The sequence below is a fragment of the Seriola dumerili genome, unplaced genomic scaffold (genome assembly GCF_002260705.1).
Source record: "Seriola dumerili isolate Sdu_G_001 unplaced genomic scaffold, Sdu_1.0 BDQW01000035.1, whole genome shotgun sequence".
NCBI classification, from domain to species: domain Eukaryota; kingdom Metazoa; phylum Chordata; class Actinopteri; order Carangiformes; family Carangidae; genus Seriola; species Seriola dumerili.
This window is the reverse complement of record NW_019174290.1, coordinates 4492751-4564281: the sequence shown is the minus strand read 5'-3', so window position 1 is coordinate 4564281 and position 71531 is coordinate 4492751. Positions and strand designations below refer to the sequence as shown.

The window sequence follows — 71531 nt, the reverse complement described above, 5'->3', positions numbered from 1 at the left end:
TTTTCAGATATATTATTTGTAGCCACCTAAGATTCTTTCTGCTCTTTGATTTAGGAATTGTCACCCACTCGTCCTTGCAGATGACTTCAAGTTCTGAGATAAATTTAGTCTGATCCGCTCGCAAGTTTTTTTTACCATTGGTCAGAGAGACTTCGGGCTCAGATAATGGCCATTGTCTTCTTTTTTAAATTTATTTATTTATTACAATTTATAGACACAACAGACTGACTTTTGTCCATAAATTTTGTTTCTCCTGCTCCATGAGCTTTTTTGTCAGTTGTATACTCTGGTTGATACACAGCCCTTTGTTTTGAGTGGTGCTCTAAAAAGAAAGGTTCACTTTTATAATAAAAACAGGGGATTAATCAATAAACTAATCTATAATGAAAATATTCATCAGGTGTGTTCCTACAAAGCAGTAGGCTACATTTTGTCTTACACCACAGACTTACCGGATAGACTGTTCACACACTCATTCTCACTGATGATGGAGGCCGAGTTGTGGTTGTTTATGTTTAGGTTGGGTTTAAGAGGCTCCTTGAACGGCTTCACTGGAGGTACAGGAGGAAGAGGTGAGGGCTCTTCTTCATAGATGCTGTTGGCTCTGGTCAGTACAGAGGGACGTGATCTGTTGGGAATGGCTGCCTTGCTGTGTAAAGTCTCGAGCTCCTCTTTTATAGACAGCGCCGCCATTTTTTTAGGGGGCTGAGGTCTCGGGGCCGGTGTATGGTTTTGGGTTACATTTATGGATGAGACATTTTGATAGTAATCATCTGCACTGTGGTCAAACTGAGGTTTAAGAGACACAGAAGGTTTAGCAGCGACTGGAGGTTTGATGGCTGCCTTTCTTGGTCGAGGTTCTGGTTTGGCTGATTCAGCCACACTTCCTTCCTCTGTGCCGGCCTGGCTCTCGAAGGCCTGGATCCTGGCCCGAATATTACGTTGACTGTTGTTGTTGTTCATCTCGCCAACAGCATCTTCACCTTGAGAGGCCTCGTCTGATTGGTTAACGATGTCACCGTTCTCCTCACACTGGTTTTCTGCACTAAAGACCTCTAATAATTCCTTTAAATACTTATTTGAGGATGCCTCCTCCGCATCAGAGTGAACACTGTCACAATTTTCACTGAGCTCGACCAAAGACTTATCATTGACCTTCTCTGGAGTTGCTTGCTTTCGGGATTTTGTGCGAGGAAGTGGAACGGGGCGTTGACTGGGTTCTGAGTTTGAAGAAGAGGGAGTCGCTTCAGCAGGAGCAGAGACAGGGTTTACAGGAATATCCCAGTATACTGTAACAGATCTGGTGCATGTATGAGTGGGATCTTCTTGGTTATGTTGCTTTACATCAGATTTAGAGCCACTTTGGTCCTCAGTGTTTGTGGATGCTGTAGTATCTGTTCCCACCTTCCCATCAGAAGGTGTGACAGTTTCAGTGAGTGGTTCTATGTCCACTGGTTTGGGCAGTGATGGCCTCGGTGGTTTTTGTGGTGTTTTACCTGGAAACAAATATAAAGAAACGTCACATGTAGAGCTGAAACAGACTGGAGCTTGACAGTCAGTCACTCTTGTATGCCTCACCAGCAGGTCTTTTCTCAGCTGATTGTGGGACAGTGGTGGCGGTATTGTCCCTCACAGGGTCAGTCTGTGTGGCACATGTGGTAGTGCAGGTGGGCCGGCGGGGGGCTGCAGTGGGCTTGACAATGTGCTCTTCCTGGGTCTTCTCTTGAATCACCTGGTCATAGGATGGTGGGGGCTGAGTCATGAAAAGGAGAGATGTTCACACACACACACATATACACACACACACATGCATTCACACACACAAAGACACACACACACACACACACACACACACACACACACACACACACACACACACACACACACACACACACACACACACACACACACACACACACACACACACAAAAGGTCATGTACTCAGTAAGAATTTGGGAGTTAAATTCAACTTTATTTTGGCCAAGAAATTATATTTATTCCTCTCTCCTCGTAGCGAGAGACTTTGAAACAGTAATATAAAATAATAACATAAAAAAGAGGAGGGGGCCACAATGGGGGGGGGGGCTTTGACTCCTGACCTTTTCAATTCTCGTAATGTAGTATTGGCCATGTTTAAAAACGTATGACTCGTAGTATTTTTTGTGCTTACTATTGAGGAAGAAATATTCTTGGACAACACAGAGCCGAACAGACATGTGAATTCAAACAGTGTCAGTCAGATGAAGTCTACCTGGGAGACGGCCTGGATGCCTGCAGACCAGCCTGACTGAGGAGGAGGAGGAGTGAAAACCACAGAGGCTCCCGGGAACCAGTTGTTACTGGCCAGAGGTTCTGCTGAGACGATGGTGATCTCTGGTCGCCTGAAAGACAAACCATTGAGACACCATATGGACCTGAGAGACAACCAAAATACATCTGCACATCCACCTTAAGCATGTTCTTTTTTTCTCTCTTGGTTTTTTTCTTCTTGGCAAAGAACTTTACTCTTGCTATGGACATTTGTTAAGCAACAAACAAAAACTTTGTCTATTTCAGATAGCATCAATGAGAATAATACAGTGAAGAAGTAAACATGAACAGACTTTATTTACATTACCTTCTGTCTCTGGTATGTTCGCACTGAGAGTTTGCTCTTGCTAAAGAAAGGGAGAAAAAGTCATATAAACTTCGCCAAAAACATCACACATTATAAGACATTACCTCACTGCTTTTCTACATGTCTGATTGGAAACCTGTAGATTTCACTTGAAGCTATCACGCATTCATCTGATTTATGGAAGACAGGGTTCCTTTAAACAAACCGTAGATCAAAATCACAAAAATGTGCCGTTAACATTTTCTCAAATATACTTTGATACAGTCAGTTATACTTCAAATAACTCTCCCATATAAAGCGTGATTCTGATTTTGTTCGACAAGAAGCTAATTTAAGGAATAAACCCTTTATTGTGCTTTTTGTGTCACTGCTGTTTAGTTGTTGCAAACTTACTTCGTTTGATAGCAGCTCGTATAGACGACAGAGGGCCTTGGCTGAAAAACAGAGCAGAACAGGAAACCCATTTATCACTGAGGTGTTGGACGCAGTCAAGAGTGGGTTCATACCTTTGTGGTGACTCATTTGTTAAAATAAAATCTCTTTACTTGCCCCTGGCCAGTATCATAAAATACACTCTCTTAATACAGCTGCTTTATACTGTTAATGCCAATTTATGACAAAGACACAAGATTTAAAATAACGTCTAACTTCAAACAAAATAGACAAATTGAGGAAATTTTGATCGATGAGATAATAGAAAAGGTTCAGAGCTGTATAGAGATGGGTAAAGAGTAGAAGAAAAAAAGAAGAAAAAACTGATAAACAACAAAACAAGGTGAAATGATCAAAGAAAAATTACTCTAATAATTGAGATTTTTTAAATGTCTGTGGTATATAGTGCATTTTAGTGTACAGTATAATTGCTAAAGGTGCAGACTGCTGAGATGTAAACATAGTAGAAGTGACAGAAGAAGTGAAGAAAAGCATTAGTAAGAAGAATAGTAGAAAAAACTTGAAATGAATCATTTAAACATTTTAAGAGTGTAAAGAAATGATTATTATACATACATCCTCAGTCAGATTGTTATGGTTTGGAACAGTAAGAGGGCTTTAGTCAGGAAAATATTTGTTCACTTCAATATTACAATTCAACAAAAGCAAAAGTATGTAGATGTATGTGGATTAAAGCAAACTGAACTATTGCCACAGGTTTACTGTATATTACAAAACATACATCCAGCAAAAGATGACTATGTTACATAAGAGAAGAATAACATCTCTGAGAATCCTGCTCATGATCAAATCCACCTACCTTATAGGAACAGGGAGTCAGTAAATGCTACCACATCCAGGTAAACACGGAACATACGACCATCATGAAAACAACAGCTAACTTACATAACATCATCTCCCGATGGTAACCAACAAATCTCTTCTTCGTTTTCCTCCTTAAGGTATAGATCTATTATTTTCTAATCCTTTAATATCACCACTTCATACCAGCACTATTATCATATTAAGCTTCCATTTCTTTTTCCTTTTTCTTGGAAAAGAGCAGAGATTAAACTAATGTGATGCTCTCTAATCTGTGCCAGCAGTCTCTTCACCAAAGCTATAAACACAGGAGGGAGGCTCCTCATTAACACACATCCTGCTCATTAAGGACTGACTGCGGGAGGCTGATATAAACTATCTAGGGGAAAGACTGACAATCCTCTCCCTCCTCTTGGTTCCACATAGTTTATTTAACTGATTGGCGAAGTTGTAAACACACAGATATTCAGGCCAGAAACATCCTGTGTGATCTATCATAAACCGTGTTTTTCAATGGTTTGCCTAACCTCTCTTCTTAATGTCTGTAAACAACTAAAAAGAAAAAAGCAGCATGGTATTCATCCTCATGTTGACCTTCTCTCTGTCAGTCACTGAGGATAGATCACTTCATTGTTTGGTCCGCATTCACAACCTCATCATCAGCAGATCTGTCTGTTAAAGGGATAGTGCCCTGTTTCCAGCTACAGGTAGAGTTGTGGTGAAACTAAACAACTGCTACTGGATCTACCACTTAAAAAGGTACAAATATATATAAAATCTCAGCTCAAGAATGAATAACATACCTGGAGGGTAAATGCTCCGGCTTGGTTCTTTCAGGGTGATCTGTAGAGGAAAACAGAGAAGCACAAGTTTCATAAGATAAAAGAAAAAGATAGCAAATCCCCTATCACAGTATATGTAATGTTTTAGTGTGATATTGACATATATCGTGAAGATGCAAGTTTGATAGAAAATATAACTGAGAATCTATTTAGGGAAAAGACTGACCAGATAGGAACGTCTGTTTTTGCTTTTGTCTTTGTCTGACAAATCACAAAACCTTGTTACATTGATACAAATCAAACTAAAGTCAAATATTACCATGAAACTGTCCTGCTCATTGATTTGAACCATCTCCCACTATGACATTTCATATTGTCTTACAGCAGATATTATATTGTCCATTCCTCGTGTGTTAGGTGCATTTTGCTTATGAATTCAACTTTTTATTTGAGAGGAAAGATGTCTCAGTTCACCTTTCAAAGAAGTCTCACTTTGAGCTGTAGCCATTGTTTTACACTCAATACTAAATTGCTACTACTAATGCTGCTAAACAGCACTGCATGAGCAAGAAATACAAGAACCTAACCCTAACCAGCAGAACCAGTTAATGTAAATGAACCAACATATTCATAGACTTTAAATGTGTTTAAATTTCAAATCTAAATTTACAAAGAAACAATGATTAAATAACCGTGGCTCATGTCATTTTCATATTTCAGAGAACTGTATAAATGACAGGGAAATGCTGTGCTGCCCTTCATTTTTCATTTTCATCTATTTTCATTCAGCATCTCCTAATTCATAAACAGTAGATAGACAGATTGATTGATCTTTCCTATGGCTGGATGATATGCAGACAACAACAACAACAGAGTATGAACACAAAACAGATATAAAAATCTCCAAAAGCAGCAGTAAAGCAGTATGGTCAACAGATACTGAGTTGTGTCAATGTGATTCTGTAACAATAATGTCCTTCAGATTTGGAGTAGGACCATTGTCAGAGATATATATTGTGATTCTTAAAAAGGCAAATCAGTATTATCTGCTCCTTTAGACACAGTTCATGCTTCAATCAAACAACAAGTGGTAAAAGAGGAAAATGTGCCTTAGTTAGCAGGTAGGCTGTAAGGAGCAGTATCAGTAATGCAGACAATCTAATCGCATAAGAAATCATTTTCATATTGGAGAGTAAAGTCATTAGAAGAATACTGAAGAAAAAACTATTAGAGGCAACAGTGGAAGTCAGCATTGTTGTTAATGCCACTAGCCTGAAACCATGACCTCATTAGCAGACAGATCCACCTGTCACACCTGTTACCTATTATCTGTTGTGCCTCAGGTTACAGGTTACATTTTAACAACATGCGGGAAAGGCGCTTCGGGACTTTCACTTCATGAGAAAGACGTCTTTTAGCAACTGCAGGACAAAGTTTTAAGCTACTATAGCTTAAATAAAGTATGATCACTTCCTTGTAGATATGTAGTCCGCTAGTGTGGAAGAAGTGATGTTCTCTAATCCTGAACACAACTCGTCTGTCTCTTTACCATACAATAATGCTCCTACCTGTTGATGAGTTAAATATAAAATCTAGCAGGATATTTCCACAGAGATCCTCCCTCCTGCTCCACCAAGTGAGTGTGTGTGTGTTTCAAAGATCTTGACGCTCGCAGTCACACACCCACAGACAACAGCAGAGAGGGAGGGCCCTATAATATCTCAGCACTCCTGTGTTTACTTGGCCAATCTGTTGAAGTGGAATGTGGTCATTCAGGAAGTGGTGGTTCTGCCACACGACACTGTACCGTCACTGTCTTTATTTCCTAAAAGGTCACAAGAATATTCCCATTGCTCTGTGCCATTTGTAACTGGCATGAGTCTAAAAGAGTCTAAAAACCTTTATAATATAAAAATTAATCTCAACAGTTCTGTTGTACGTTTACTACAAGTCAGGAAGTCACAGCCTATGTGTTTGCTTAAAATATTAACTGGTACTATCAATAAACTAATCAACCTTTTTGCATATATGACCTTTCATCCTGGTTAGCACAAATATGGCTCATTAAAAATCAAAGGAATAATGAATCAGGGGAGATTATTGCACACAAAGTATAAGAAAACTAAAGAAAGAAAATCAATTCAAAGAAACTAAAAAATATTAGGAGATAATTTCTATTTTTAGCGCATAGGAGCTAGAGGGAGAAGTGTACTGGTTTGTAGATTTAAGAACCTTAGATATGATCATGCAGGAAAACCAGAGGTGACAGGTTATGTCAGATTCATTTAGCTGAATGTAGGTCAGCATAGGGCAGTTTCAGATGAAAAGAAAGTAGGTGATTCATCTCTGGAATTAACTTAATCTGGTGTCAACGTTTATCTACTATATGAATCAAACATTACACGACACTTAAAACAGACAAAGCTGAAACTCTTAGTTGGTTGTGACATTCATTAAAACCATTCAGAGACCAACACATCCAATTAAAAATGATCAAATGCCACAGTGTCAAAGAGCTATCCATGACATTTAGCTTCCACTTAAACACTGCTAAGAGTTTCTAGCCACGCTGAGCTAAATGCTAATGTCAGCATGCGGACATGCTCACAATGACAATGATTTACCTGATCACCATCTTAGTTTAGCATATTAGCATGCTAACATTTGCTAATCATGACTAAAGGAAAAAGTGTAGCTGAGGTGGATGATGATGTCATTAGTTTTTCAGATGCTGGACAAATTGAAATTTTGCCCTGATGGTGGCGCTCAATGAGGATTCATCACCTGGAGACCATGAACATCTGTACCAAATTTGTTGAGATATTTCAGTATTTCAGTCCGGATCAATTGACCAATCAACCAACACTGTCTTACTTAAAAAGACAGATTATTTGACAGTACGTTTAAAGAACCAGTACCTCTGCAAATGGTAATAGACTCGCCAGTTAAGTAGTTTTGGAAGAATTGTTGACTTTTATCATATTATTTAACATTTAAAGGCTCATTAAATCTTCAAATATTCAACTGAGAACAATAGGTTTGAGAAAATAACCCTGCCATACTACTTGACAAGCCCCCTCATACTGCTCTGAATTATATTCCAAATCAGTGGATATCTCTTGGTATTTGTAGGCCAGTGACACCTCAAACTACACTGCAAATACACGAGAGAGCTGCTGAAGTCAGCAGGACTGGTTTCCCTTCACAGCTGCGCTCTAACTTGAACACATGCTGACATTACTCAGCACAGCAGCAGCAGTCACAGAGCAGCTGGTGAAATGGCTGGCAACAAAGGGAAAGGAAGAAAAACAATCTGCCTCTCTGTGTGTCATACTACACCAGCCAAAACTTCACACGAGTAAAGAGGCTGATCCCAGACACAGTCAGATAGTCTGATAAAGGGTTTGACTTAAGTCTTTTTCCAACTTTGGCATTTTCTAACAGGCACAGATGCATTTGCTGACTAAGTTATAGGCCTATACATTTGCGTGCTGTATTTAGGAGGAGGACAAAGTTTGACACTATAGAACCAAGTCAAAATGTCAACTGGAAAGCATCCCTTGTGTTAAAATCCAGAAAGGTATTTATTGTTAACAGAGGACTAGTCAAAAGAGATTTGCCCTCACTTGAAAAACAAGACCAGGCGAGGCTGACAGATTGTGGTGTCATGTCGGCAGCACAATGTCAGCAGCTGATGTGGACCTTTAGTCAGAGAAGATTAGATGGTGTCAGTGCAGACGAGTGATTCATAGTGGAAACTACCTGAAATGGGTCCAATGCAAATCACCTATGATGGAGTGCATGTATGATATTATAACAATATTGTTTTTTGAAAGGATGGGAAAAAAACTGCATCCAGTTCAGACAACAGCTTGTTCATGACACAGCAGCCTGTCGACACAGAGAGGCTGACAGGAATTCCCATCCAGACAGCAGGTGGGGTCGGGGTGTGGGGTGTGGGGTGTGGGGTGTGGGGTGAGGGGTGAGGGGTGTGGGGTGTGGGGGAGGGGGGCTGGGGTAGTTTGAGCTGGCACACTGGTGGTAGATAGCTGGTTAGGGCTCAGGGCAGTTTGAGAAAGAAGAAAAACAAGGAACAAAGAAAACTGAGTTACACTCACGATGATTCTTCTCGTGAAACATAATGGAGTGAAACTCTGTCTAAGATGTAAGAGCGCCTTAGTGTTTGTATGTGAGGCAAGTGGCTGAAAACAAAAGCCAATGCTTCTTCATTAAATCACACGGTTAGTACTGACATTAGGAATCTGTACACAAGCCTAAACTGAAAGGAACAAGAGAGTTCGACAAATGACACATGTTGCTCTGAGGTGTGTGGGCCTGAGTTTCATCAGTGGTGTGTCACCATGAGAAACAGAGACGCCACTGGTTAATGATACTTTCACTTTAGGGAGCACTGAGGGTTTTTCAGTTGTATCATTTAAAAAAAAAAAAAAGTATATGTGATGATTTCCATTAGCATCACAACACTGTAAATTGGTCAAATCATTGTGTATCAATGACAGAAAGTGTGTAGTGCATAATTCTCACTGTGTGAATATCCCTCAGTGTGAATGAAAACATAAATGAATAAATAAAAGAGAACAAAACCAAAAACACTTATGATAATAATTCTGGATGCAAGACCCAAAGTTTACCTAAAACTCATTGTAATGTGCAGTTTGCCCAAAACAAGTTGATCAGTGTATTCATCAGAGTGAAAAGTTCAGTGTAATGTTTTAGAAGTCTAGATCTGTCCAGACATTTACATAGATCCTTTCTGTCTGGTTGATAAGATGCTGTAGGCATATGTCAGGTTTCTACATCTTGTAATAGTACAAATATCATTGTGTTGTCAAAGATCTGTCCCTGGTGTTTTAGTTCCCTATGATGCAAATCATGTAGACATTTTTGTTGATGGTTTTCAAACGCATGCAGTTACTGTAGTTAATGTTTTGATGTATTTTCCCTGCTGTTCCAGACCTCCATTGGTTTCCTGTCACTTCTACATGGTGTGAAAATGAAAAAGCAGACACTAAAGGGGTGCAGACACAGACCCACATTAATCTGCACATAATCACATCATCTCATACAACAAAAAATAATAGGATCATACAAATTTGATGTTCACTGTTACAATTAAACTAAGTCTCAAGACTCTGCTAATCGTCTTTTAAATGAATGGAAACGTTGGTTGTCTGAGACTGAACGGGAACACATCCAGTTTTCTAAAACATGACAGCACAGTTTGATCAATGGGTAAAATGGACATGAACTCTAGCAAATGTTACTCAGTGTCAAACAAAAAGATAAGTCTAGCAAATCACAATTCACTGCAATGCTGCATTTGAACAACAGACAATCAGCTGAGCGCGTTGTAAAAACCGTTAGGTGATCGTCAGCCTGTCACATTCCCAAACACACCGTACCTGTTGCCTGGCCTCTGCTCCGCAGCTCCCGCAGATCTCTGCGCTCCCCCTCGTCCTCATCCTCACGCCGGGCCTCGGCCATCGGGATTTAAAACAAAGTGGAAATTAAAAATAAATAAATAAATAAACCTTTTGAGAGCAGCTGGTTGCTCTTCCATCCGTCCGCTCGGTCGATTACATCGGTTACTGTCCTGGGCAGCCGAAGTTTGAGTCTGTCCTGCCCACTGCTCTCTCTCTCTCTCTCTCTCTCTCTCTCTCTCTCTCTCTCTCTCTCTCTGCCCTGGACTGGGTGGAGGTGGTGCCACTCACCGCCACACCACACCACAGACTCCAGCTGCTACCAGGAGGAACCCATCGATTATATGACCACATCACCCCCAAAGTAAAAACGTTTTCAAAGTTTCCAAACATCAGAAAGTTTTCATTCTTTATTGTAGAAAAAAGAAAAGATCATTTTTTTGGTGTTTTTTCTGTGACAGGACACTTCTCCAGAAACATGTCCAACCATGAAAAGTTTTTTTTTCTGCTTCAGCACTGATGCATACAAGTGATTAAAAAGATGAACTCTGGTGTCCAGGAGGAACAATCCCTATCTAACACCATCGTTAAATGCTATAGAAAAGCTGCAATTCAACCAGGTTTCCACTAGATGTCGCTACAGACCTGTTTATTTTCAAAGCATGGGTTGACCCAATAAACCCAGATTTAAAGTAAAAGATGAAAAATTGCATGATAGGACTTCAGTAACAATCACAGAATAAACGTGGTTTTTTGTGTGTTTTTTTTCTTGTAACTTAAACTAAATCGTCTCCTTCAATCAAGTATAAATGCTGCTTCTGTATTTTCTTCTTGAAGTATAATTTCATGCTGGAAACCACAATGATCATGATCCCATTGGAGACGTGGAGCCTACAGTATAAAGAGCTTCACACAGAACAAGAAAATGTAAGAAAAGGATCGAATTGGAGGAAAATATACATCTTACATCCTAATTATACTAGTTTTAAAACATAATTTCATGTCAAAGTCTTAGAGGAAAGTCTCTGCTGGATCAGCTGGATTGGATTGCCATTTTTATTTATTTTTTCATACAAATGGGGAATATCCTTTAATTTTTTTTTAAAGATAAAGTGGCATACACAGCTTTTGTGTCACTTTTTTGTCCAACAGATGGCGTCATATAGATCTTTGTCATATATCATATATAGGCTATCTCCTGATAGTCTGGAGCAGATAACCTTACATAATGAGATGAAATCAGTGGGATCAGGCTGATTTTTCATGCAGAATAACTTTTGGAAAAAATCTTTAGGAAACAGAACCAGACATATCAAATAACTCATGTTTGAGGACGTAAAGTAAAATGCAACAAACACCTACACAAATGTGTAACCTATCATAAATTAATATAATACTATCAACTTCAAAGTGTCCCTACGATGAATTCTGCTTTTTCTAGGACACCAGACACCACTTACAGTCTGTCATAGATGAAACACATGAAAACACTCCTTCCCTGGATGTGGCCTGTTGCAGCTCAGGGGGAGGAGCTTTCAAGTGAGGATTAGTGTAGTTTCACCTTTGTATGTGATCGCTACGGGCCAGGTGAAGTAGCGTGTTTAACATTATGTAACACCTCAGTCTGCTGTTTCCGAAGAGGGGCATTTTGCTGGAGCTGTGACCTGGTGTTGTTTTGTTTTGTTTTTTTCATTTCTGAGAGGACAAACCGAGTGTGTGTTTAAAAAAAAAAAAAACCTGCTGCTGCTGATCGACGCCGCTCAAACTGCTGTGCGCTCTCTCCGTCCAACCGGAGGATCCGTCCGGGCGCGACGGTAAGAAAGAAAGAAAGAACTCGAAACACAACCTTTGGCTTTGTGTCCAACTGTATCTTTAACTCAGCTGTTAAACTACAACATGACAGCGACGTTTGTGGTGTTTCGTTGGACCATATGTGTGCGTGTGTTTTGTTATTTTCTCTGACAGTTGCGGACTCTGTGATTGACAAGTGCGGGTGGGTGGATGGGTGGGTGGGGGAGTTGGGTATCTCCCATCTGCTGCCCGGGGACAAACACTGGTCTCTGCTGGGTTTTTACTGGGGGATTCCCAGTAACACGACGGGCTAGTTTTGCATCCTTGTGAAGTGAAAGAACCGTAAACTAAACTGCGTAATGACTTTTCTGCAGTGTGTACACTTTGTGTTTTACTGTTGTGTTCTCACCATAGAGACAGCGTGGACCCACCCCGTCTCCAATCATACCTCACGATTTAGCAACCGCAGCCAATAAACCGGCCTCTGCTTAATAACATGTTCTAAAGTGCATCTGGTTTCATAATCTTGCAGTAACATGCAGCGCCCACAGCGTCACAAATACCGTATCCACGTGTTGGCAGAGTTATATCTCACAGCCACACGGGAGGACCCTGAGGTGCAGCTCACCTGTCCTGATTCACCTCTCAGGCCTCTGTCCTCACAAGCTTTGAACTCACATATCCATTGTTTGGGGGGGGGGGCAGAACAACGTAGGTGGTGGTGTCGAGTTACCAGCAAACACCATCAATGTTTCATGGCTGCTCATCCTGTGTGAGTGTCATTCCTGTACAGGTGTTCTCGTCCACCTGCTAAATCAATGTCTCTGAACAGTCACCTGATGTAAACTAAGCTTTTAGAGGCTGGTTGCTTTGAGAAAAGAGATGAATGACTGTAACAGTGTTTTTGTTCAGCTTCTCTCTGGAGAGAAAAAGCCAGAAGAGTTACCTCATCCTCCCTCTGATTTATTACTCGGCTGCCTGGGAGGTTATTTTCTCCACCCTGTTTGTTTGTGAGCTTGTGAGTCTGTTTTTGGAAGTTAGCTGGATATTTCAAAAGTTTTTTAACAGATGCTGCTGATTTTTTTTAGAGCTGCAACTAACAATTATTTTTTATTATTGACTTAGCGGTTAATTATTTTCTCAATGAAGCAGTTAATCATTATATCATAGTCTATAAATAGTGAAAAGTGCTGATCATAATTGTTTCTTTGTCTGATGAATGATCTTCATGTGAGACACAGAAAAGCACCAAATCCTCACATCTGAGAAGATCGATCAATTATCAAAATAGCTTCATTTAATGACAATAAAGTAATCAATTAATGAAATAATAATTTCAACTCTTAAAGTTTGGTTGCTTAGACTTTTTAATTCTCATGTTTAAATATTGAAACACTTAAAAAAACAGTTTAAGTAACAGTTTCCTCTTGAACTGTTGACCTTACAGGAATGCACTTGATTGAAACGAACCTAGCACAAGTGTCCCATGATTCCTCGGTGTGTGTTGATGCTCGGGATCAGGGTTATGATCAAAACTTTTATTTATTATTAGAAAATCCTGCGACGAGCCTATGAAGCCCATCATTATCCAGATCTTGCTTCCTTCACGGTCAGATGGAGTTTGCTCAGTTGTTATGGAGATGAGCCAGTTGTTATCATGTGGCCTGTATCATGTTTTGGTCATGGTCACTTTCACACTCCCCTACCACGCAGCCATGTGTTATCACGTGACTGATAGGCCTATGCCATACTTGGGCCACGTGATGACAAGATTAACTATCTCCCTCTCCCTCTTCGTCAAACTGTTTGTTCTTTAATATGAAAACAAGCGTCTCCTCCTCCACAAACTCAACAAACAAACATGTCATGATCAGATGTGGCTGCTGCAGTTGCTGAGCTAGTTTTAAAAATTCCCTTCATGTGGATCCTGTTTAAAGCTCATTAGCACACAACCGGTGGCTCTCTCCTGCAGGCTGTTCACAGCTGGGCTGCTCTGAGGGGATGGCATGTCACTCTATCAAAGCTCCTCTGCAGTATTTTCACTATACACCACGATAAAGGATGTAAATGTGTGAGGTTTTGTTGTTTGTTGTTTTAAACAAAGCTACACTTATTCTCAACTTATTCAAGACTGTTTTATAGAGAAATCTCAGGCAATGCCGTCTAAATTTATGCAGTGTGATCTCTGTCGTATGTAATTGGTTATATGCCGCGTGGGCTCGTAATGCCTCATAATCTGTTCCCCTCCCTACATTTGCAAAGATGTAAATCCCAGCTGTATCTGCAGCTTCTCATATCGGCACCTTAAACATAAGTCGGCTGAAGATAAATGCTGACATGCAGCAAGAACGGGCAAAACTTTCTGATACTTTGTGAACCGTTTCTGAGGAATGAGAGGAATGCGTGGCTTATCAGTCATCTCTGTGAATGCTAGTGATGTTAAGAAGAGACTCGCAGTCCGTTTGGCGAACAGACCTGTAACAGAGATATTCGCACACAGCATCTCTAGACTGTGAATAATGGTCATACTAATGGGATTAGATGTTTAGGTCGTTTAGGTCACAAGTTGGGATGAGATCAGCTTCACTTTGCTTGTTGCTGCCTATGTTGAGCAGACTGTCACTGAACACTGTTTTTCAGAAAATGTGGAGACTTTAAATCTTGAGTAACATGCAGATGTACGTTATTGTAAATAGTAAAAGCATTAGGAGCAGTTCCTGTCTAAGTCAGTCTGAAGAACAGAAAGAGGCATTGTGGTCACTATACCAGCAGGTGTTTGTGCATGTTAACATGTTTTTTTCCCCCCATTCCCACCATGACCAAGCAAGATCAGCTTTGTCCCGTGTTTGGGATTAGCCCCACCCTCGCCACCCGTGCCCTGGCGCTGACTCTGAGAAGTTACAGGCAATATGAAAGCTATGTGGCAACAGTCACTGGCAGCGTTTCTTAAAGGCTCAGCACAAAGTAAAGTATCACCTTTTAATTTAACCACTATTTTGGATTATAAGAGTAGCTCAACATGTAGGGGAAAAACAAAACCCTTTAGCTTTTGTTGAGAGTGTCATTAAGCTTCTCATTTTACTCTACTTTCCCAAAATGTTGAAGTATTCCTATAATGACTTTTTATGGGGGTTTATTGTTGTTAGCGTCTTTAGCATAATTTGTTAGCTTGGCTGTATTCCAACCTGAAGAACTGCCCTTGAAGTGTTGAGAGAAGAAAAGAGATTGTAACTAAATCTGGTTAAACCACTTCTGAAGCAGCTGGAATGAAAGTGTGAATGTTATGTTTATGGAGCCTGCGGTTTGTCCTCTGTTGTAGGAAAGCTGACATGAAGTAAGAAGAAAAATATAGTGCAGGTGTAGAGGCCAGTGTTTAATGCAACCAACCAACGGTGTGTATATGAGTTTGCATCTCTGTTGCCTTTTTAAAAATGATGAGGAGAAAAAAAAAAACTCAACATAAAGGAGAAGTGTGAGATCTCTTGAAGGCTAAGATAAACATGGTCCTTTCCTCAACTGAACTCGTTTTAAATGCAAAGAAAAGTTGGTCTTAAGAGGGTGAAAACGGAACAGAGGAAAAAAACAACAGTCATCCACACCCAAGCAAATATTTGACACAGATGAGCCCAAGAGGCATTTTAGTTTTCCCTTTTAAAAAGCAAACTCTAGTTAGCTACGTACTTTTCATCCAGCTGGCTAATTACACAAGTGCGGTGCTGCAGCTCGCTCTCGTCTCTCTGATAAACATCACTGAACTTCACAGACATGCTTTATCTTCTATCCTCCCCCTCCCAATCCACATGCAAACATAACTTTTTTTTTCTCTTTTTTTTATCAGCAAGTGAGACGTGATGCAAACGAGCTTAAGAGGAAGTGGCAGGAGCAGAGATAGGATATACTAAACACATTCTTATCACTGACAGAAGCCTATTGTGGTGTGCGGGCATAGGCTGAAGTCTCCTCATACCAACATGAAAGTGGGAGTGATGTCACCAGCCCACATTGTGTACATACAATGAGGTAATTTAACCTGTGAGGGTCAGAGGAAAACAGGAGAGCAAAACGTGTAGTAAGCTGTGGTTTAAAGTTTCAGGGTGGAGGGTCGCGGCTGCTGCTGAGGATGTTTCAGGAAATTTAGAAGGGTTGTAAAGATTTTTATTTTGATTATTTTTAGGCTGATTCTAATATTTTTAGTGGTGTTGCTCTAGGTTCTTTTCTTGTAGCACTTTGATGAGGTTGACAATCTTTGGGTTTTTGTTAAATATCTAGTATCTAACCAGTATGAGATGTATAATAGTCAGACTGTCCATTGGGACTACTGGGACAAATCTTGGTGGGCCGGTGGACTGTGGACTGTGAAATCTTTTTTTTTTTTATGGTTTAATTTTTTGGGTTAATCCCAGACTGTCCTTCCCTTGGGGGTGAAGAATAATCAATACACATACCGTATACACCTATACTGTACATGCAATGAGTCACACATACGCAGGTGAAGAATGACATCACACTTTACCAGTGTTAGTAGCAGAAAGCAGGATAGTGTCTCATCTGTCCCTGCCTGCAGTATAAAGTTCTACCAATCCTTATCTCTCCACTGTAGACTGGACTCTCCTCTAAGAGAGCTGCATGTGACGACGGCTGCACGACTTTGATCTTGACAATGGGGCATAAGGGCTCTTGTGTCCTCTGTTTGGCCTTTATCTACTTTAAATAGAACTCTGTGTATAGAAAGGTATATTTTTCCTCTCGGGGTCGATGGTACTGCTGTGCGTCTCTCTGCTGAGCTTTTCTTTGACTTTCTCCTCCTCTTCCGCCCTCCCGGCTAAACAAAGCACCTGTTTGTGTTTGGACATGTTAATGAATCTCATCATGTGATCACTGAACAATATGGCAGGAACGGCCTATTTCTGAAACCAGTTTCCATCTGAATACACTCGCCAACACCCTGTTAGCCTTCATGTGCACCATGGAGCAACGCTATCAGCTTACATAATCGCAGTATTATCTCATAAGCTAGTTACAGGCGTTATCCAGCACCTGTTGAGCGTTGTGTGTTGTGTCCTGTAGAAAGAGTCCATGACTTTTGAAGGCATTCTCCAAATGGAAAAATTATACTTAATGTATGATACAATGATGTTTCTTGGAGACTTATTTTAACAACAGCCAATCAAGCTACAAAATGATTTTCCTCATCCATATTGTTCTTCTCTCAGTAGGTCCAAAACACAAATCACAGGGCAAACTATACTGTATGTTATGATGCATTATAATATTACATAACATTTTGAAATCATTTACTGTTAGGTGAAATTATTATACATACTGGAAAGTTAGGAGTATTACATAATTGTTGTTGGAACAGTCAGTGTTGTGGTAGTTTGTTTGACGGGCTCCACTGGTTATAATTATGATGGCCACATATGTGGAGTAAGATGATTTTTCATAGTAAACATTTGGAGTTTGGGGCTTCTAGAGAGTTACTTCATGTCAGACTCAATGCTTTACACACACTTTAAAAAGGGAAATAATGAATATTTTTATATTTTGTGTTGTGTGATGTCAACTAAGGTCAGCTATGGTGGTGAAACCACAGAGCTCACTGTTTTGGTTTTATGGCATGGGACTGTTTTGTTTTGGTTCACTCTCAGAGCTCTGATGGCATCACTGTTGGGCTCAGCAAGCAGCTGTGCACAGAGCACACCCGCAGAGCACCAAATGGCAGGCAGGCAGACAAAGTTAGCGACTAGCTGATGAACATAGCAGAGCAGCTAAAGAACCAGACTTCCCTCAGGAGTTGGTAGAGCCCAAAAACTGAGCCAAAAGAAAGTGATTATTGGACTGACATTCATCAGAAACTCAACTTCAGATAAATTCTAATATCGCTCAGGTCTCTCCTGGATGTGTAAATTGGCCACTGTTTGTTAAAAAGTTTGCCATATCTGCTTTATATGTTCACAACTTGATTATTAGTTATTGCAGGTTTAACTAGGCAGCTGTTAAATGTGGAAAACAGAAAAAAACCCCACTACGACTAAAATGCCAACAATCAATCCACTTCCTCAAAAAACCTCTCATGCTCACCTACAGCTTTTTCATTGATCGGAAGTATAAATAACCCAAACGACATCGCACTGATTCATAAAGGCCAGAAAATAACTGACAAACTGACAATTACTGTCAAAATCAGCTTGGTGAGCAATTCATGAAAACATTCCTAATAACTATCATTCTTTCTTCATTAACTGACATTTTTGTAGTAAATATTTAGCAGTGAAAAAGTGGATAGTTAGAGGTTGTCCAATCATTAAAAATATCCTCATGTCCATTTCATCTTTGTAATAAGCTGTGAACATGAGTTCAGTCTGAGTCTGTCCCTCCTAAAGATGAATGGTCCAACACGGTGGTCACTGCCTGCTGGCTGAAGGGAATAATGGACACAGATAAGAAAATGAATGGCTTTTTCATCCTGCTGTGTTGTTGATTGGATGAGGACAGAGAGGCCTATAAATAGTCAGACAAGGCGCTATCTGGCTTTTCAATGGCTTCACCTGTAGCCCTGAATATTTCAGCAGCTGCTATCACTTTAATGGGCCTGTCTGTCTCTTGGTTACCATGGCTGCCACCTGGCCACTGTAAATTTCTTCCCCGCGAGTGTCACCTTCAGCAGAGGGGAAATGGGCTGTAACGCTGGTTCAGGAGAAATGAAACTCTGAATGAAACTTGTATTTAGCAGCCAAAATTCCCCCTGCTTTAGAAAGAATACAACTTTTAGAAAATAACTGTACTGAAATGTGTCTGTGATGCTCATAGTTGTTCAAATTTGCCTGTGGACTTGAGGTTTAAAACTCCTGTTTATCATGAAAGATGATCTTTTATGCTGAGTGAAGGGTGTGTCTTGCCTCTGAGCTATTTAGCCAGACAACACCCGTGTGTGTGACAAACTCTTGGATGACAGAAAGCTAACAATGCCAGAAACCAGATCAGAAAAAAAAGGACAAGAGAAGAGCATTTCTCTGTCATATTTAAACCATGTTTGCTCCTTTATTTCCCCTTTTGATTCCTCTGATGCTACTTTGGATAAAAACAGAGGTGCAACACAATAAGCCAAGCCCATGTCGTCATGTTGTCATCATGTTGTCATCATGTTTACTTTGGGAGTGAGGGAACAAGAGTTCTTTATGTAACAAAGCTTGAACAGAAAGGGGAAAATTCCAGTTTTCAGTCATATTTGTGTCGAAATATTAATATTTACTGGCACAATAGTTTTAGTTTAGTTAGTTTGGCTGTGTCAGAGTCTTTGTTGTATTGTTATTTGAGGCTGCAGTAATTAATATTATAATATTATGACTACATGTATTTGAAAGGGGTTGTTGCAGTGACAAACTCACATTAGACTCTGCAGTTCCCCTCAGCTCTGTGGAGTCTGTTAACTCATTGTTTTGGTTTTCTGGCCCATAACTTTCTGGTTTAGTTCATCAGCTCTCATCAGTGTTGTTTCCAGATGTTTTCATACCCACAGTGCACTTCTGACCCAGTTGGTGAACACAGCGGAGCATTCAGCAGCTAAAGGGCGTGATATTTCCCTCAGGAGTTGGTGGAGAGAAAAATGGGCAGGTTTAATCTTTCTTGGGTTGAGCATTTGTATTCATTCACTCATGAGGGTGGGGAGCGGGGGCTTTGGCAAGCTGAACCCTAACACCTGACATTAGTCTATGATGCCTTGCCAAGCCCATCAAATCCTTTCTGTTGGATGAGGACTGAAACACCAGGGTCCTGGGACATGGGCATTACTGCTGGTTTCATCATCAGGTCCTGAAGACACTGGCTGATACCATCTGCAGAGCCGTCAACCAGAGCCAGACATCATGCTGCAGTCGGAGTCATCTAGACAGGTGGTTGTGCTCGAGCTGACAGTCAGGTTACGGTCATGCTTGAGACGAAAAAGGTGCACCAGAGGAAGCTTGCCAGCTACCGGGGCTTGGTTGAGGATTGCCACAATAGGGGTGGCACAGTGTTGGCCCTTAGAGGCGAGCTGCAGAGGGTTTCCTGGGCAGTCACTCTACAAGGCCCTCAGTCAATTTGGAGTCACTGGGCAAAGAAAGAAAGCCTTCAGGAGCGCAGTGGCTGCAGATCAAACACAGGAACCTGTGTCAGAATGCTGCTCAGACACAATTTAGGGCTTGATTTGTCCTCCTGACTGAGTCACCTGGGCGCGGGTGTCTGACACCTGGGAAACATCACTGATGACGTGTCTGAGCGCATCGCAAGATTCATCTGCAGTCATTGTGCCTACAGTCAGCCACATAAAACCCACAGGGGCGAATGTCTTTGAGAGCTTGAATGTCAGTTTCTATGAAATAAACCTCTTTAAAACAATTTAAACAAAAACTGATCATTATAACCTTCAGGATGGGAGCATGTATTGCAGGACTATTGCATTAGACCGCATTGGATAAAGTTAGTTCTTGGTGTGGTCTGAGCACTTTGCTTGTAATCATGTTCCAGCTTTAAAGAATAAAAAAATAAAGAGTGAAAGAAAATGTAAAAGGAGCAGAACAGAGGAATATAACTACATCAAAGCTTATTGTTCAGCTAAATAAAGTGTGTGTTGTAGTGTGTAATGTAGTTTCTCTTATGGCACGTGGGAAACAAGTTTCTCACTCCCTGACTTGATTTGTATTGATGCTGCTTCACCCCGGCCAATCAACAGCTTTTAAAAGATGCTGAAACACAGCCTGGTAAATAGTTTCCCCAACAGTTTCTGTAAGTCTGGGACATTTGGGTGGAAGGTATAGAAATTAATCAAATTCATAGTTCCCAGCAACAGCAACACACAGTGAGGAAAGAAATACTGAAAAACATTGTGAGAATGATGTTCGCTAGCATTGGCATTGTGTGTTTCTCCAGAACGTGACCCTGTGACGTCTAATATCCGCTCATGCAGAAAAGAAATAGCAAACACTTTATCTATGAATGCAGCTAACTGTGGGAAATCTCAGACTGGTTTTCTCTGCTCGTGTGTCTCGTGTTTCTGGCTGTGGAGATGAGGCGGCAACAAATATGTATAATTATCAAATTGCCATAATTGGATAATTGGAAATTACCCAATCAGGAGAATCCATTGAGACTTGTATATGTCTGCCTTGAGAATGTAAACAAACACAATGTAAACACATAGAACTGCATCCTCACATTATCTCATTACAACAAACTATTTCAGAACCAACTCTGATTCACACACACAAAAGATGTATTTTCTACAACCTATATTTTGGCTGTGCTCTCTAGCTCTACTGTATGTCAGGTTATTTTGGGGAAGTAGAGCAGTGTCTTGTGGGTAACTGTAGGCTCCCCTGCTGGGTGACAACATGACAGCAGGTGCTGTAAATGGGAGCGCAATGTGGGTCATGACTTTCATTAATAGGCCTTTGCTAAATTAGTTGAAAAAGCACATTTCATTCTTCAAAAACAAGTGTCTTTCTTTGTTGTGCTGGAAAATGTTTTAGAGCCTCATGAAATTGTTCAGAGTATTATAAGGTGCTGGTACTCAGTCTCAGTTGTGGTGTATTGAGTTTTCAAATCCAAGTCTTGACCATGATTGGCTGATTGTTGAAGACATAAATATACTGTACAGAATGGGGCATATTTGAGAGCAGTTGCTGCCGGTGTGTTGTTGTCTGAGAGGGCTAATCATTGCCTACATCGGGCTAGTCTTGCAACCTGTTAGACCACTGAAAAACAAAACAAAATACCACGTCAAAATCAGTAACCCTGAAACAGCCAAACTACAGTATAAGAGCAGCAGACAGCGAGCTGCTCCAGGACCATTACTTTGGTACTTAAAGCAAGTACCAACGACATTTGAATGCAGCAAATCAAGCAATACGGGTTACTTTGTCCACTAAAATGAAGGTTTGCTGCATCTCCAGGTCAGAAAAGGCTCTGCTGGTGATATTAATTCTATAATTTTCCTGCTAATTTATTACCAAATTATGGCTTATGTAAATTTACTTTGCTACTATTTGTCTGTCATTGTTTGCCCTACTAGTGAATGCCTAAACTCATCTAATAATGGACTATGAAGACCAATATTTTGATAACTGAGAGTTTAAAAACTCAAATATTGCTTAAATAAAATTGGTCTGAACTACTGCAAAAGCTGAGCCACTAGTTTGTAGTTGAAGCCATTTTATATGGGAGATGGAAACAGCGGCATGTACAATTCGTGTTGTGAAAAATAATTAACCATTCTTGGTATCAGCTTTTTCTCTGCTGACATAGGAGGTATGATGATCACACAGGAGCATTATGACACTAGTTATAAATGATTAAATTATGTCAAGCGTTCTGTCAGCTTCAGCAATCAACAGCTGATGCTTGTTTGTCAGCCCGGCAGCCATTTTTAAAATGCTGTCAGACTTTAAATAGAAAAATTAAGTCAAGCTGTGGAGCAGCTGTATCTCAGTTGGTGCAGCAGGTTGTTTGTTAATCACAACGTTGGTTCTTCGCGATCTGAACTCCTGCTGTCCACGTGCTGTTTTGCCCTGAGCAAGGCACTAAACTGAAAAGGGTCCTACTGGATATGCATGAAAAAAAAGTTGTGTGCGACTCCATGGACGGCTTCTATGCTGTGCTAATGGAAGAAAGATTGCATGTGTGAGTTAACGGCAAGGCACAAAACCAGCCTGAGAAACAAAATAAGTGTTTGATGACTCCTCTTTAGCACACGCACCCACACACATCTCTCTCCATCTGTCTCCCTCTCACTGTCCGTGTTTACACGACATCGCGCTTTCATGATGAAGAAACCCACAGCTTTGAATTGTTACCGGGCAAAGCACCAACAGCAGAACAGAGCACACAGGTTGAACAGCCGTTTATGTGGTCAGTGTATGACAGTGTACGTGCAATTAAAAGTTAGGTTCTGAGAGTTTTGAGGCTGCTGTGTCATGTGACTTGATTCCCACGATCGCTCTGTTTTAATGCTGGAGAGGGCAGTTATAATGTTGGTGAGGAATGGGCCTCACGAAGCTGAGAAGGACGCCAATGGCATCACAGCCCTAATTGGAAGGGACAATAGTGTTATTCTTCTGTGAGGGAGGCATGAGGATTTGATATCGACGTTGAATTCCTACAGAAACTTTCACAGCTGACATACGGTATAGTCTTTACTTTTTATGCATGTGAACGCTGTTGCTGTCATTTTTTTCTTGTAACCTCCTTTTCTGTAGACTTTCTCTAACCCTGTTTTTCTTTTTCATTCCCTCCCCCTAGTGCTCTCTCCTCCCTCCCTCGCTCCCTCCTGCTTTCCTTCTCCATCCAAGTGGTGTTCGGAGCAGCTTACTCATGTCCAGTCACTTCCCACCATGCCTCGCCTCTCACGCAGACACTCACTTCCTGCTCCACTCCTGACATATCTTCATATCTCCTTTTTTGTGTTTTGTGACAACAGGAGAAGAATGAGGTCTTCGTCTGCTTAGCAACCCGTCCCTGTAAAAGATGGTTCAGCGAAGGTAAGAAACCCAACAGACACACACACATACAAACACACACACACGGCCTGACACACTCTCCACGCTGCTTTTACATTCCTTCTCAAGAATCCAACCAGCCGGTACTCTCCTCTAACTGAAAGCAGATGGTGAAAGTTTGACTGTGTGCCTTGTTATGCCTAAACTGGGGATGTTTCTGTGGTACTGGGGCAAAGTGAATTCAAAAGAAGTGGGACAGCTGTGATTGGTTGGCAAGCAGTTTTAGGGGCAGGAGTTAGCTTTTAATTTGGTGTTGTGGCGTGCAGCTGCTGCGTGTTTTACAGTTGATCCCCTGTGGTGACAGAGACCATATTGTCCTGTATTCTATAGTGTGAGTGTTTAAGTTTGTCTTGACGTTGTGTTGGAGTTATACTGACAGACTAAGTCAATGTCATGTCATTGTTTAACTACATATTGGGTTGCTGGGAAGTTTGTTTTTAGCCGTGCTAGCGGCATGGCTTTAGAGACGGCTCTGCTCTGGCTTTGGTCCCAACTGAAATATCTCAGCAACTACAGGATGGATTGCTATGACATTTAATAGAGATTCATTTTCTCCAGAGAATTAAGCGTCCGGACTTAAGTGAATCCTTTATCTATCCAATTGAAGTGCATAAAAGGGTGTTATACACTGTTGTACACAGATTGTTAAGACCCTTGAGGCGAATGCATAAATTGATTTGACTTGACTACTTTGCTTTATGACCAAATATCTGCTAAACTATGCCATTCCCATCAGCCTCAGATGCAGGCTACTTTGCGTTTAGTGCTAATAAGCAAATGTTAGCATGCTAACAATACTAACATGTTCAAATAAGATGGTGAAATTGGTAAAAACATTATACCTGCTAAACATCAACATAGTATAGTCATTGCGAGCATCTTAGCATGCTGGTATTTGCATGTTAGCATTTAGCTCAAAGTGTGTAAAGTCAGAGCTGCTAGCATGGCTTTAGAGTCTTAGAATAGTTAAAAAATGATCTATACAAAAGAGTATCTGTTTTATTTTAATTTTGTTTTATATAGTTTGAAGGACTGCTGTGTTTAGTACAGTACAACAGAGCTGCCAGCATAGCTCTTAACTGTTATTCTTGTTAAATGTTGAAGATTATTTAGGGTTATATATAGGATCTCTTGAACATGACATGTTGTTTTCAGATGGGACATTCTTTTAAACTGTAGTGATATTTGTCACAAATAGTCACTGTATAAACAGAGGAAACATGGTGAGATAAGTCACATCCTAACATCCTTCCTCATGAAGTGTAGCCGTGTACCTGGAAACATGCTAAAGCAGAGAACTGGATTATGCTAGATGCTATTTTTTCAGTTCCACGTCATCTCATATTATCTGTTTAAAAAGCAGTACACTCCTTCCCTTCCCAGTGCTGTCAAAGAAAGCTTGTCTTGTTTTAACAGAATCAATCTTTCCAGTAGTGTCCTCTCCAAGGGAAACAACAAATTAGTTCCTTTCTGGGGGAAAAAGTGGGCATCTTCCAGATTTCCATGTTGCCAATGTGAGTGTTGGAACTGATCTCTAAAGCTGCCCACAGGCTATTTTCATCCAAAATAATATACATATTTTTCATCAAAACAAGCAATGTGAGCACTGCAGACTTTGTAAATGTAATGTGTTTCATCCAGAAATGAAACCAGCACAAACCAAAATCATTTCTGACATACAAAACTAGCAATCTTTTTCTTTCTTTTTTCTTTTTTTTTACCCCATTTAGCCAGGGAAGTTCACACCCAGTTGCTGTTTGCCTTCTGATGTCAAAAAAAAGTGTCTGTAATGAGCATGATGACAGGGGGCCTGCAGGAATCTTCTGTGGGTGTCTGAGGTATTCCAAAAGTAATTTGACAGCTCTGTCCGAAGTCCAGAGTGCAGCAGGCAACTCTCTGAGCCAAAGTCAAGCAAGATGTGTCTCTTTCTCCCCTCGACTGAGTCATCTGACTTTGCCTGTTATTGTTCTCTTTCCTGCATGCCTGTCATAGCTGCTGTCTGGCCATGCAGAGGCAGAGAGGGGGAGTGCACTGCAATCACCAGTCATAACATTGCATCTGTGCTGCTATTTGATGAAGCAACTTTTTTTGGTTGTGTGTATGATAATACTTTTTTTTTTTCTTGCTCCTCAGGTCCTCTGTGATTATTCCTCCTCCTCTGGTTATGGTTGCACACAACAAGCAGTCAGGAATGCCCTCCTTCTCCTGCCTATGACATGGTTTAAGTCACGTATGATCCGGTCACCGTGATGGCCTCCATGGTTGCCAATGGAAACCGAGACGGGCAGTCTCTGGTCTTGAAAGGGGTGGATCCAGAGACCTGCATGATTGTTTTCAAGAACCACTGGGCTCAGGTAAACCCCAGCACTAAATCAAGGCTCCCACGTCTTACAGAAATAGTTTCCGGAAAGATGCTCATTCGCTTTTTTCGTCAAGAGTTAGATTTGAAGATCAATACCGCTTCAAAAAAATATGCGATTGTAAAGGAAATCATGTGCTCGAACTTTTTCTTGATGAACAACTGTTAATCTGTCTTCTTGGTACTATTATGAAGCGTTTCCACTGGTCGATTAACAACCTTACGATAACAGAAACACTTCGGGAAGAGTTACAGCACATAACCACAAATTGTCATTTTTACATTTATTTTTTGATGAACATTAAACACACGAGATACAACATGTTAATTAGTGAGCTTTCGAGGTGTTTATAGGAATATTTTTAGCTTTGGAGTGAATGCTAAGCTAAGCTAATTGCTTCCTTGCTCCAGCTCTGTACTTGCACAGAATGCACAGATATGAAATTTAGAATCAGTTTTCTGTCAATAGTCAATAAGTCAATAAGCATATTTCACAAATGTATGTTGAAACTATTTCTTTGAAATATTAGAATTCTGAAAATCCTTTGTCTAAACTTAAAATAGTGGTTCCCACCCTTTTACCCTGTGTCCCCTTAAATCAAAGGATTGTCTTCTTTGACCCCCCGGTTGCATATGAGTGTCAGCAGTTTGATAAGAGATTTTCACACTCTGGATTTTTTTAATTTGAGTAACTTTTACATGACCGATAAGCTATAACTATCCAGTATTTGACAAGAGAATGATTATAGAAAAATCCTCAAAAAATAAGATAAGTTTGTATCTCAGTTTTTTTTCTTTTCTATCCAGTTAATCATCAAGTTACTCCTTTATTTCTCTTGCGATCGCTTCAGGGAGTTCAGACCCACAGTTTGGGAACAACAGGCTTTAAACACATCCAGGTTGCATCCAACATTAATCGGTAAAAGCAGTGAGTGCAAGGTTGTTCACATTCGACTGCAAATCCTGACAGTAGAAAGTCCCAGCGAACTGCGGCGCGGTCATAGCCAGTGGAATCTTGGCAGCGAGAAGCCGACCGTCTTAGACTTTTGGCTTTTTGCAGCAGCATGTGTCCCTGTTGACCCCTGTGGGACCTGGCAGCCTGCTTGTCCTACTCCTCCCACACTGAGATGAACAAACGTTCTCCTCACTGACGTACAGTAAGAGTGACACTGGCCAGACATCGAGGGGATAGAAACGTGTGTCGGGAACTGTCAGCAGCGTTTATGTCAGCATTAGTGGCTGTCAGTGTGGGGTCTGACCCTCCTGTCAGTGAGCAGGCTCTGTGCTATTCACAGCTAAATTAAGCAGAATTCCACTGTGTTTTTATTAGGTTCTACACTGGACAGGCTTGTCGGGATTAGCTGTGTTATTTGGTTGGAAGGTTTAATGCACATGCACAGACTTCACTATAAGCCCTTGTTAAACTATTCTTAATGCCTCCCTCTCAATAAAAAATGTGTTGTTCTTCACTGTGCAGAGTTTGACATTAGAGGGCTGTTTTCACATCCATCTTCTGAAGAGGGAAACTTTCTCTGTACTCACTTTAAATCCGTTTAACATGTAAGTGTACAAGCATTTGTGACATCACTACTGCATGTAGGATGACTCATGGTCCGATAAGTTACAAAAGTGCAATGTTGAAATTTGAAGGCCCCAGTGCACAAACGCTGATTAGCAACTTTTTCATGAAGTAGGAGACATCTTGAATATTTTCATCTCATAGATTCTGGATTTTTCTACGACGGTGATGGAATAGATGTAATTTCAAGACTTTTCACAAGGTAGCTGATGTATTGGGACAGAAGTTGTAAAAAAAACAAACCACAAGGCTGAATTGTCCCAGGTTCTTACTGTGAACTGAAAAAATGAGAACTCCCTGTTCCAGATTAATGCTTTTTTTTTCTCTTTTTTTTTCTTGAGGCAAACTGAAAGCACAGTTCCATTCCTGCAGAGTCTTATTTCCATGCTTAGTTAATCTGTAGCCTGATAAGAGTCCCCTTGACTTTGGTTTCAGTTCGGAAAACCTTGAAATCCGAGTAACATGTTGTAAGTAATATCGGCCTTGTCCCTTTGTGAGAAGCTCTGCCTGTTTCAGAGTTGAAAGATTAGGTTTATGTTCATTTGCTGTGTCTTATCTGGCGCTCTCCAGGCCTCTCAGAGCTCATGGTGTTTGTTGTGACATGCAAAGTGATCTGTCCGTTGCTGTGACTGCCAAAAATCTTCAGCTATAGGCAGTGTAGTGTGGGCAGACTCATTCCATTCATGGCTAATGCCACGTGACTCCCAATAAATCAGTCAGTTTTATGAATGTGACTGTGTAGTGACGTGTACTGTTTATGCTGAAACTCTCCCATCCAGTGGACATTTAAGAACAACTCAGCTTTAGCTCTCAGACATCAGTCCAAAGAGTAGATGGAGCCGCCAGACAAAATAGTTAAAGATGTTTTAGTGAAATTAACCTTGTCCCGTCTCCAAAGTGAAGTTGTGTTTTGCTGATTACAGTAACATTTCATCTTTCAGCATCTGTCAACTAAAATAAAATCATAGAGGTTAAGTGGAAAAGAAGTTTCTGCTCTTTCACTTTCTTCAGACAGACTTCAGTCTCATCCTGCTGGTAGTGGCCCATGATAATTAGATATGAAACAATCCAATATAAAGTTACTGAAGTGTATTACGTCAGCGCTGCACAAGCACGGTGTGGACTTCCTCCTATAGCTCACCCTACTGCCCTACTGTTGTGTCAACACACATTATTCACCCGGGTGCATTTTGTAGAGCCTGTTCTGGGACTGAAAAATCAAAAGCCTGGACCTTTTGATGTTTATCCAGCCTGAGCCCAGTGCGTGGGCACATTTTCAAAGCTGAAGCCCACTGACATTTCCTATATGACCCATATTCTGATTAATGATGCAGACTATCGACCGACCTGTCAGCACTGTCAGAGCTATACTGAACTAAAGTAAACAGTCACGCTCACTAGCAGCTGCTTTGGAAATAATATGCATACTCTATATGCATCATGGTTTAATAAGCCTTATCCTTGTGTGCAGCTGACCTTGACAGTGTCAGTATTATGCCAATAGGCAACCCAAGACCACAATCCATATGTCCAGTAAGTAAAATCCTTGACTGATCCTCAGACTTGGCCCCTGCCTGTCACTTCAGTCATAGCTAGAGATTCTAAACTGGACGGATCCCCGAGGCTCAGGCCTCTGGGTCAGGCCCCATTGGGCTCAGGCAGGGATTACAAGCTCTGTTCTCTTGTTTCCATCAGCCATGCCCAGTTCTCTTATGCACAGCGAGTTATTGTCATGGCAGCAGCAGCAGGCTGGGGACACTAGCTTCATTATTGTGACTCTGGTTTCCATGCAGTGGACACACAAGGGAGGGACTGGATACACAAAGGACTGTTTCACTGTGTGCCACCAAACTGAGTTTATCTGTACTGTGCTGCTGGTTTATTTACACCTCATCTTTGTTGATAGTTAACCTGGCAGGAACAAGGAAATGATTTTACCTGTAATATGAGTTTTAATTAACATGGTAGACAAACACCATCTATACAAATAAGACAAACTTGTATATAAAGAAAATAGTGATTTGTAACATAAATTAAATATTGATAGTGCAGCACATATGTAATGTGAGCAGTAATACTCAAGATTCCCTTTTTCATATTTGATAATGAATGCGTCTCTAAAGAGATGGCTATCGCTGCTCGTGCTAACCATCAGTCAGCAGTGTGCTATCAAGAGTGTGCAGCAGTGTTTCTCATATAGAGGGTTTTGTGTGCATGACCTACTCATAAAGATTTGACCCCCTGTGAACAGATTTTTGTAATATGATTTTTTATTTTTTATTTCTTCTTTTCAAAAAGAAATACAATAAAAAGTACAGACTGTGAAAAAAGTCAGATCAGATGTTGCATTCATGTGCAGTAACAGACTGTAAAAACGACTTTTATCTCCTGATTACAGCGTCTGATGTGTTGAAGCATGTTAAGTTTAGCACATAACCCTAACCTTTATACAACAATCCACCCCAAAAAATGTACTAACCTGTTGACAAAGTACACAAGTGGCAACAGCTTTATCAGCCAAGTATTGAGCCTTTTAGTTAAAACCTTCCACCAAAATGATCCTTTTCTCCTAACACAGTCTAATTCTACAACGTATTGCTTTGTCTCTTTCTATTTGGATGTAGTTGAGATTTAGCCAAAGCCTGATAACCGCTCTTGCATGAAAATCAAATGATACATGGTTATAATGTGTTCAGTTTAAGTTGTACTTGTGTCTACTGTAGGTGGTGAAGATCCTTGAAAAGCATGATCCTCTGCGCAGCAGTTCCACCCTTCCCTCCCTGAGTGTCATCAACCTCAGCACTGGCTCTAGCGGCGGCCCTCGTTTTGGCCCCATCCCCGGAGATGAGGCGAGTGCAGTGCAGAACTACGTGGAACACATGCTGTTCCTGCTGATGGAGGAGGAGAGCGGTCAGGCCGGCGCTATGGGCCCCATCCTGGAGTTTGTGGTGATGGAGAACGTGATGGAACGACTCTTTGTGTGGAGCCTCCGCAGGGAGTTCACAGACGACATGAAGCTGGAGCAGCTGAAGATGTACGAGATGCTGGTGGGGCAGGCGCACCAGCCGCTGCTGCATCACAAACCCATCCTGAGGCCGCTCATGATGCTGCTGTCGTCCTGCTCGGGCACGGCAGCGCCTGCCGTTGAAGCTGAGCTGGTGCTGCTGCTCAACCAGCTGTGCTGCGTTCTGGCAAAGGACCCTTCAATTCTGGAGCTGTTTTTCCACACCAGCGAGGATCAGGGAGCCACCAACTTCCTCATCTTCTCCCTCCTCATCCCATTCATACACAGGGAGGGCACAGTGGGCCAGCAGGCCAGAGATGCTCTGCTGCTCATTATGTCGTTGTCTGCTGAGAACGAGCGAGTGGCCAAACACGTCGCAGAGAACACCTACTTCTGCCCGGTCAGTCCAGAATGATGAATTACTTTCCCTTCTGTCTTTTTCTTGCTCTCAGCTCTCATTTGCTCTTAGGTGGTTTTTAGTGTCTCCCCAGACTCAGTCCCTCTTTTTTTAAATATAAAACTAACCCTTTTTTGTAAAAGGAATTATTCCATCCTCGTCAGTCAGTGGCACCACTATTATTCCTTGACCCTGGGTGTCATAGTCAGGCCAAAATATGCAGATGAATTCATGGACCCACTCAAAACAAGGTTAAAACATCTCTGGCAATGAATGTTACAAATGTCTGGCATTCATAAGATTATAGCACAGTTGTGAGCTAATCCCATGTAAATAATGCCATTTACCCGCAGCTGTAGACGGCGCAATGAAAAGTGGCTTTTGATGCACTGCCAGTTGAATAACAAGAGTCTATATTTAATTGGTTCCACTGGCAGGCAACAAGGATAATCCTATAGAGGATGTATACATCAATGCAACACTAATGATGTGCTCATTTTACCGCTTAATTAGACTCAGGTGATATAGGCTCTACTGTTGCTTGAAATTCCACCTTATGATGACCTGCTTCACTAAGGAAAGACAGAAATCATACTGGCCATTTGTAATGTGGAGAGTGTGCTGACATTAATGCATTAATTAGTGACCTTATTACCATATCATGGTTAATATTGCAGGAGTGTTATAGGCAGTAAAACACTTTGCTGCTCAAATATTTATAACGTTCTTGGAGCTGACCTTTCGGAGGCATAAATCCTTACGTATGCTGCTTTACTGTGTGAGGAGGAGCAGGCTGCTGCAGTGCCGTGCTGACATCAGTATCACATTATCACAACATGGAGAAGAAGAAATGATTTACAGTAGTATGTTTCTCTGTAGTGAGTAGTAAAACACTGTTATAAATCTGTCATGTGAAGCTAAAGGTAAAACTGACAGCAGAGAACCTGCACATGTATCATTTATGACAAACTGCCTCATTAATCTGTAATGAAGCCCATAATATTCTCTCTATAATCACTTTACCTCAGATTATTCTTCATTAGACGACATGTATCAGATGATATTTATTGTTTGCAGCACAGTCTGCTTTTTCTACAATAGTGTAGCTTTATTGTGGAGATGAACCGATGAATGGTACTATAGATAAATGAAAATGAAAGAGATCTTCTTTGACAAACCGTGACATAGTGGATAGATAGAATAGGCTCTGCAATTACTGGTTAATCAATAAAACAGATAATTAAAACTAACAGTCTACAGCCAGAAAAAAGAAACAGGTCATCACTACTATTTGACTGGCTGTGTACTGATAGACCAATAGTTGAAACTGACTAATAGACAATAATAATCCCACATTCAGAATCAGGTTTTTGCCAAGTGTGTTTCACATATGAGGAATTTGCTTTGGTATTTTGGTGCATAACAATAAACATAGAACATAAGATAAAAAAAAAAAAAAGAACAAAAGAAGAAAAAATATAAAGAAAGATAAAACAAAAGCGAGTACTGCAAGTCAGGTGTCTCAAATATAAATAGACTTTTTTCAATGAAATATTTAAATAGAAATAAAATAAAATAAAACAAATATATACAATGTGCAATAGGAATAGGAGCTTAGGAGCGTGTGAGCTTCTATGAGTAATGTAACACTGTTTAATACCGACACCTCTCTCACCTCAGGTGCTGGCCACAGGGCTGAGCGGCTTGTACTCATCTCTCCCCACCAAGCTGGAGGTTCCCAATGAGGAGTGGCACTGCCTCCACAAAGAGGACTGGCTCCAGTTGCCGTCCCTCGTCCAGTTTCTCAATTCCCTGGAATTCTGCAACGCGGTTATTCAGGTGAGCATGTGTGACAACGCTGCACACACAAGGCCCTGCCACATGAGAAATGTATTCACACAAGGTTAATAGGTGCAGCCTTCTGCTTGACAGCATTCCTGACTGACATGCGCCTTAATACTAACTGTTCCCAGGTGGCCCACCCTGATATCAGAGACCAGCTGGTTAGTTACATCTACAACGGATTCCTCGTGCCTGTCCTAGCACCAGCTCTTCACAAGGTTGGCACTCTTCTTCGTTTTCCTCGTCACCTCCATGTAATGCCTCATTTGGACAAATATACAGTATATTCACAGTAAAAATACACACTCTGGATATGGGCTCTGATTGGAATTAAAGGAATAGTTTGACATTCTTAAAAAAAATAAGCCTAGTTAAACAAATTGGATATAGCATCGGTGAACTTCATACGTGCTACAGTAGTTAGCCAATCTCACAGTTTCCCTCTATTCGCAGTGTTTGTGCTTGGCTGAGATAGTCACCTCCTGTTTGTAGCTTCATATAGCAATCTTCTAATCTAACTCTAGGGCAAAATGTCCAACTATTCATCTAAAATCACTAATCAGAACATGCAACATTAAAATCACCGAACTGCCCAATGAGAAATAAATTCTCTCTAAAGCTTGAAGTTTAATTCCTAAAAAAAGTACTTTTTAATTTTTCCATTTGCTGTTATCAGTGCAGAGCTGAAGAATTTGACAATACAGGTTAATACAGAATGTTAAACAGTGAAGTCAAACATGTCAACATCTGGAGATATACTGTAGACATGTTGGTAGATTTTTCTGTGGCATGATGGTTTTATTTGTTCTGGAAGATGACCCCACATACACAAACACTCACACTCACAGCTCACTAATGGTTCCTTATCTCTGTGTAGCTGACCCTAGAGGAGGTGATGACCACCACAGCATACCTTGACCTCTTCCTGAGAAGTGTTTCTGAGCCGGCCCTGCTGCAGACGTTCCTCTCCTTCATCCTCCTCCACCGCCACGAGAGTGTCCACATCTTAGACACTCTGGTCAGCCGCATCAACACCCCCTTTCAGGTAACATTACAGGACAAAAGACTTATGCTTTCTCTTAAGAACGCACACACACACATTGCACTCAACTACAGCATGACTCATGTTTGATAACTTCAGAGCAGGTTTCTTAGACTTTAAAATTACCCCAGAGACTCTGGGACTCGTGGTAAAACTTAAATGTCAGTATGAAGCTGGGAGATCGTTGCTATGGTAATGCTCAGTTGCAGTGACTTACCCTGTTAGCAAACTCAACTGATATCAGCATTTTAAAACAGTCCAATACGTGGGGACGTCTTGTTCAAATATTTTGGTAGAACTGAGCCATTAACATGAATAAATAATGTGCTCTTTACATTGCTGTGGCTCAGGGAGTTCCCTCCAGTGCAGCGCTGACACGCCTCCAACACAGTGAAAAATAATAAACATGTTTGCTTTTCACATTTATGACATTATGCCACTGAGTTAACATGCAAATATTCCACATTTCAGCTTTTTTATTTTTTCTGTTTGAATTCACCTTTGATGTTTAATTTCCTCTTCTTGGGTTGTCGTGCTCTTGTTTTCCAGCTTCATCTTTTGAGATGTCAGTTTTTAGCGGTGGCGTGCCTTTTATTATATAAAGAATATCCTATCATTTTAACCTGTGTATTTTCCCCAAAAAATGCTCAATATTGAATGCTCTTGACTTTCTCTAGGGAAAAATTCTGTGGATGGTGTCTGTCAGTTGCTCTGTTGGTTCACTAGTTTGATTCAGACTGAACTATTTCAGCAACCTTCATGGCCCCCAGAGGATGAGTCTTAATGACTTTGTTTTCTTCTGACTTTTCCTCTAGCTAAAAAACACATTCCTATCAGCTCTTGTTTATGTTTACTGCTACGTAGCACATGTGAGCGTGCTAATCAAATACCTCCAAACTAATAACATTCCCACCAGCTGTAGGCTATTTTAGTGTTTGGGTCTGATAAGCTAATGTTGGCCTGCTAAATGCACATTTTACCTGGTAAACATCAGCATATTAGCATACTGGCATTAGCATTTGGCTAGTACAGCCTCACAGAGACACTAGCATGGCTGTAGACTTGTAGTCATGTTAATCTCCTCTCTGCTGTCACATTTAGTCACTTCTTAGTTATTTGCTGTTCTTTTTCCAGCTTTGTGTGTTAGTTTTTAGAGGTGGTGTGCAATCGACTCCTGACAACTTAGGAAAATGCAGAAGAATATATAAGTTCAAACTAGCATGTTTATGTTCCTGTCAGCATATGTGACTGTAACACGGAGGAAACAATCTCACTTGTATAAAATGTGACTACAACTGATCATTTCTTTTCATTACTTTTCAATTAATTAATCATTTAGTCTATAAAGAATGATATATTCCCATTTATTTCTTTTGTCCAGCCAGCAGTCTGTATACAGTATATTATATTTAGTCTGCAGTAATTTAAAATATCAAAAGCAGCAGAGCTTTTGCTGTTACTTTTGCTTGACAATTATTTTCTGCACTAGTATGTAAAAAGCCACTTGAAACAGCTTCCTCTGTCATCTTTACTTGTTGTAATATGTTTCATCTTTCCGTTCAACACTCCAGCTGGGCACTGTGTCGCTGGCACTCTTCCGCACTCTCATTGGCTTATACTGTGAAGATGTGATGCTGCAGCTCATACTGAGGTGAGTGGCTCACACACCTTATCCCAGCTATAAAGCTTGGTACACCTAATTGTTTTATGATATGATGAGATTTTACCCACTACCTCCCACCATGCAGACTTTTTTTTTACCATCTGTCTGCTCACTACCCCCCGCCTCCTCTCCCTCCTACGACCACCCGTTGGTTTTCCTAACAGGATTCATTCCTATCTGCCTCCCCAGGTACCTGATCCCCTGTAATCACATGATGTTGAGTCAGAGACGTGTGGTGAGGGAGAGGGACTGCTACTCGGTGTCAGCGGCCAAGATCCTGGCATTAACACCGTCCTGCTGCTCCCCTGATCACAGCCCCCCGCCCCTCCGACAGCTAGACTCCATCCTCTTTTCTAAGGGTGCAGAGACTGCCAATAACACCGACACCACAGGTAAGAGGGATAGGACATTACAGGAAGATTTTGAGTGAGTTATTACAGCTTTCCCTAGCTTTCTGACTTTATTGCGATGCTGCTGTTTTTCCAAATCTCAGCAATTTTTGAATTGAGTTTGATGATATTTTTACAGACAGAAATGTCTCTAAGACATAAGACAAGATGTAATAAACAAGAATTTTCCTTCTAGGAGTGAATGGTAAAGCTAATTATTACCCACATTCAAAGGCTCCCCAACTGGAGCCTGGAAGTTTCAATAACGCCCTTTGAGAAGCCTGAATACTTTTCAAATTTTTTGTTCTCCATGTGTTATAGATTAGTCAAAATGAATTAATAATTTTCAGCCATATTTGTAATCAGCTTTTATGGATGTTTTTGCTGCTTTCAAATCAGCTGAAAGGTGAATTCATTCAGCAGAGTTTCCTATTCATAATACTATTTCAGTGAGTGAATGTTAGAAGCTCAGTAATAGTGGTGTGCAGTCAAAACAAACAGCGCAAACAGCATAAGAGTCATTCAGTGTGGCAGTTATAAGAGCTAAACAAAATAATTATAATAAAAAGTGTAATTTCTTATCTATTCTATGACATTTCCAAAATCTGTTGAAATATATGGTTTTGAGCATAGCGCTCTGCAAGGTGTTGCTCTGCATATAACTGGGACATAAACATATAACAGGAATGATGATGTGTATTTTATCAGATAGAGATCTCCTGCTGTTTTGCTGTATTACATCACTTTGCCCCCCGTAGTTACATGTCAAACTCATTAGTTCTGCTCTGTGTGAGCGCGGCAATCAGGCGCTGCACGCCAGCTTTTATCAACATTTCTTATCTGTTTTTCCCAGGGGAAAAAGAGAGCTTCCCAGAAGAGGCTGATGACAACTCCTGCACCATTGGGTCAGAAATCTACCTTGACGTCAGTTACCTTCATTACCTCGGTGATGCCCACCTGAGCATCAGGAGCTGCATGCAGGCCTGCCGGGTTTGGTCAGCCCCATATGACGGCGAGGACCCCCCTCCTGAGAAATACCAGCCCGGCGTCCTTGAGGAGGCCGGGCTCAAGAGTCGACAAACCCAGATAGTACTCAAGAGAGTTCCCCAGCCGCTGGCGCCACGGCCACGACCGTGCCCACAGCCGAACACACAGCCGAACACACAGCCGAACACACAGCCGCCCTCTGTCAACCAGCTGGAGCTGGAGTGGGATGATAGTTATGATGCGTGCCCGGTGCAGACTGCAGAGATTCTAGTGGAGAGTAAACCTCCTCACCTGCCTCCTGCTGAGCCCCCACAGCACATCCAGGAGATGAGAAAAACAGCCATCATGCTGGTTAAAGGCTCATACATTGAGGAAAATGAGTTCCAGGATGATGTCATGGTGTATGATCTTGTCGCCAAGAAAGACACTCGTGATGCCGAGCGCGGTAAGCACAAACCCAACAGGTCAGAATCAGAAGAAGCCCAAGCAGGCTCAGCAGAAGTTCCCCCCTTAAAAAATGGACTAAGTATAACACTTCCACCTGCTGTGATGGCGGATAACGGCAATAATAGCGTGGACACAAAAGCAAAAGTCCAAACAGATTGTAATTCAAACCTCCAAAACACGACTGCTGCTGCTGAGTTGGGTGACGACCTTTTAGCTCAGTATGAGGAGCTCATTCGTACGTTGGACACACAAGCAGATGGAAAACCGGTTAAAGCTGATGCAGAACTGAAGAAGCCTGTCGCACCTGTGTTGGAGGAGGGTGAAGAGGAGGAGATAGATTTCACCGCCTTCTCCGCTGAAACACCAGAGCCAGAGAAACTGCAATCACCGTTCGGGACCAAGTTTCGTAGCGGAAGTATGAGTAGAAGCCCATCAGTGCCTTTTACAGGTAAGTTAAGGGAAAGTTGAACCTTGCATTTTGGAAAGCACACTTAAAAGATTGTTTATGATTACTCTGTCTGCAGGTCCATTTGTCAGTGTGCTGCTGTCTCGACTGGAGAACATGCTCTCTAACTCACTTTATGTCAACCTGTTGTTGACGGGCATCCTGGCTCAGCTGGCGGCCTACCCTCAGCCTCTCCTGCGCTCTTTCCTCCTTAACACCAACTTGGTTTTTCAGCCGACTGTTCGCTCCCTGTACCAGGTAAGAAAAACACGTCCTGTGTATGCGTGTGTGGGCAGGAGTGTGCCTTTCATTTATTTGCCTTCCCCTGAGGCTTGTATATGATCAAGTAAACAAAAAGAAGAAAAAGAGAGCAAAAGATCTGGGTTTTACAGCATCACTGAAAGATGTTGAAACATGCAGCTTGCTTTTCAGAAGTGAGATTGAAAATAGGAATACAAAGAAGTGTTTGAAATCTAAGCGCTCAGTAGTAAGATCAAGTGAAGACGGCTTTCTCTCCTCTCTGTTTTTTCATGTGTAACTGAACAAGAGATCCGTGATTAAGACAATCAGACAATGAGGCTGCAGCACTTAGATTTCAAGGTTGTTCTCATTAGTTTAGCTTTAATTACATTAGTGTAAATACTGCAGACGTGAATGTAGTCCTCAGGTTCTTTTCTATACTTCTTGCTCAGGTACTAGCCACCGTGAAGAACCAGATAGAAGAGCTGGCCGCCACCAGAAAGGACTTTCCAGAGATGATCACTACCGCCCAGCATTGGCTGCTGGCCAGAGAGACGTCGTTCATGGCAGCAGGTGACGATACACCCACATTCCCCTTTCTGCGCCAGCTATGGTTAAGAGTCTGTAATCACACATGTACAGTATTGTATCTGTACAGCCCCTGGAAATGTGGTTTCAAAGTATTTCTCCATAACAAATTCTTCATTACCTGATGTGAAACAATCAAAGCTGAACTTTGGAAAAACCAACTTACCTTGATTCAAGGGTGTTTTTACCTTTGGCATCTAGAACCCTGGTTCTCATGGTAAGAAGCTGATCGAGGAAGAAGGTTTTCAGGCCCTGAATGGCTGATGCATGAAAAACTGAGCATTTAAAAACATCCTCAGTTAATGTTACAATATTCACTCTGTTATTCCAGAACATATAGTGCCGACATTTAAGTCCGCCACTTTCTGCTGCATTTGCTTTCTTTTGTTTTTTACTTAGATTCTATACAAATGTAATTAAACACTAGATATAAAATAAATAATAATTTTTATTATTATTACAGCTGAGTTGGTTGAAGATGAGAATATATATTCTGGAATATTTCTCTGAATACCTGATGATTAGAAAACAAACGCTGCACTGTTGTCAAGCTCTTCAATCCCACTTAATTTACCAAAAATGGCTCCAAACAATATCAGCATTCATTATTGGTTTGTGATTTGGATCCTGTTTTTGAACTACAATTTGATTTTGTTAAGTCATGTGTCTTTGCAGTTGAGCAACAATTTCAGCTAAGCCCCAGAGTTTTAGGCCTGTTTGTGAACTACATTCCCTCTGGTTTCAGTCGTACAAGCTACAAAAACCGTTGCTGGATGTATGTTTGTGGAAGGATGAGAAGAGACTTAGACGGAAATTTTAAAACAATTTTTTTTGTTTTCTTACTGGTTCACTTAGCATTTTGTCACTGTAACTTATTAATTCCTCATGTTCTCAGACAAAAACAGCAGCAGTGCCTCCACCCACGGCGAGGCGGGGAGGATGTTGAAGAATTCTCCGCCACCAAAACCCAAAGCCATCTCTTTGGATCGGACAGAAGTCTTTGCTACCGTCCTGTTCACAGAGTTCCTCAAAGAACTGGCTGCAATTGCACAAGAGCACTCCATCTTATCTTACATTCCTATGGAAGAGTAACAGTGTCCCAGTATGCCTCTGTGATGAGTCCAACGGAACAGATTTTTAAAAAAAAGACTCTTTTATGGTGGTTTTCTAGTTTTTTTTTGTTGTTGTTTTTTTCAGGCACTACTTGATAAAGAAACCTCTTAGATTCAGTGATTTATACAACTATTTTAAAAAAAAATGGTAGAGTATTTATTTTCTGTGCAAAGATAATCACTTTCATGTGCTTTTGAATTTCATCTTTCTAGTTGTGTAAAGTGTTGAGCAGCTGAGGAGGAGGTCCAAACTTTGAGCTGGAAAATCTTGACCTGTTTTGGAGAAGCCTGCACCAGCTGATAATGTTCATTAAGGTGAGCTCCAGGTCCACCAACCAAAGACTGTAGAGAGAGGATCTTCACAAAAACCAGCATCTTTTTTTTCCAATCAATCATCAGCCCTTCTCTGAACTGCCCTTGTTCTGAATGTCTTCTACAATCACAGTCGTATGTCTGCTGCTCAGTGTGGTTTTGTCACCTCTCTGGAGCGTTGCTGCCTCTCTGTCATAGGATTACACACCTCTGAATTAGCAGCATGACGATGTTAATTTGATTGTCTCTGTTGTAGCCAACTGGCGCCATCACAGAAACACATCCTTACTTTGTTCTCTGTTACACGACTTCATCTTTTAGTAAAACAGGATGGTCACTTTTGTCTGTGGTGGTGTTTCCACAGTCGTTGCGTTAGATGTACATTTGTTTTGGTGTTTTGTTTTTTTTTTCAGTTGATTCATCATGATGGTACCTCAGGAGTCTTTTAATGCACCTTCGGTTCTCTCAGTTCTTAAAAAGCCTTTGGGTGAAGCGGCTTACCCATGATGCACTAGTCTCTCACATTAATGGGCTCCACCTTCTCCACACCACAGCACCAAAACCGAGATTGTTCTTGCGATATTTAATTTGCCTTACTTTAGCGATGCTTTATAATGTATATATTGTAAGAAAACACTATGCAAATCAAGGATATTGTAGGCATAATTAAGTTTGGGATATTTTCAAAATGGGATGGGGTATTTAAGATTTTTGAAAGTTTCTATTGCCATATTTTTTTTCAACAAGGCTTCTTAGTTATGGTTTAAAATCACTTTCTTCTATGTAGGGATTGTGTAGGGTGTTGTTTCTAGCTGTGATGAGTCTGATATATCACTGTTGGGAGAGTCTTAGTTTTGCATCTGTTGAAAACCATCTCAGACCAGAACGGTTACCGAGGGGAACCTCTTGCAAATTGCCTTTAAGTCCATGTGGTTATTAAAATGGGACAAATACAAGAGATATATTTTGTTACAAAGCCTGCCTCTATTAAATGATTGATCATTGATGATTACATTTTTTATTGACAGAAATGGTTTTTAATTAGTGCCTAAATTATGATTTTAGTTCACATTATTGCCTGATTTCAAATGGATTTACAGAGGACTAATGCAATATTTTATAGTGAAATGATTTTACTTGAAGCTGTCTATTGACAAAGTGTAAATGAAAGGCCTTAGGGACTGAAGATGTGCACCATACAGTGTATTGTTTTGATATGATTTGCTTTTGACTGACAAAACTCAGTTTCTAGAAGCAAAAGAAATGAATCACCGTCCCTGTCCATCCACAACTCAATGTAACAATGCAGATAATATAATGTGGACATTTAAAGAAAAAAAAATTAAATAATCAATTTCTTAAGAGAATTTGTTGCATGTCCTTTAGTAAATGCTATAATCTAGATAGAAAAATATGACACAGATGATTATTGAAGAACTGATTATTCAGAATTCATTCTCGTAATTTTCTTTCAGATTCAGACCGAGATTATTGATTGCTTTGAATAGATTTAACAAAATGTAACACAAACAAATAGCAGAAAAAAGTATCAGTAGTTTTGTGATTTACACTGAGTTGATCAATGTCATCATCTCATGAATTCATCTTATTTGATCAAGAATTATTTTAAAGTTTAGTTTTAAATCTGAATTGTGTCATTTTGTTCCTATTTAAACCCATTCAGTTTCCTCTTGATGCTATGCAGGCAGTGAATTATGCAGTAGGATCTTTCTATGATAACTATTTGTTTTTTTTGTTTTTTTACTAAAATGGCTTGAAAGCGTATATTTCTACCAGTCAAAGCCATTTTCAGAACTGTTGAACAAGTCTTTCTCTGTGGTAAATGAATGTTGCAGAGCACTTTATCAGCCTTTGAGTATGGTGTCAGTCTGCACCGCTGACACCTGCCCTTCAACCAGCACAGGTTCAGTCTGTGTAACACACTCAGCACAGCATAACAATCACTGTTTTAGCAGCATTGTCGCATGAAAGCGGGTATTATAGCTAAGGTTATAGACCAGTTTCTGTCTCTGTAGGTTCCAAAGATTAATCCTCATTGATACTGTTTGGCCTCAGTTTTGTGTCAGCGGTTACGCTCGGGTTGCTGTTTGTTGCTGATGTCTGACATGCAAAGGCATGCCTCTTTCAATAAAGACAACTTCTGGTAAATGAAACTGAATGCACTTAATGTGTTGACTTTTCCCACCTCTCTTTAAACTAAAAAAAAATGCAACGTTTTCAAAGCAAAAACCCAGCTGCTTTGCCTGACAGGTTTCACCTGACACCATCAATATATTCTTTCCTTTGTGCCAAAGGGGGGTTGTGGCTGTTTGTTCTGTAGACATTGATGTCCTCATTTAATTCACACTTCCTTTACGAACAGCCCATCCCTCAGAGAGATTTTGTTCAAAACTAGGTCTTGTTCTCGCAGGAGCTTACCTCCTCCATTTACATGCAGTGACTGACATACTGCAGAGAGGAAGTGAACCTTTTGAGAACTCATGCACAAGATAAGCATCTTTTTGTAAAGTAAACTGCACCGTCTCACACCTGTGCATGCAAACAAGTTATTACATGGGTCAGAAAAACGGCATGAAGCTAAATATTGGCCGCTGGAAGCTGTCATCTCCTATATATAGACTTCAGCTTGGGTCAAATGTACCAACCAGGAACCACAACCAGCTCCCAGTTTCGGTCACATCAACAACTGTAGATACAGAAATCAAAGCTTGAGAGTGAGAGTTGTGCACTACAGCAGATGTCTTTGACAAGGTCTCCAAAAACTTGTAAAATCGTTTCAAAAATGTAATTATTTTGAAATGACAACGCTCCAACAGCTTTAGGGGCTGTGTAGTAGCACCAGTCTGTCTGCTCACAGTTGTAGCTGGCCACATAACAGCACTGTGTGTGTCCTGCTGGAAACTAGTCGTATGTGGAAGATGTAATTTTCTGATCCCTGCAGGGGAACAGTTGCCAAAATAGATTGGGAATTTCTTTGTTTCAAAATAAGACTAAGCCTACCTATAATAATAAGTATATTTGACTAAACTGTAATTGATGTATGAAAATATTAAACATGAAAGTGATGAGGCCAGGTGACAACCACTATTAGTTATTAATTTCTCTTAACATTAAATATATACTAATCACAAAGGAGAAATGCAGATAAGAAGTTGATAAATTTAAGGGTGTTTAGGCACCGAGACAATTTGCATTAATACTGTGCAAAGGATCTGCACCTCAATATCAGTGAGAATCCATACTGAATGCAGCATAGTAGAGAAAGTATTACAGGACAAATAGCATGTGGCTCATCCACTAGAGGGAGCTCACTGAACGCTCCCATGCCTGGATATCTGAGATGGGCAGGGTCTCTGCCGCCTCTCTTGATAAGAGAGCATGTCACACGTCAGCAGTTTAATCTAGTGCCTGAGTGATTTTCACGCGTCAAAAATAACCATAATGACCAATATTGTAGTGGCCAATGGTACATAAACCTGTGTTGAAAGGGTTATATTGAATTACATTCACCTTTCTTTTCTTTGTGTCAGGACCATTTAATTTATGTTGATATGAGATTCTTTACTGTTAATTAAGTTGCATCATTTTCAAGCAGATTTTACTGTTTTACTCTATATACAAGTCTCATCACCTGATCAGAATATCAAAACGTACATCTTGGAATTCAGGTATGCTGTTTTTGACAAAATAAACCAAATGGTGATATAACATTGTAACAGATTGTGATAATCTGAAAAGCTTTATTACGTTTTAGACACATAAACATAATGAAGGGTTGTCCAGTGAAAACATTGTATAGTATTTACATAATGTCATCCTCTCAGGAACTGAGGATGGAAGCTTCATTTTCAGCTAGACCATCAATACTTTTATTAACCCATAGAGGACCAGGTACCATGTGCCACCATGTGGAAATGACTGCTCTGCATATCTGCATGTTCATACAGAAATCTACATCATCACTGTCATATCTTTTCTTTTTCATAAAGGTACTTGACTTTCAGTCTGTGATATGGCTGGGTCTCGCAGAGCAGTTCAACCTTCACAAAGTCTTCTCTTGTAAAATTGTCCTCACCAGAACTGGGTCAGTTCTGCCTTTGGTCTCCCTCTGAACCAGGCCCATCAGTTTGTTCAGAACTTTCTTGTTTCCATTTCTGAAGGCGCGAACCTACAGAGAGGCACAGCAAACACAAAACATCTCCAACCAACAAACAAACAAACAAACGGGGCGAAAAAACAAACAAACAATATAATTGCAAGTGAGAATTCACATGTGAGCCCTCACCTCATCAGGATGCGAGTCCACCACCTTCTGGCAGATGCTGTGCAGCTGTGCAGTGTCACTAACAAGCCCCAAGTCCTGCTCCTGGATGATCTGCTGGGCCGTCTTGCCTGATGACCTCCACATCTCCTGGAACACCTGTGAGTGGGGAGAAACCAGGAAAGACACAGGTGATAACCAGAAAACAAATGAGAACCAGCTGCACTTGTGTGTATCGAGTGACAGATAGAAGAGGATAACGGCACAGCCTGTGCAGCTGACTGACCTGCTTGGCAACCGAAGAGGAGATATGTCCTGTTTCTTGGAGGTCCAGCAGCTCAGCTAGTGCAGGAGCAGAGACTGGGCTGGAATCAAATGAAGGGGTAATTTAATTACATTTTAATGGACTGAAGAATTAGTGATATAAATGGAGGAGGAGAAGGAGAGCGAAAGAGTGGGAGTGTGAGACGGAAAAAAGATGCTACAGTCTATCAACATTTGTGATTTGACTATAACGTGTTTGTCTTTCCTATGTCTGCTTGTTTATTCCCCAGGCAAGAAAACAAACAGAATCAAAAAGCCTGTTAGAATATATTAAGTGGAGACAGGGTTTCATTCAGTGTACTGCAGGCCAGATAGTCCATCTCTGCTAAATCTCCTCCAAATATGACAAAGACACTGGAAAAATAGATGAAAAGTATCCGTCTTTACAAACACAACTCAGTTTGAACAACGGTTTATGTGTAAAATAAAGCAATGATTCCCAATCAGGGGTACTTGTACCTCAGGGGGACACTTCTGCAGTTGGAAATGGAAAGCTCAATTAACTTAACTAGAAACTGCAATTGCATCAAAAAAAAAAAAAAGAAAAAAAGAAAATTGCTTAAAAGGAAAATAAACAGCCAAACAACAGGGTTAAATTATAATAACCAGTAAACTGTCATACAACCAGTTGTGACACATTAACACCACATGTTGGAGTTGAGAGTGTGAAGACTAGTAGAGCAGTTGAAATAATTGACAAATACACACTTTAAATAGTCAGCTAAAAGAAATGAATAAACCGTTTCAATAATAAGCTAAAACTAACAGTTTTGAAATGCTTGGCTAAAAGTAATGACTAACAGTTGAAATAGTTAGCTAAGTGAATAAACAGTGAAAACAGCTAAAAGTAATAGATGAATGGTTCAAACGTTTAGCTTCTGCTACCCGTGTACTTCTACCATTTAGTTCTACAAAAACAATTTTGACCAAAACAACCTGAACGTTGACTATTCAGTTGTAACAATACCCGCTTTTATATAATAAACACCCAGTTCATAATCTGATCATAAGAGCATATTTGGATGGTGAAGGTACTTAAGTTTATCTGGCTGCAGAAGCATGTCAGACAAAAACAAAACAAAAGAAACCCTCATAATATTAGTGTTTTTAAATCTTTCACATTAATGTAGGCATAATGACATATTTTTCGACTCTGTTGTCATCTTGTCACCATCCTGCAGCAAATCTGCCACCGGACGTGCACTGAGTTTCCCTCATGGACAGCCGCCAGCAGCCTTTCTAAGGGGGGAAACCCTGGAAGGCTAGAGACAAGTCTTAGGTGGGAGAAAGGCCCAGACGAGCTCTTAATGACATGTCTTGAGTTCCAGCTTTCTGGCTGTCTGAGCAATGTGATTCAAAATGTTTCTCTCAGCACTTATGTGAGTGAGTTTCTATGTTTTGCAAACCCGCCTGCAGCTTTTGACAGTCCTGCCGGCCACTCTTTGTTTTTCTTGAACTCTTCTCCTTTCAACTACAGCAAATGCAACTTTATGCATAAATAAACACCAGCTACTTTAGGTTCACTCACACACAAATGTTTCGCATCTGTCTGGGAAATGGTACATAAAGTGAAGCTCACAGCATCCGTGCTGATGTCAACCCATTACTTGTTTCAATTTCATTTGCTGTGTAATGACTCAGAGCTTTTTACTTTAAGAAGTTATTATAGAACTGTATTTCTAATCTTAGTTGGACTTCAGAAGCAGATGTGAAGTTTCTAAAGTGGTGATGACCTTCAATCTGTAAATACAAATAAAAATGCATCCACATTTTTAGCAGCAGTCAATATTTAGTTGCCATCTTAAGAAAATTGCTAAGATGAAATGAATTGAAATGAGTATTGAGTCTGATATTTAGTGTCACAGTAGGAGACAACTTTTAAAAGCCGGTGGCAGGATAGGCATCTTCATGTTTTTTTTTGAAGGACAGAGCGTGACAGGTACCCTGGCACCTTTTCTTTGCTTCAAAATATCAAAAAGACTTTATTCAATTTCAAGTGCTTTGGAACATTTACAAAATCCAACGTGTTCCAGGCCTTCAGCAGGGAGAGATCAAAACAACATCTTCCAAAAAAAGTAATGATTTCACTAATGTAATTGGATTTGTCCACACAGGCTTTTCTGCGACGGGCTGTCAGGACTGTCGCAGGTGTTTTGTCATTGACAGACGTGAAGAATTAGGGAATATCAGATGATTTATGAGCTCACACATGTAGCTGTTGTATGGTATGTGACGGTCTAATCAGTATTTGTGAACACTAAAAATCTAATAATCCTTGATGTCAATCAAATGAGAGTGTAGTGTAGAATGGTTAATGGAAGAGAGAGTGAATTATTTTATCTAACTGAGGTTGATGTGCTGTCATTTTGAACCCAGCACCTGTAGCCTGAATATAAGAATATTATTCTGAACACCATAGAGAACAAGTAAAATCTTTTTTGTGGCTAAATTTCTTATTAATCCAAAGCAAGCCCCCATGGGGAATAGAAAGGAAACAGTTCAGTAACTTAGATTTTAGTGGCAACTCATACTACTACTACTCCAAGAACACCTGAGGGTTTGTGAATGTTGATGTATGTCAAGGGTGGGAATCAGTAGCATTCTTGTTGCCCTGCAACATTTACTTTCATTTCGTTCAGTAGATAGTCCTTGTGCTTCAATATGATACCAGCTATGATGGCTGTGCACAATATTTAACACCATGAAACAGACCTCAGTCACTGGTGCAGTCATCTCCAGATATGAAGCATAGTGTATGAGGTGGAGTCACTTTCGCAGTAACCGACTGTCATCATCTGCTTCATTCATGCTTTATGATCATCAGCTCACTCACATTAGTGTGGGCATCAGCTGACTCGTTACGTCCAGTCATATCCGTGTGGGTGTGCAACCTGACCATTATAACTACTACTCTTATTTTATAACTGCACAGCAAAATAATACAAGCAGCAGAGAAGAAAGGATGAGTGCAAGGACAGAATTTTGTGGACTGCTGCTGTTAGCCCAGCTCCTGTAGTTCATGTTTACAACTCTAATGCCCACACTGTTTCCTGTCCCCACTGCTTTTGGCCACATCATGAGAGTAAATCTTATTAGGCACATTTTGGTCTGACTGCAGCTTCACTCTGCTGATAGACACATGCCAACACTGTTTGATGCCAGAGCTTCCTCCAGCACCGCGACCTCCTCCTTATGTGCTGAGTTTTTGTAATTACTGATTTAACCCTTGATGCTTGGATTTTTGGAGAACTCCCTTCAAGAGCAGAACTTTTTACACCAACTCGAACTGTAGTGTAGTCGAACAATGTGCTATAAATAGTCCATTCACTGAAGTGTCTCTGAAGTTTAGTCATGAGTTACAGGATATGAAACTGAACTGCTGATACTACTTAATCACTTTTTAGGTGACAGATCATTTTGACATGAAATCAGAGTTTTTCACTTGAGTGAAACCCTTGAAGCAGTAGCTTGTGACACCTTAAAATAAAAAGAGGCCTAACAAACACAGACTGCATCTGGAGAGTGAATATTTTTTCTTTAAAAGTATTCTCATGCCTTCATTACAGACAATGAAGAAATAACAGGGAGCGAGGGAGAGAGAGCTGCAAAAAGGTTCCCAAGCCAGACCTGAACCAGCGACGCTGCAGTTCATACTCAGCGCCTGAACCCTTAACACTTAACCCTTGTTTTACTTATCAGAGGAGGCCTTCTGGCTGAAAACTATCGTAAGTATTTCACAAGAAAAAAGAAAACATTTGAGTAAGTTCAGAGAAAAATATCTCATGACCTCCTGACTCTAAAGTCAAAAGCAGCTACAGTAATGCTTTTTTCCTGTGTACTATTACTTGTTCATGTCCCATTTTTCCTCCTGCCACAGCTCAACATTTTCAGATACAGCATGCAGAAAGTATGATGTGGGCGAGTCAGTCAAAAGAAACTCAGAGAGGAGGGGTCATGTGCTGAGGCCCTGACATCTAAGATGTTGCATTGGCAGCAGAATGGGATTGCATTCATGAGCTACATTGGAAAAAAAAAAAAAAAAAAAAAAAATTAAATCTGCAAACCAAACATTAAGCATCATATCAATATTATAAAAGCAACATGAAGGGATTTGTCTTACCTCTGGCTCACACTCATGTCTTGCTGTTTGAGGTGACCCAACAGCTCATTTGTCACCCAGCCAATCACCTTCCTTGGCTCCTTCTTGGTAGCTTTCAACACCGCCTCAAAGTAGTCCACCAGCCCATCCTCGTTCTGCAACGGAACGCCAGCAACATTCACACGCACGTTATCTAATTAGGATCAAATAAGCCCAGCAGAGACTATCGGTGTTGAGTTGCCTCCTGGATTTAAGCAGAACTGCATCCATGCTGACTTGATCAGATGGCAATTAAAACAAGTATGCAGAAAACAGATTTAGTGAGGGAATCAACTCCTCTCTCACTGGTTGCTTTCAGCCACTTATGAACTCACCACCAGAGTGAAGCTGTGCTCGGGCAGGATGCCGTATGTTTGAACCAGCCTGTCTCTTTTGACACTGGGTAGTTCTGGCAGGCCTTCTCTTATCTTCTGCACCACCACGGCCTGGCACGCATCAAAGCCGGTGGGCAGCGACGCGTTATCCTCATACACAATCAGAGGGGGTAGGTTGGGCTCTGGCATGAACCTTAAGGGAGGGAAGGGTGGTAGAAAGGGGAGGGAGGGTAGAAGGCGAGAGGGAGGAAGGGAGGGAGGGAGGGAGGGAGGGGGAGAATGCCTTATCAGCAGTACAGATAAGCTTAGAGAAGAGAAGGTTGGCTTTTGATGAGATTCTAATAGTCCTTTTGACACCACACTTGTCACGTTTCACTTGCACTCCTAATCATTTGACTTCATCAGCCTTACACCTGTCCATCTATCACCCCTAAATGCACACACACACACACGCGCACACACACACACACGCAACTGTCCTCCAGACCTTGAGTGATATCTATTTATTTCTATCCATCTAACTGCCACTCAGTCCCTCATTCAGCCCCCACCGAGGAGGGGACAAAAATGACGATGAAGGTGCAGATACAAACTCACACTCACCTGTAGTCCTGAAGACCCTCTTTGTCCCTCATGGGGATAGTCTCCCTAGAAGACAACGTGGAAAGATTATTAATTAAAATTGTCAACATTCTGATATTTAAACACACATGAAAGATTTCAAAAATGTCAAACTGCCGTGCTACGGGAAATTGAGTCGACAATCGGCATCAATCGATGATGAAAATGCTCACCCCCTAAAAACGGTCTAGTAGTACAACAATTGCAATAACAACTACAAAAAAAGGACAATAAAAACAAGAGCGGGAACATATGTGTGCCGTGATGCCTATCAGTCTGCCCAGTTGCCTGCAAACTCAGATGCACTCAGATATGTGGCCACCTTCACAGGAACAAGAAGAAAGAGCCAATCATAGGCCATCACACACTATTTAACACGCTTCACCATGTACCTCGGACATGCAAGGCCTCATGGGATGGAGGCAGAGCACCAGAATATGATCAAGGCCTCAGCTGTGTGGGAGCTGGATCATTCTGTGAGCTCATAAGCCTGTGACTAGCATATAGCTCACAGATAACACAGGATGGCGGCGGCATCCAAATGGCTCTATCTATCATCATTACCATGATGGTTCCTCCTTAGCAAAGATCGAGACTAATGAACCAGGCAGAGATCCCAGTCAGAGGGTGTTGTAGTGGCTCAAGCTTGGCATCGCAGCCCTCTTCTTTCATTCTCTTACCCTGATTTGGAATCGTATGCCCGGGTCTCATTTTGCACCGTTCCCCCTCTCTGCAGGACACCGATCTGTCTCTGAATCTCGTAGTCTGGTGATATAAGAGACAACATCAACATAAACACATAACTTAATCCAATAACAGTGTAACACACAAACACAATTTTCTGGTAAATGCCAAACATCTGCTGTTATATACTGGCAAATCCTCGGGTCTCTGACTGCTGCCACATTATAACTGTGATAAATGATGTTTTTCTCCATGACTTTTAAATACCAATTCAGCAGCAGAGTAAATGTGATTCAACTTTATTGATAAATAACTGAAGCACGGCACCACAGTATGTTAAACCATGCTTAAATACCTGCATATCAGAATGCTGAAATTTTCTAGCTGCTGCTCTTTTTAACTGAAGCTCAATCAACAGTCAGTGAAGTTAGAGTTGACACAAAATCTATGCTTTTTTAAGTGAACAGCTGCGAGAAGCCAATTCACCATCACATGCTGCTATCACACAGCTAATTGCTTGTGAATGGTTGTCAGTCCTTAACTTATGCTTCACAAGTCACTGTCAGTATTAACTATGCTTCCTATCCTCATTTCTCTTCATAAATCCAGCTATCCTGTTTTCATTTCAACAAAAAATAATTCTATTTTTAAGTATAGAAATGATAAAAATATCAATTTTTTGTTACACCTGACAGATACACAGTTACAGAAGTGCATATGCATGTGTTCCTCTTTGGCTTCTTTGTATATATTTCCAGTGCTGGAAGAAAGATTTAAATCCTTTACTTAAGTATTAAGTATTAAAAGTACTCAAAATGCAGAAATATGCCCCCTGTACAGTATATTATATTATTGAATTATTATTACTGATGCAATAATGTGCACATAGCATTTAACTGTTGTAGTTGGTCAAGCTAATTTTAAGTATTTTACATACTGTTAGGTAGCTTAATCTATAATAATGCATCATATTTTATAAACTCATCATGCATTTTGTATGTAGTATCTTAATCTGCAAAATAACCAGTAACCAAAGCTGTCAATAAATGTAGTGGCGTAAAAAGAACAATATTTCCTTCTGAATTGTAGTAGAAGAGTAGAAGTATGAAGTAGCATGAAAGGGAACTACTCAAGTAAAGTTCAAACAACTTGCTGTTTTGCAGGAGGTTATGTGCCAAGCAACCAGGGGAGACACCATGAAGTTAATGGTCCTAGTCATAACACCAACTGTTTTTACACTGTGGTTTATTACGGATGAAATATGTTGATTTGGGGGTGCTGGTAAGCAGATTTAGTAAATTTTTGGAAAGATCACAAAAAAGGTTTTAGTTTTCAGACCATGAGTGTGAGCAAGCATGCAACAAGTTAAGATCTATTCCAATGGAACAGCATTCAAGCAACTTCAGGAAATGTCTGTTACACTCCTACGCTATCCTCTAAACTTTTTTTTTTTTTTTTTTAATGGTACTTACCTATAGCCCTGGCCAGGAATCGGATGCTGTTGATGTTCTTCACCTCAGTCCTGATGCCCAGGGGCTCACCTGGTCTGTGGACAGACACGTTGGCATCTACTCTCAGCTGGCCCTCTGAGGAGACAGAGGTAAAAAGATGCACTCCGAGAGGGAAAGACGTTTGAGTTTAGATGTAGAACAGCTCAGAAACAGAGAGAGAGGCAGGCACAGAGACACAGACAGAGAGTGACTTCCATACCAGACATGTTGCCTTGACAGGTGCCCAGGGCTTGCAGGATGAGCTGAAGCTCTCTGACAGCGGCAGCAGCCTCCTCTCCACAGCTCATGTCTGGCTCCATCACTAGCTCCATTAGACCTACACCTGATGGATGTGAAGACAGCTGTGTTTTTCATCTCTAAGATACCTATACCATGGAGCTTTGTGACAAACCTGGACAGTTCTTGTTTTGTTGAGCAATTTAAGTCTAGAACTTAAATTTTTAGAAAACGTACTCAAACAGTAGTAAAATAATGCATTTATTGGGGACTATTTTCACCAGTGGATTAATCCACATTTGGTGCTTTTTTGGCAGCAGGAGGGCAAAAGTCAGATTGAAAAACAAGGAACAAAGGGGGCCATGTTGATAGTAATAAAACAGCATGTCATTCAGTGCAATGCTGAGGCTCATTTATGTGCTTTTAATAGTTTTTGGACAATAAGAAAATGGATGGACACGTTGGCATCTACTCTCAGCTGGCCCTCTGAGGAGAAAGAGTTACCTGCTCTGTTGAGGTCTATGAGTGTCTGGCTGCGCACGTCATCATGGAGACTCTTGCCACTGTCCTGCTCCAGCTGAATCTGTTTTATGTTGACAGTTTTTCTGATCACTTCACTCCTTTTTCCTCCAAGGAGGCTGTAAGTCAGTATGCCATCTATTGCAATGGGCCGCCGCTGCTGAGTGATCTGGTATCCAGCCTGATAGGAGAAAATACAGCACTATGAAATTCTGGGCAGCAAGGTTGTGCAGTAAATAGAGGATCCAAAACTAAGAAATATCCTGTTGCTGTTCTTAACTCTCTCCCTCAGCAAGAAACTGAACCTTTTATCGGGTCCTAACAGTGCCAGCAGCTCACCTCACTATCTGATTAAAAAGACACACGGTTTGCCAACTGTGTTGGTATAATGAAAAGTCAGTCAATGAGAACAGTAAGAGCAGTATTTACTCACTTTTCCTCCCCATGAAATTAGGAAAGAAAACACTTTGACTTCTAAGACGCTGTGACATAATGCTGCACTTGTAACTGTAGGTAAAAATGCCTACCAGCACACAGCCAGGAATAATGGGGCACAATGCCATCATTTAACCTGTTTCATAAAATACAACAATATTACCTCTAAATGATACCTGTTTGTTTATTACTGTATGGAATTAAAGGGGCTATTTGTAAGTTGTCCCTGTCGCTGAATGTGATTTCTTACCGGGAGCAGGTGGTGATGATTGTCGCTTGACAAGAGCCTTAGTCGGTTTTCAAGACAAGAGGTTATAATACGCCCTCTGAGCAGCGCTACCTCTTCAGGGCACAATCGAAGCTATAGTCCGTCGTTATCAGAAAGTGTTGAGACGGACTGTGGCTTGCTAGTTAGTGTGCTTAACAGAGGTAACATTGGTGTTGCTTTCCACTGCTGGAGACAGCTCCTGGTGAGTAAAGGAATAAACTTTGATGCTGAACTCTCAATGTTTCTTCTAGACTGGTAAATAAAGAGCTGTAAATGCTAACGCTAGCTATGTGGCAATAGCAAAACTTACAAATAGCTCCTTTAAACTGTATGATATGACAAAAAATCCAAATCAAGATAAATGATCAGATTTGCTTCGAAAACAATTGAAAACAATATTTTTGGATTTTGCTATATTAACATGTTAATTACACTGTTAAGCATACTGAGCAGTTGGGTAATTGGTTGGTTGAACTTCTGTGAGATATCACCAGTTGTTGTAGCTTTTGTCAATTTATAGACATGAATTGAAAATTACATTGGGTCAGGGTTAGTTAAAAGATTCATAATGTCAGAAATTCAGTAAATTTAGTTTATTGTCCACATTAAATTCAGTAGTTTAAATGAACGAATAGAATAATCCTTCATTCTGTGCAACCAAAAGATTATTTTCAATGGGAAATGCATCATGGAAGAAAGTTTCTGTCCGTCTCCTGCAATCGTTGAGTGAAATTCCAGCATTGCAGTGGAATAACACCGACGGTGAGACTGCAGTCAGTGTCATGGGTCCATGTAAAGGTGAAGCAGGCAGCATCAATTAAACCCAGCGTTGCCTAATTGGCTGGGCCTTCATTGTAATGCAGAAGGAGTGCTGCCATTTCACTCAAGATTTCTACTCACAAAAGCATGCGGATAAATATTTTATCTGCCTCTCTAGTCCTAAAAGAATCTGCTGCCCTAAGTATTAATTGCCTGCGTTACTATGGCAACCACATCACAGGAACTAAACATTAATCATACTTATGCTAAAGAGAGCGAGTACGTGGGAGAAGAGATTGGGGTGCTGTTAGTCACTGGCTTTCTGTACAATGTGCCTGATCGACTCAATCAATCACGTCCACACCTCCTCCTTTTAAAACAAAACAAAAAAAACACTACTGGGGATTTTCTTTTTCGATTTCTGCTGTTCTTGGTGGATTCAATCTTTAAATCTGCTGGATTTTGTGAATACTGTTGCAGCTTATCAGAAATCGCCTGTTTCTTACTTAATCTTTTCATGAGATTTCTATCTGCCGTTGAAAATGTGGTCTCTGCTGGCTGAAGCACGGACATGCGTTACTGTACATTCGGCAGCATTTGTAAAAGTGAAGACTATTTGCATTTCCTGCATAATAAAATCAGCTATTTCTGGCTACATAATGAAGGACGAGGCAAATTTATTCTTAATAAGATCCTAGTAGACACATTAAGGTTTCCCATTTACACCCTGACAGCAGATTGAGCCCTAATGAGCTGAACACCTTTTTATACTCACAGTTACAGATGCATGTCTGCTCTCACACTATACATACACCATTAGACACACATACACACATTTCATACACACAAACTCATTTCTGTGTTGTGAGCCGCTGAGTCATTTTCTGAGTCATTTCAAAGTCACTAAACAAACAAGCCTCCGTCGGTTGTCATGCTCCTCGCGCCTGCACTCTGAAGTTCTCCTCAGCTAACCATCGTCACACACACATTCATTGCTCTCATTAAACACATGTCAAAGCTTCAATAGTCAGGCCATGTCTGTTTATTTAGGAACTTAATATCTCAAGGAAATTGTAATTATTTGCTTTTGTTGGTAGATTAGTGCGGAGCTGCTGAGGCATGTTATTAAAGGGCTGTTATATATGTGCCTTGCCTGCCATTTCATTTCAAAGAAGGAATGCTGTTTGGACAGCGGCATTAATCATTTAATGAGCAACTGTGGTGTTTTACAAAATGCAATCAGGGATTTCTAGTGGAACATATCAATAATGTAAAATGCAATTTACAAATGTATTTTTCAAGGGTGGGATAATTTCTCCCTGGGTCCTGCTACTGGTTTGGTTTTATGAGCAGAGATTACGCTCAAACTTTAGGTTGAATGTGAGAAATATCCCATCATCTGCATAATTAAAGCCACTCTGACTTCAGTTTATCAACACTGGGACAGATCACTCATTTGAAACAGCTGTTGAGACTAAATCAAACTAAATAAATAATTATTAAAAAAAAAAAAAAAAAAAAAAAAGACCAGCAGCAGGTATTGTGCACAGTGAATTTAAAACACAAATAAAGGTTTAAGGCTCAAGCTGCTGACAAGGGATGCACAATGTTTGTGAAATCCCCTAGGAAAACAAAGACTGTAATCGGGTATTATCGTCCCTGCTGTGTGTGTCTACTGTTGAAAATGAATCCAAAAGAGGTGATGCAATCTTTGGTAAACACACAAGAGAGCAAGAGGAACCTAACAGTAATCCCTGCGCTTCTGGAGGGGATTTTACTGGAATTTGAAGATACATGAAATTTCTGGGGAGATAATGTATCCCTACCATGGTGATTAAAATGTGTGCTGCTGCCACTTTGTGATAACCAGGAAGTTGGGTGAAATATAAAAAACTATCTATCAGGATCTACAGAAAACAGCTGTGCATCAAGCTTTATCAGTCACATTTTCACAATGGGTTCAAGTCAGCTCAGAAATTAATCAGAAATATCAAAGAAAGAGATCATTTATTTCACTCTAATACAGTAACGGAAACAGTGTAATAAAAATACCAGCTGAAGCTCATATTCAGTATATTACTGCCACTTCTTTGAGCAGTTTCAATGAAATAAAACCAAAGGGAAAGAAAATCTGTCTCCTAGTCCATAATTACCCTCCTGATTACCTTGCCCAAAGCTGTGTTAACATAATATCTTACCAGGGTGAGAGAGACTGAAAATTCAAATTACAGAATTCTCTAACACCTTTCTTCTGAGAATTTATAGATTTATTACAAGAGGTCCCTGTAGGGCAAGTGACTGTAGAGTTCCCATGGCATTTTGTCTTTTCCATCTAAGCCTTAAAATGTCACTCATAATGGAAGTAAAATTACCCTTGGGCTCTGAGGGGTAGTGAAACCTTGCCATACGAGCACTCCGGTACATGGAGGAAAGTGAACATCATTTGGGCAAGACTGTTAAATGGAAATATCAGAGTTAAAGAGAGCGGGTTTGGATGCCTCTACCACCACATTACCAGACTGATATTCAGCTCATGTGTTATGCTGTTAGACATTTTAAACCTCATTCCCATGTCGTGACAATTGGATTGGTATGTAACTTCTCAAATACCATGTTGGCAAACTTGTCAGATCTACTTCTTTATAAATTTGAAAAGAGGAATTTAAAGATGCACTTAATTATTGTTTGGCCACTTGGAAGCAGCGGAAACAAGTTGTGAACAAAACACTGACATATCATCACCTTTTAAGTTTAGATGACAAACTTGTTAGCAAGCAGTTGCTGTCTAGCAGTAACAGAGAAACATTATTGTTCATTTGGGGTAGTTCTCAGCCATCTGATGAATTTAGGTCCAATATTCGCTCGCCTTTAACTCTGTTTCTCTCCTGCATCTCCTGAGGGAAATATCTGTCTCTTTAGCTGCTTAATGCTCCACTGTGTTCACCATGTAGTCTCTAACTTTGTCTCTCTGCTGTTTGGTGCTGAGCACGTAGTATACAGTGGGTTTTCAAAACACCACACAAAGTCAGCAGCTTGCTGGTGGACATAATCAAGCATTAGCAGCTAAAGAGCCAGATATTTCCCTCAGGAGTTGGTGGAGATCAAAACTGAGCGAGACAGAGAGAAAGCATTAGACTTCCATTCATCAGGTGGACACAAACAAGGCTGCAAATCAATGCTAATGTTTCTGCCGGATGTGTAAATAAGCAACTGTTTGCTACATTCTGACATGTTCACCACATCAAGCTAATGTGGATAGTATGTCAATGTAGTGTCACAGTTTGTTTGCATCCCCCCAAGTGGCCAAAATAAATACATGTATCAGTTAATTAATACTGCTTTAAAGCAGCGTGCTCGATAGTAACTATATGAGTAGTTTCAATTAAAAGGTGAGACAGCCACCATTAGAAAAAATGATCACAGGTAACTACTGAAGATCAGAGTCATATTAAGACCTCTGTGTATATATTACAGTCTATTGTAATTAACTATTTATTTTCATATTTCCTAATTAGTTCAGAAAGTCCATAATCAAACTACAGCTATACACAATTATGTGTTGACTTAGAGAACACTACCTAGAGTTTACAGGACTCCAATAATGATTCAAATTATGTGAATAAAAGAAAGTTATCCCCAAATTATCGGCAAAGGCAGGCAGAGGGAAATGAAATGTGGATAATGTAAAAATATAAGTGCACTGAAGGAAATGAGCTGTAAGTGAAAAAACACTGGTCATTTTCTTTAACAGCTTCCAGTATCACTTGTCTGGTATGTATGGCAAATAGCATTTTTGCTGCTTCAGCAAGACTCGCTCACTATTTAAATTAAAGCTTATGCTGGGGAGAGTGTTGTGATGGAGAAGCTGGAGGCAGATGAGGACAACTTATATCAAAGCAAAAGCAATTTTGCAGGATGATGCAGATGACAATAGCAGCTCTACTCTGCTGTTTGCCTGATATGGTCCTACTAAACCCTTGATGTTGCACAGAAAGCAACAAAGCAGGGCAGGGAATGAAAAACTCACAGGGAGATCAGCGTAGAAGTAATGTTTCCTGTCAAAAACTGACTTCCTGTTTATGGTGCAGTTGAGAGCCAGCCCTGTCATCACTGCAGCCTCGACACATCGTCTGTTCAGAACCTGGGGACACACGGGGACATTACACGGATGATCTGACAAGAGGGGGATCAAAAAACAACAGCTTATCTCTGTCTGTATTAAGCTAAACATCACTTACAGGTAATGTGCCAGGTAAGGATCCATCAAAGAATGACACCAGGGAGTTTGGAGGGGATGAGAAGCGAACTGGTGAGCCAGAAAACAGCTTGGTGTTGGAGTTAATCTGGGCATGGATCTCCAAGCCGACCACCCCAACCAGCTGCTGGGGAGCACTGAGGCAGAGAGGAGCAACACATGGAACAGACATAACCAGAAAAAAAAGTACTATACATGTGGACTGAGGATAAGAAAATCAGCTGGAAAAGGAGCTTTGTACCTAGCAAAGAAAAATACTTCTTACTTACTTACTTCTGTCTGGCTGACAAGTATCCATTTAAATGAGGACACTTCAAACAGAAGCTGCGTACTGATCTTCTCTGCATACTAATCCTCAACAGGTTAAAAACATTTTTATCATGCTTTTGATGTACACTATTCTCCCACAATGCAATGCACAAAGGAAATGGAGGCACTACTCACAGCTGCAAAACAATAATATAAATCACAAATGGTGGTGATACAACTCCAGGCGTGACTGTGGCACTCCAAAATCACAGTTTACTTAATGTGCAATGGCATTTTTTAAAAACATTTTCCATTACTATAAAACAGTCAACTACGAGAATTTCTTGTATATTAGCTGCAAAAAGATGAGATATTGTACATTATGTATATAACTACTGTCTAGTATGAAACTGGGCAATAATTTGGTCTAGTGCCAAAGTCTGTCTCCCCTTCAAAACATTTCCCATAGCAGTGCCTAATGCGATGATGCACTGGAGAGGTGGTTGGACTGGTTGGGTTTAGACCTTAAATTTAATTTGGAATTATGCATTGATGTGTGATTATCTGATTGAATCAAAATAATTTAGGAAGTGTCCATCATTTGATCACAGAATGACAGTTTTAATACTATATTTAGCTCATGGGACCCTTTTCAAGACAGAATCTACCTTAAAGGGTTTATCGTGACAGTTTATATTGTGCTTCAGTAATGCATCTCTTCTACATGAACAAAGTTACATTCTGTCATATTATCAAAAATCAATTGCCTCACGGTGAAATCTGGGCTTTTGGGGATCCTAGAAGCCTGGTTTAGACGGGTGGTAATTCAGCCCAGAAGATGGGCTTAGAAACCACAAATGTACGGTACAAACTACAGTATATTCATCCAGTATTATCCTAGATGGTCGGATTTTTACTGCCAAACCCTGTCAGCTATCTAGGACTTTTGTCAGATATTAGTTTGGGTGGAGAGAGACTCTGGGGAAAATGAAAAAAAGAACCAGGTTTTTGGCTAGAAAAAACAAATTCAATCGATAAAGAAAGTTTTAGACAGCTGGCCAATTCTCTTGTTTTGAGTTGTTTTGACAACCCAATCACAGTGTGAAGGTCTGAGAGCAACACTTAAAGGAGAGCTACAGATCGCTCAGAAAATTACTCAGAGTTGTATTGGATTTGAACCCAAGAGCACACATTGGCAAACAGCAGTTTTAACAGCTTGGGTGGTTAGCTGTGAAGGATGGTGCCATACAACTGCAACTCAGTGTGATTCACAATATCTATAACAACAGAGCCCCTGTGACTCTCAATGACCACTATTATAAGTTTGGGGTAACTAACGCCCAACAACCTAGAGTCAGTGTTGCTGACTTGAGCTTGCCATGGTTCAGTACATAACATCATGGGGATTTGTTCCTTTAGATTCTGTGGTGCATGAAACTGAAAGTTACCACTACATATTAAAAAAATAAGTGACCACCTCTTTTTTTTTTCTTTTTTTTTTTTAGAAAGAAAGTTTAATAAAGTCTAACATTTGCCATCCTGGGTAACTGGTCTCATGAAGCTGATCATCATCTGGCTCAGTTAACTCTGAGTTTATCTCTGGGTACAAATTTATTCATATGAAAGAGACGGTGTTGTTAATGAGAAGTGGCACTGTCAGATCCATGAATAAAGTAGGCTACTTAATATGACATGAAATGAAACAGCGATGTTCCACCGAGTGAAATGTAAACCAATGACTGACATGTTGTATTTATAATCAAGAGAAATATTTAACAGTGTGTGTGGATTATTTTTCTGATAAACAACAACATAGGGTTACGTTTCATCTCTAAATATCACCACAAAGTCTCCTCATATCATTATGAGCTGCAGTGATGGTATAAATGTGTAAAAGCATCAACATTGTCACAAATCCTTACGATAATTGAAGAATCTTTGTGCAATTAAAACTCAACTATAATAGTTATTATGTAGGTATGACAAATCATCCCTCTTTTTGTCAGAGGCTCCGTGTTAAAACCAGAGTGACGGATGGAAAGCTTGGAACAGGATAACTATTCTACTGATCTACAAAAATATCTTCTCCTCTTTATTATGTTCTTTTACTGTGAACTCTTCTCTCTATGTCATGTAAGAATAATAACTCCCTGTGTCCAGTGATCTGAGAGATCCATAGTTGGGCCAATGACAGAAAACCTAAATTAAGCCCAAAGATAGCTGCATAACCCCCTAATCTCATTTCATGGTAAAGACCCATGTGAGTCCTCTCCCATACTGTCAAATAAACAAAGCTATACAGGAGGGAGGGTCAAACAAAACAAGGTTTGTACGTGTTTTTGGAACCATATTAGGAAACAGTATTCAGTGTTCACGGTATCTGCTGCTCCAATTCTCTTCATTAAAAAAAACGTCTCTTGCTGGTTCTCTAATTTTAAGTAGTATGATAACTGAAGTACCCTTCAGGTCAAATCAGTGGGGATGACAGACTTCAACTGATGTTTTAAATCAATAACTGTAGGTAACCATAGAAACAGTACTTTTTCTTCACTCTGTGTAACTCACTTTAACCAAACTATGACTTTTCTGATAAACTTTTAAAAATGAGTGACCATTTTATACACAGCTTCTTTTTCTTTAGTTAGTGAGTGGCCACTAGAGCTTTGCATGATTCACGGTTAAAAAAATTTAGCTAAAATTGTTTATAATGCAAACCCTCAGTTGGGCCTCTGACTGAAACAGACAATATTAGCTCTGGCCTCCTTAAGAGTCCACCTTAAGAGTCCACCTTAAAAGCCCACTTTCTTCTGATTGGCTGAACTTCTCATTAGACGCCTGTCTAATGAGCACCAGCGTCTTCTCGACATGGTGACAGGCTAACACTAAGCAAACTCTTCCCAACCTCCTACCTTTGTCTGAGGATGTGCCAATCTACCTGGTAGGTGGGGAATATGCCAATGTGTTACATAGTGACGTAGAAAAGTTACAGAAGAAAAATCTAAAATACAAAGAGGCACTTCAGGAGCAGTGTTAAAAACTCCCTGGACTTTGGGCTTTGTAACTTAGCAGACCTTTTACATGCACAAAAAGCTATATAATACACTAAAGGAAAGGGGAAAAACCCAAAAAGCATAACATGGGTACTTTAACTACTGCCGTATACAGGTAAGTCAAGTCAATGACACAAACTATTCCACAGTAGCAACCTCTCTTACCTTTTTGCTCTATGCTGTGGTTGACTATGACATCGTGAGCTTGTTGTGCCTATTCGTCTAATTACACACGAAGCTTTTGGGTACAATATCGATATTTGTTTATTCATTTTATGTAGCAGCTCACTCGCTGCAATAGAGGAGGCAGCCATGTTGTCTCTGGGCTCAAGTAAACACGGGACGGGAGCTGTAGTTTTTTAAAGTGACATTTAATATGGGTGTCTACGCCGCTAGTTTTCGGGTTAAAACTACAAAGCCCAGTACTAGGGATTTCCCGTTTCCGATATAAATTGCATCATTTCCGGTGTGCATAAGAACTGGCGGGACTTCTCCACATGGTAGCTGAGGACCAGGTTGTTGACAAACCTGCAAAAGTTGTTCTTACGCGGCACCCTGATAAGATTTTCACAACATGATGGCTACAAATGGAAAGGATGCATGTGGATTAAAAGATGACGTGTCGTCAGTTTCTTCAAACGGCTCAGCTGTGGTGAACGGAGCAGTCACGGAGGGATCATCCGGCTCCAAGCTGCAGAATGGAGGCACAGTACGCCCGGAGAGGTTCACCTTCAGTCCGGAGCCCTCCTTTGAGAATATCCGGCGGCTGCAAGCACAATTCACGGACGAGCGGGACTGGAACCAGTTCCACCAGCCCCGCAACTTGCTTCTGGCCATGGTCGGGGAGGTAGGCGAGGTGGCGGAGCTCTTCCAGTGGCGGGGGGAGGTTGCCGAGGGCCTGCCGGACTGGACCGAATCAGAGCGGGAGCACCTGGCACATGAACTCAGCGACGTGTTGATCTACCTGGTGGAGCTCGCCGAGAAGTGTCACGTCGACCTTCCCCAAGCGGTGCTCCGTAAAATGGCCCTAAACCGTCTGAAGTACCCCGCTAGCAAGGTTCACGGATCGGCCAAAAAGTACACAGAATACAAGGACTGAGTGTCGGCGTCAAGAGACGGATGGTGATCTGTCTGGAGGTGACTGCTGGAGCTGCTGTGCACTTCACTGACAACATGCTGCAGTTTAACCATGACCTACTGCTACTGAACATTTTATCGCTTGGTTCAAATGGCTTTTTCTGAGTTGACTTGTAACCATATGTACGCGCTTAATCCTAGTCATTTTCTTTTCTTCTTCTGTTATGCACATTTGTTAGCCTAGATGCCTGCATATGCAAAGCCACATTCAGCAGGCAAGGCACTTTAGGAATATGTTGGCTTTTATTGAACTCAACTTTTAATCCTGTTTTTAGCCTGCCCATATGAGGCATTGTATACTTTTTTATAGAGAAACTACACAATACATTTGTGCATTGGATTTGGGAATTATTAGGAAGAAAATATTTCACAGAGTGTGACAGTGGATTGGAAAGTTGAAGAGGAGGAGCTGAAGCAGATGATTATTTTCCTGACTGTCCCAGACATGAAAAAAGCAGTCAAAAGAGAGTGATTGTGAATTGTTTTTTTTGTGTGTGTGTTTGTTGATTTGTTTGAATATCCCATCAGGGTTTGATCCTCTCATCTATTGTCTTATTCTGATCACAACTTTAAAAAAAATTCTTGTTTAAAGTAAAAGTTGCTTCAAGTCTTTCCTGTGTATTTTTCACTCATCTGCTAAGTTTAAAAACAATGTATTTGTCAGCCTGTTTGCTGTCACCATGCAAGTTCAGTCTAAAAAGGGTCATGCAAGAGATTAACACCCACTCACCAGTTAGGTGTATTTACACATTTAAATTTTACTAAGGCAGTCAAATACAACAGCTCTACAATAAATGATACCATCGTCAAGGCTGTAATGTTGAGGAAACTCGGTATATGCAGGCATTTCTTCCAGTAATGCAACCAGCTATCACTACTAATCAACAAAAGGCACTTGCAGCCTTCAGTCTTCCTTCACTTGACAAGACATTACTGTTTGTCTGAAAATGTTGGTGTAATAACTTATTGTTATGAGGTCATTTAAGTCCCTTTTACACTGGTCAAAAAACCTGCTAACATTGGGCTTTTGACCAAAATGTAAACTGGTGCAATTGGCATTCACTCCTTTTATTTAAGAAATTAGCTCTTCCCATATGTTCCTACCTGGGATGAAAGTTTTGATAAATCTTTCAGCAAAGGTTTTAAATTCAGAACACATTCATAAGGGTATTTGTGTGTGCAAGAGAGGGGCATTTAGTGTAACGCGGGGATAAAAACATTTCAGAAAACAGATTTTTCATTTCATTTTAAAAATTGTTTTGAGACGCAAACATTGCCCTCAGCTGTGTATCCTGGTATTCACTCAGGCATTAGTCATCCAAAGGCTGCAACGGAGAACAGTCATGTATCACTAAAATGTTGCTCTGTGTGCAAGTCAAGTCGCACTTCAAAGTAAACAGCTTTTTACTTAAGCAGATATGACATGGCATGTCGCATTAAGAATGAGCAATTGTCCACTTTTCCTGATGTGTATCCAAAAACGTGGATATGCAATCTCCCCTCCTCCTCTGGCACTGTAATGTGTAAATCCATCATTTTAATTTTGAGCTCTTTGGAATGAAGATTTATAGTATAAAGAAGGGCTAAGCTTTTTTTCAGTCTTGATAAAATGAAGTAGAATAACCACAGTAGGCCCCTAAATTTGTTTTCAGGATCATAAAACCTTAGCTCCAACATTATTCCCAACAAACTCTGCAGTGCATGCTCTACAGCTCAAAGTGAAATCATTTTCAGCAGTAGTTCATCCAAATCATCAGCCCTCCCTCACTTACAGTGTGTAATGCACAGTGAACATCATTGCGAAACAGTGTGCCCTATATCTTAAATGGGAGATTGTGACATTTTGTAGATGCTATCTCAACACTCGGTGTCTAAATGTGTGCCAGCCAGGTAGCAGGCTGCAGTTACAGCTTTCTCAGGAGAGTAAAATGTAGAAATGTTCAGCCTGCATTGTTGTTGTTCTTCTTGCAGTTTTCTGTAGCACTGCTTCTCTGAGAATACACAGGCACTGCTGAAAAGATTTGGTAAGAACTCCTCATTTCATGCCATTGTTTTAGACTGGAATATAATGTAGCACATTTCCATATTTTGATTTAGCCTCAAACTGCGGCACACAAATACAAGTCAGATGTAGAATTAGACTCCCTAAAACTGCTCCTGAATCCAGCTCTAACCTAGGTTAGATAGTATGACTTGACATCACATTTATTGTTTTTCCTTGTAGGACTTATTACATTTGTTCACCATTATCCCATGTAAATGAATGTCACGAAGAAGTAACGTGATCTTTCTCTTACAAATGCAAAGTTAAATTCATAAACAATGAAACACACACTTGGGGATTTGCTGCTAGCAAACTTTAGATATAGCTTTGTCACCAACATTAGTTGTCTCGTCTCTACTGCTGCTATATAGCACTACATTTTACCATTTACCATCATCCCATTATTGTCACTTGTGGTCACAGTGGCCATTAGCTTTAAGGTGTTTTCAGGTGAAATTCAGTGGGTTGTGATACTTTTGAAATACTTGAAGTTTCGTTCAGTCTCTTGTAAAACAACTTATCCTGTTGAAGTTGAGCTTGGGCTATCTAAGCAGTATCTGACAAAACTACACAATGACAGTGTCTGCTAACCAGCTTACTGGCTTTGTCGACACAATATTTTCAAATCAAGCTATGAACATGTAAGCATAGAATCAATGTCTGTATTGATCAGACAGTTACATGCATCATATATAGATTCTGAGCAGTGTATTTCATGGATGAATCTTATGTGGGAGTCTTGTATGTGAACAATAATTTTTGAACTCTTTAAAATGCATGCCCAATAATTACCTTAGCATCCGTCACTTCACAGTTGAGTTACAAAGAAAATCAAAAGGATATACACCTTATCTTTATCTGCCCAGTGAGGCTGTGAAATCATTTTTCATTGATGAAACCTGCCTTCATGTTCTCCAAGGCTGCAGTGATGGAGATACCCACAAAAATCCTCATAAGCCCTCAAGACTTAAAGCACACTTAAAAATGAATATGTAATGGTGGATTTGATTCACTGCTGATGAGTGTCCTTCATGTACACTTGCTCGTTTATTGATATCAGTTTTAATAGCTGGAGTAGACAAATGGCTTGGAAATGCTATACGTAAATACATCAAAGTTCTCTGAGACCTGGAACCATCTCACAAATTTCACGGAAAATTGTGTGTTTGCTGGCAGGAGTAGTTGGACAGCTCCAAACCACACAACAAAAAGGACCCAGACCTGCAAAGTGCATCTCTAATAGCTTTTCAAGGCTGCATTTATAAATATGTTGTGTTTTGTTCACTCAAAATTGGAAATAAATGTACACCTGTTATCTTGAAGCACAGGCCCATACTTATAATCAATCTATAGTTGTTAAAAGTGGAAGTTGAAAGTTAACTGAGGGATAGTTTGCCCTTATGTCGTGATGTTTTCATGTTTTAAGAAAGAAGTTAGACCGTTCCCATGGTGCTATTCCTTGTCTGAAGATGGCGCTGAGGGCTTAATTACATTTTAAGACTTTTGATGAGTTTAAACCTTACATGTTCTACTTTTTAATGGTCAGCCCTGCAGATACCATCAGGCCTGTTGTTGTGGGTTTCAAAAGGATGTAGGACATTTATTTTTTTCATGCTCACACAGATAAGCTCTCAAAGAGACATACTTGAGTGAGGGTATTTATGTTTGTGTGGAACAGCTTTGGGTTTTTATTTTTTTTCTTTCTTTTGGGCCACTTCCTTCTTCTTTTCACAATCTGAAACACACACAGACACTCTTTTATCCCCGTCATAGAGACAGCAGTGGGAGCTGTCAGATCTCACACAGTGGGGTTACCCAGCAGCAGGGGTTCACATCACATGCCACACATGCATATGTACATCTACATGCACACAGAAACACACACAGACCACAGGCTTTTTTTTTTTTCTCTTTTGGACCATTGCTAATGGTGAGCCATAATTTCTTGTCTCTTGTGGTTCTGTCAGAGACAGTCACATCTTAAATACCCCTGACTGATCCATTCTGAACATGAACTACTTGGCAATGTTCTTCCTCTTCATGAACCTTACAGCTCAGCCAATACAACAATTCTTACAAATCAAATTCATTTATATGAGGGTTTCCATGGGTTACAATCAGTTCACTGATTGAATTTGTCAAATAAAATATAACTTCATTGTGACCCAATACATGAAAAATAAAAACACATTTTAACACCTTTACCACCTGCAGTTTTAGATCACCCATAACAACTAGCTTTACTTTGTAGCTTTGATGTCCTGTATCCAAACAAAGCTGTGGAATTTTAAGTAATAGGCATTTTGACATATTGTAGAAGGAAAAGCATAGGTGTGATCAATAACAAAGCTGAACTCCACTTATGTGTGCTTGTTTCAGGGCCGTGGTGTTGCTGGCTCACTGACACAGGTCACTGGAAGGAAGTCATCGTTAATGTAATTGGATCCACCTGTGCCTTCTCTTATCTGCTGTGGAAAAGCCATTTTCTCTTTTCCTCTTTTTGATTGCTTTATTGAACCAGCAACATTTCAGACACAATAGAGTGATAGTCTTCAGCTTGACCAGATCAAGCAGATAGACAAGAACATGCAATAGTGTAAACAAATAGCCTATAAATAACACAGACAACTAAAACAGGAGAGACACAATGTCTAACCAACCACCAAATCAAACACACATTATATTGTGTAATTGCAAAGACTAAATTCTGGGCTCCTTTATCATAAAAAGAAAAATTTAAATTCCACTTTTTGAATGCTGCCAAATGAGGCTGCACTTGCATTAGTGCAAGAAGAACCAAACCAAATTAAGTAAACAGGTCTTTTTCCACTGACGCCATGTTGACATGTCACAGTGAGAAAAGCACAGGTGTAAACAAGGAAAGTGGTGGCCAGATTACATTTAGCTGCTTTAGTTTCAGGGTCGTTGTATTGTGAATGCTGTCTCACTGTCACACTGTTATGACTTACTGAGACACTTGAATAGCATGGAGCCATTGTTCAAAAAGTCAAAATGTCTGCTGTGGAAAATGCCTGCCTCTCATGAGAGATTCAACATGACTGCTCTTGAGAAGCAAACCAAATTTGCCATTTTCTAATGTAAAAGATGAGAAAATGCTTATTTTATTATTAATGCAGACTTTTAAGTGGGGCCATACAGTTTGAGTCCAGGCTCAATCTGCAACCAGGCAAAGTGGGCAACTTGTAGAAAGACCCTGTGTCAAAATCTATCTTGAAGATCTTAATTGTCTTAATTTATAAGCTATTTGTTGCTCATGTGTTGTAAACGTGTGTTTCATCAGATCCCTTCCATTTTTTCACACAGAAAGCCTGGGGCAATATAGTATTATTCCATCATAGAAATACTATAAGGCTACAACCAACAATTATTTTCATTATCAATTAATCTTTTATTCAACTAGGAGGTTAATCCTGATATGGTCTGAGTAAAACTGTAGCTAGCCTATTAAAAGCAAAAAGAAGTCTTTTATTTTTACACCCATTAAGATAAAGTCTTGTTCAGGTTGTCAGCTCCAGTTAGCTGCCACTATCGCGTGACATACAGTCCATCTAGGTATATTGTAATTAACCGGCGCTGCAACACCTGGTCAGTTTATTTTAGCCACCCCTAACCCGTCCCCTGCCGCCACCTGCTGCTTTGAAAAACTGCTGTTAAACAAACAATTTCAACACAGCTGCCCTTGCTCACACAGCATCTCAGAAGTTTGTATACCTGTCAGATAGTTCGCGTACGCTGCTTTTTCTAGGCTAAGTGGAAGGAATTTTGTTTACCCGACTGCACTCCATTATCTGGGAATATTAGCTTTGTCCGTTAGCAACAACTGCACTTCGGGGATGAACCACACCTGCTATCAGCTCGGGATCACAACTTGTAGCTACAAAAGGATTTAATTTTTCACCCCGCCAAGATGACTCGATCACTGCCTCAGTTCACCAGGCTAAGGTAAGAATTGGCTGGTTCTATTACATCCTGACATTTATCTTGGTTATGTCTAGCCCAGGTATCTTTTAGATTAGGCCTTATTGTGGTTTGAGCAACAGTCCAAAGATATTAAGTTTATGATCATGTGTGACAAAGAAAAGCATCAAATCCTCACATTTGAGAAGATGCAAAATTGCAAGTATGTGATATTTTTGCTTTGATTGTCAATTATCAAAGTGGTTGTTGCCTATCCACTAATGGACTAATCAGCTCTAGACTCGTCTAACATTTGTATGAAAAAGTCTACTGCACAAAAATACTTTTTTGCCAAATTTGTAAAACCTGAATCAATTTTTTTTTAACTGTATGCATTGTATATTGTAATATAAACATGTTGTGTTCATATTTTTGCATGTTTTTTTTTTCTTCACAAATTGCGCAACATTTCTTCAGGCATGAGGAAATATGGGTTTTCTTTTCTGTAAATTGGATGCTTAGCTCTGTGAGTCAAATGTATGGGAGGCACAAACATGAGACTGTTTAGTTGTTGTATGGTTGAAAATACTGGCTGAGTGCTGTTGCTGGCAATTTATGGCTATTTCACAGATGTGATGTTTGATGCTTGAGATGGCTGCTAATTTCTGCTCTCATGTTGCTGCCACCTATTATGTGCAATATATTTTAATATTAGAGTGCTATGGGATGAATTGCATCCACCCTCCCCAGGTTGTTGGTGCTGTTTTTGTGGAGTTGCCATTTTGGCTCACTGCAAATTGGGTCACAAGTGAAGGATGTTATTGTATAATGGCTTGATAGAATGTAATTTATTGTATTGTATGATGGCTTTAGAAATGTAAACATGAGTGCACAGCCCATTCACATAATTATTTTCCTGTAATAATGGCTTTAGGGGAAACTTAATATGGCTATTGTTAATAGAATAGGTAGTCACTTTAACATTTTCTCCCCATACCTCAAATTTATTAGCATTAGAGTAATATTTGAATTCAAAGGCATTAGGTATTTGAGAGCTTGTTTTACTATTATTTATATCATAACTAAATTAAAACTGTCACAGTGCCCGTCCTGTGGTTTACACGGCTGCCACCACCACACAACTGCCAACCGTAAGCTCTTATTCCTAACTCATGGTAATCTTGAGTAAGAGGTATGTCTGCCTGCTTGAATCTATGAATTATTGTGTGCAATTATATGTACAAGTATAGTTACTGCAGCATATGAATCAAGTTTGCTGCTACACATGAGGTGGCTTGGTGGATTCAGATGTATGGGTCTCAGTTCTCTAGTTAGCTTAGTCCCCTTATGGCAAGCCTGAGGTGCATTGCTGGAGAACGACCATAAGTCATGTAGAGCCTACATATATTGCTGCAAATATTGCTCCAACACTGTTGTTGCTCATCCAGCATTTCATGAGCCCCACCTCCACCCCAGCATCCACCTGTAGACTCTGATTCCCCCGTGGAGGAGTTTATCATTGTCACTCCCCAATCTTGTCTGTGCTGAGCTTTGTGTTTGCTTGCAGGGAGGGATTGAGGTCGGTCTCTATAGACACCAAATACACCATGTACTACTCTGTATTCATTTAATAAGACTGCCCTTCGGTTGAGGAGGTGGCTGACTCTATGCTTGCATACAATGCGCTTATGCGTGATAGTTATACAATCCATACATTTTTAAGAAATTTCATGTTCTGAGTTGAATCATATTTGCTCCGTTTTGATCCATTCGGGTCTCTTTTACTGCCTGTTGTTTTTGTAAGCAGACTGTTTTTGCACTGAATGCTCTCGCCTATTGTTGTCTATGGTCTATTGTTCTGTCTGCTTCATGTACACTTTGATGCAAACAAATTGTCTTCCTGGGACAAATAATACTGAAAGCGAACTGAACTGAACTCGGCTAGAGTGAATGAATAAAGGAGTGTTAAGTACAGGCCAGTCGCCGATTACGCTATTTAGAGATTCTTTGCAATAACAGATGAATGAATATCTTCTATTGTTCCTTTGCAGCATATTTTGGTATTGAATTTTCTTTAAATATGAAATCTGGAACTTCCTGCACAGTGTTACTCCCTCTAGCCATGAAAAGTATCTGAAAATGATGTTTGAACCACTTCAGAGATGGTGGCGTTGTTGTGGAGGGGTCTTTGAAAGACTGCTGTTTATTTGAACTAAGCATAGCAAAACTAGGAAAATGGGACAGCTACTGAAAGTGTGAAACTGAAGGGCTAATTCTGTTGATTTCAATGTGCGATCATACAAACTTGGTGTGAAAAGCAGTGCTGCCAATGTGCTGCTTTAACAGACTTTATTGGCCATTGTCAACCAGGACAAGTGCGGTCTGACAAGCTGTTCAGCATTTCTCAATAGAAGAGGATGGAGATGATCTATGTCCACAAAATAAACCAGTTCCTCGTTTATCTGTTTTCTAGTCTCTATCACACAGAAAGATATATTAATGAAAAAATGCCTATGTGATTAATTCCATTCTTAGGCTGTCTTTGAGGAATATTAATCTTGCAGTCCTATTTTAGCCTTATGTAATTGGTGCTTAGTAGGTAAAATATTCCCGCTATATTTATTGGCAAGATTTACTTGGTGGTGACATACTGTATATATCATGAAGGACAGTAGAGAAGCCCTTTTGAATGCTGTTGACTTTACATGGAGCTGACAGTTGTACCAAAAACCCATACCTAATGTATGAGGCTGAGGCTGGATTTCTTTTTTTGATTTAGATAAATGGTTTCACCCAGTGTTTCATCAAGAGTAACTAATATTCTGATGAAACGTTACAGTTCTGGTTAAGTCTTTGGCACACGTGAAATCACACATCTGTGTGTGGTTCTTGATGTAATACAAAGACAGTACAGATGGCTGGACACCAGGTGGGTGCAGACAACATAATACATCCATTGACTGA

At 40.4% G+C, this 71531-nt stretch overlaps 4 protein-coding genes across 6 annotated transcripts in view; 2 read left to right on the top strand and 2 right to left on the bottom strand.

The window, feature by feature from the left end:
* Window positions 1-7288, bottom strand: part of sh3d19 (SH3 domain containing 19) — a 12734-nt gene extending 5446 nt beyond the window's left edge. Inside the window, exons 1-8 of the mRNA XM_022738084.1 lie at window positions 7278-7288; window positions 6222-6280; window positions 4675-4714; window positions 3011-3051; window positions 2618-2657; window positions 2252-2381; window positions 1579-1753; window positions 453-1496 (exon numbers count right to left, since the gene is read on the bottom strand). Coding sequence (XP_022593805.1) covers window positions 453-1496; window positions 1579-1753; window positions 2252-2381; window positions 2618-2657; window positions 3011-3051; window positions 4675-4714; window positions 6222-6280; window positions 7278-7288 — 1540 coding nt within the window. The remainder of the gene's footprint in view (window positions 1-452; window positions 1497-1578; window positions 1754-2251; window positions 2382-2617; window positions 2658-3010; window positions 3052-4674; window positions 4715-6221; window positions 6281-7277) is intronic.
* A 4554-nt stretch (window positions 7289-11842) lies between these two features.
* fam160a1 (family with sequence similarity 160 member A1) lies at window positions 11843-41980 on the top strand. Of its 2 annotated transcripts, none has more exons than XM_022738266.1 (13): window positions 11843-11908; window positions 23338-23398; window positions 25550-25770; window positions 30078-30758; window positions 32436-32594; window positions 32729-32815; window positions 33475-33642; window positions 35211-35290; window positions 35492-35694; window positions 36545-37573; window positions 37650-37828; window positions 38263-38383; window positions 39724-41980. In XM_022738266.1, the coding sequence occupies exons 3-13, from the start codon at window positions 25666-25668 to the stop codon at window positions 39729-39731; spliced, it is 2820 nt and encodes a 939-aa protein (XP_022593987.1). In that variant the 5' UTR covers window positions 11843-11908; window positions 23338-23398; window positions 25550-25665; the 3' UTR covers window positions 39732-41980. The 2 variants fall into 2 exon arrangements, with proteins under 2 accessions (XP_022593987.1, XP_022593986.1); XM_022738265.1 differs by lacking the exon at window positions 39724-41980 and adding an exon at window positions 39294-39535.
* Window positions 41981-43587: 1607 nt separating this feature from the next.
* gatb (glutamyl-tRNA amidotransferase subunit B) lies at window positions 43588-61865 on the bottom strand. Of its 2 annotated transcripts, none has more exons than XM_022738296.1 (13): window positions 61634-61865; window positions 58153-58306; window positions 57942-58055; window positions 52438-52633; window positions 51917-52039; window positions 51679-51792; window positions 50203-50287; window positions 49505-49549; window positions 48902-49094; window positions 48549-48682; window positions 44391-44469; window positions 44129-44263; window positions 43588-44011 (listed from the first exon to the last, which is right to left on the bottom strand). In XM_022738296.1, exons 1-13 carry the CDS (start codon window positions 61780-61782, stop codon window positions 43886-43888), a joined length of 1647 nt encoding a protein of 548 aa, XP_022594017.1. In that variant the 5' UTR covers window positions 61783-61865; the 3' UTR covers window positions 43588-43885. The 2 variants fall into 2 exon arrangements, with proteins under 2 accessions (XP_022594017.1, XP_022594018.1); XM_022738297.1 differs by lacking the exon at window positions 61634-61865 and adding an exon at window positions 58439-58504.
* Window positions 61866-61935: 70 nt separating this feature from the next.
* Window positions 61936-63215, top strand: dctpp1 (dCTP pyrophosphatase 1). The gene has a single exon (XM_022738298.1). The coding sequence runs from the start codon at window positions 62043-62045 to the stop codon at window positions 62565-62567; it is 525 nt and encodes a 174-aa protein (XP_022594019.1). The 5' UTR covers window positions 61936-62042; the 3' UTR covers window positions 62568-63215.
* Window positions 63216-71531: the final 8316 nt, after the last annotated feature.

Excerpts from the sequence above, each read along its gene's own strand:
- gatb (XM_022738296.1), bottom strand. The coding sequence starts at position 61,782 with ATGGCTGCCTCCTCTATTGCAGCGAGTGAGCTGCTACATAAAATGAAT. Across the intron at positions 58,307-61,633 it reads CCACAGCATAGAGCAAAAAG|TGCTCCCCAGCAGCTGGTTG; the intron begins GTAAGAGAGGTT and ends TCTCTGCCTCAG. Across the intron at positions 49,095-49,504 it reads GAGGGTCTTCAGGACTACAG|GTTCATGCCAGAGCCCAACC; the intron begins GTGAGTGTGAGT and ends CCCTCCCTTAAG.
- dctpp1 (XM_022738298.1), top strand. The coding sequence starts at position 62,043 with ATGATGGCTACAAATGGAAAGGATGCATGTGGATTAAAAGATGACGTG.
- fam160a1 (XM_022738265.1), top strand. The coding sequence starts at position 25,666 with ATGGCCTCCATGGTTGCCAATGGAAACCGAGACGGGCAGTCTCTGGTC. Across the intron at positions 35,291-35,491 it reads ATGCTGCAGCTCATACTGAG|GTACCTGATCCCCTGTAATC; the intron begins GTGAGTGGCTCA and ends CTGCCTCCCCAG. Across the intron at positions 37,574-37,649 it reads CCCATCAGTGCCTTTTACAG|GTCCATTTGTCAGTGTGCTG; the intron begins GTAAGTTAAGGG and ends CTCTGTCTGCAG.